Source organism: Bombina bombina, chromosome 8 (assembly GCF_027579735.1).
Source record: "Bombina bombina isolate aBomBom1 chromosome 8, aBomBom1.pri, whole genome shotgun sequence".
NCBI lineage: Eukaryota > Metazoa > Chordata > Amphibia > Anura > Bombinatoridae > Bombina > Bombina bombina.
The window spans coordinates 239509511-239581599 of NC_069506.1; the positions used below are offsets into that span (position 1 = coordinate 239509511).

Below are 72089 nucleotides of genomic sequence, written 5' to 3' on the forward strand. Positions count from 1 at the left end.
GGTTGATACTAATATTAGCTTAAGTGTATATTGTAGAGGACCTATTTTAACTACCCAATTAGGTGAATGTCATTTGTACATTAGAGCGGTTAGGAGGGTATACAAATGTAAAAGTTTGAACGCCTGGGTAGTAGTAGACATCTATAGTAAAACTCTATGAATTACTCCAGAGCATCAAGAATGGTTTACTAAGGTCTTATTATAGGACAGGTCTGCATAAGAACCCAGATTCAAAACTGGCCACAGGGTGAGTTATTTATTAGTGTCCGTCTATTCTCATAAACTACTTTCTATTCAAACTCTTTGTTTAAGCGGGAAAGAAATATGAAAAGTCATATATGACAGTATGATTCTAAACATTAAGATGAATCACTGATTGAAGCGTTCATATATATATATATCAACCTGCTTGAAAGTAAATACATTCAATGAGATTATTCAATTATATAAGACCCATAGGTCATGTGGAATACAACCCTATATGGAAGGAACAACATTAGTGAGAAACCTTATACCCAGATTAGATGAAGTAATTACATAACCTAGTGTTTTGCAGTCAATCTTTTATTATTATAGTATATAATGTATAGTGTCTATGTAGACATAAGGTTAGCCCTGTGAGGAAAGAATAACATGTTGTGAGGGTTGTCCTCTGTTATTGTAGTATATGATTTTGATAATATATACTCAATACACTCAAAACATAATTTTTAACTCTGCATAGTGTGGGCCGTTCAGCAATAACATTCATGAGTCTTGTTGGGTAGTATTCCGCCTCTTAGAAGCGGGTGAGGATCTTCTTGGTTTGGGGCTCCATTCTGATGCATCTATCCGTAAGGGGGTGGGTTCCAAATTTGTGGAGCTAGTAGTAGAGGAGTCTTTTCGGGTGGAATTTGGCTCTGAGCTTGTAGGAGGTGCAGCTTGGGAGTTCTGTAAAATGTTTAGTTTGTTAAGAATCTCCATTCCTTGTTTTAGGCTAGAAACAGTATAAGAGAGTCCATCAAGTTGAAAAAATTGTCGTACTGGGAATCCCCATCTATATTTAATAGAATGTTTGCGATGGCAATAGGTGATTGGCTGGAATGATCTCCTCTTTGACAACGTGTGAGATGATAAGTCGTGGAAGAACTGTAATTCTTTATAGGGGTCCGGTAAGTCCTTCTTCATAAAGGTTGCCTTAAGGATTTTTTCTTTGAAAGTGTAATGGTGTAATTTCACAATAACATCCCTGGGCTGCGCCTGATTTTAATTTCTTGGTCTGATGGCTCTATGAGCTCTATCAATTTTTGCTTCTTGATCCTGTGGGGAGTCAACTAATACTTCAAACAACTCTTTCAGATATTTAAGAAGATCGGTATTTGCAACACTTTCAGGAATGCCTTTAAGACGCACATTGTTGCGCCTGGACCTATCTTCCAAGTCCGCTAGTTTTACTTCAAGATCTGAAATCATTTCTGCCAATGACTGGGAATATGCGGGGAGATTGGAATGATCTGTTGCCAGGTCCTCATCTTTATGTTCTAGAGTGTCAGTTCTATCCCCTAGCGAAGATATTTCCCTTTTGAGGTCAGCTACTGAGGTTCTGATTTCCTGCTTTAATGAAGTGTGATGGGAGTCCATCTTGGCTGATAGCGAGTTTATAAGTTCTTTGAGAGAGGAGGTCTCTGTATTAAAATTAGAGTTTTTTTCAGAGGGGTGTAGCTCTTCTTCTCCTTGGCCAGACGGGGAGTCTCTGGAGTCCTCATCTGATAAATCCCTCTCCACTAGAAATTTGCTGTGGAAGTGATCCGCCACAGTTCTTTTTGGGCCTTCATTATGCTTGTTGATGGTTTTTTTCCTGTTAGAATGAGACATGTTCTTTGCTTTAGTGTCTTAATGTTGACAAAGAGTTATTACAACAGTTCCTCAGGGGCTAGAGAGACTGAGAGATATCTTTTGTACGCTTCTCCTCAGGGAAATTGCCCTCACAGAGCGATCACGGAAAAAGGAGGTTGGGTTATGACCTACTGCCACAACAGACAGTAGGAAAGGGAGGAGGAGAGCGTACTTCTGATATATATAAAAAAGAAAAGTCGTGAGGAAGTCTCTTTACTGGTCCAATATTAAAATTGTCACTTTGCTGTTTCTTGGGATTTGTAGCAGAGGGGATACAAAAGGGGAAAGTACCTTCACCTGGTATTATATATCCTCAAGCAGAAGAAATATCCTATTACCTCAGGGAACAGCAGGGAGAGGAGGAGATGAGCTTACTGTGCCAATAAATTTTATCTGAAGGCAAAGATAGATTTGACCCAGTTGGTGTGTTGTCTCAGGGAGTAGCAATGTTCAGAAAAATTGTTATTGCCTCTGGGGGTTCTACTCTGCAGACTCCTGAACCTTCTATCTTTGTTTGAAAGTGCTTTAGATGTGAGCTGCAGCAATGACTCCGTGAGAGAGTTTTAAACTGTAACAGATTCCTTTATGCAAAGCAAAAATAGCTAAATGTCCACCCTTATTATGCTGGTATGTGCAGCTGTAAATTAGGAGATCTACCAGGGGTAAACCTGCACCTGTATTTCTGTCAGCTTCAGAGTTCAGCACATTTACATAGTGAAGGAGCGCTGTGGCTGGCGCAACATATAATTACTTTTCTGGATATGTGTGTATTTAAGGACACAGGTTTGTGAAGAATAAGGGTGTTATGCAACCCAACTCTGCTATAGTTGTGATAATAGGGAAGATTTAATCTTGAAAGCTATCAACAGCAGTGTTCATCATAGTCTATTAACATATTGCTGTAAGTGGGGCAGAGGTTTTGAAGTAATTTCTCACTTACACAGCCAAGTTCATATCGTTTGTATAAAAGTATACCTATTGGATAGGATTACTATGTACTTCCTTACCTCTCCTCTGTTTTCCCCTTCTTCACAATGCTGGGTATATGCTGAAGCAGGTTCGTGTAGCTGAGGAGCTGTACTCTATGTAGCGGTGATGCGGTTTCCCAGGCCGCAAGATGGCGAGAATTCGCACCAAGTTTCTTTTCTTTCCCCTCAGAGCGACCTAGCTCCCAGGGGACCCCCACGCCAGCTACACACCCCAGGCAGGCCACAGCCACAACCGGAACCTCCACAGATGCCGCCCGCAGCCAAGGTAGGAACACCGGGTCTCCTCAGAGTGTACCAAATATGCCTACAGCGCTATACTGCCTCCCGGGACACGCAGATGTTGCAGAGCTGCTGCACCGGAGCGGGGCCCGACCCTCTGGGCAGCAGAATTACGGGACCGGGAGAGCAGCTAAGGACTAGCACAGGCTGAATCAGCAGGCGGAGGTGTAGCCATTTTTTATTAATTGTTAATTATTTATTATTATTGCTGTTTTATTCTGTTTCATATCTAAATGTGTTGTTTTTTGGATATGTTCCTTAAGACCATATCTGTTTTCTCACATGTAGCTGTTTAGCGCTTTACCCTTTATCTGATTTGGAGATAAAAACATCACTTTTGCTAACAAAATGACAGTTTTTCATGTAAATCTTTTGCTATACAGTGATTAATTGCTGATGCTTATATAAAAATAGCTTTAATATATCATCGTTAAATGTTTGACATTCAGCTGAGGATTTTTTTTCTCCTCAGGTCTTATAATGCAGATTATCAGAGTTGTTATTTTTTTTCTCTAAACTATCTACCATTTCTGTCCTGTTTGCTAGAAATGCTTATTTAAAAAGGGAATTTGTTAATCTGTCCAGAAAATAAGTGGGTTGCATAGACTTGCAATTACATGACAGAAGTGGGTATCAGAATTGCATAATTATCAATTTGCATTCTTTCTACTTCTTCCCACACACAATGATTAAATGATGTGCACAAATTAGCTCATTTGTGTTCACGTTTTAGCAAAAAGTGTAAACAAAATTGCCACAATGGGCACACAATTTGTTCACTCATGTGCACTCCTTGGTAAATCGTACTCCTGATTTGTTAAAATGTGGGCATGCTTTACTAAATTGTGTTGACAATTTCTTTAGTTTTGGGCATGATTTACTCTATTTAAAGGGACACTAAAGTAAAAATGGAACTTTCATATTCAGATAGAGCTTGCAGTTTTAAGTTCCAATTTACTTCTATTTTCAATGTTTGCACATTCTTTTTATATACACAATTTCTGAGGCACCAGCTCATACTGAGCATGTGCACAAGTTCACAGGGTATACATATACTAGTCTGTAATTGGCTGATTGCTGTCACATGATACAGGGGGCTGGCAAATGGGGGAAAACAAAAAAATCTACTGCTTATTTGAAATTCAGAGTAAGTGCTAGTGCATTGTCTTTTTATTATGCATTTGAAAATTATGCGATTCTAGTGTATTTAGTTGTCCTTTAAGATTTTTTTGAAAGAAATAAACAACAATATTTAGTGTAACAAAATTAGAATAATATTTTACACAAAAATACAGCCCCAGCATTTCACAATAGTCTGAAACTTTATCAATTTTCAGTTGATTATATTTTTTAGTTAACAGAACATTTCATTCTTGATTACTATCTATGGTCCAGAGATACATTTATTTTGTAATATCCGTATGGCCATGTTTGGTAAAAGCAGTTAATTTTATCTCTAAAGTGAATCACTGATTTTTATGTGTATCTGTAACAGTGAAATAATGTGATATTTAAAAAACGTATTCAATCATTCCATCTCTGTGAATGAGCACTGAAAGATCTTCAAATTCCATAAAAGTAATCTGGTAAGTAGAGGCTTTAAATATATTATACTCTTTGTTTAAAAAAAAATAAAAAAAAATAAGATTGACTGCATTAATGTGCTGTTAATTAATACAAAGGTTTTGATTCTGCAATTATTAATGTAAACAATAATGACTTTTCTCTTTGTCATATGTAATATTTGATCATCAAATGTGAGTTCTGAATATTGACTTAGGTATACGTCTATGGGAATCAGTTTTGAAATGTTTTGTTCAAATGGTACATTTTTTGCTTAAAGGGAAATTCCAGCCAAAATTGGAATCCATATGGAAGCATTAAAGTTTTGAATAGAAGTGTTTTTGTAATATACAGTAAATGTAATAGCAAAAATGCTTCTAATAAAAGTGACAGCTTTATCAAAAGTGTATTTGAGTTTGCACCGTGCACCAGCATTTTAAACACAGCACTTTCTCAGAGAGTCTAAGGTGCTTAAATCATCTGGTAATGACTCAATTTCTTCCTTTCTGACATGATACAAGCCCACTGGTGCTCTGAGCAGCTGCCATATTTAAAATGCTGGTGCACTGAGAATATCTAAATATGTTTTACCTTCATGTGCAAAGAAAAAAGTTAACACTAAGACAGTGATAACTTTTAACAGAAGCATTTTTGCCAATACATGTATATTGCAACTATGTTTTTATTAGAAGATGTAATTAATCTATGTGCATTTACATTTTGACCGGAATGTCCCTTTAAAAGATAGTATACTATTCAATATACAAATTCCAGTATTCTCTTATCCATTTTAAAGGGACAGTAAAGTCATAATTAGACATTCATGATTCAGACAGAGCATACAATTTTAAACCCACTTTCCACTTTACTTAATTATTTAATTTTCTTCCTTCTCTTGTTATCCTTTGCTGAAAGGTTTATTTAGGAAAGCTAAGAAGCAGCAAAGACCCTAGGTTCTAGCTGCTGATTGGAGGCTGCATATTTATACTGATTGTCATTGCCTCACCCATGTTTTCAGTTAGAAACCAGTAGAGCATTGCTGCTCCTTCAACAAATGATACCAAGAGAATGAAGCAAATTAGATAATAGAAGTAAAATGGAAAATGCCGACATGCAGAGAAAAATATTATTGGGCTATAAGAATATCTTTTAATGTTGGATAATTAATATAAAGAAATAAAGTAACTACCATAAATGCATTACAAAATACTACTAAAAATATATCTCACATGAGGAAGGGGCATGGCTCTCATAACTACTGGAAGACATCATCATTATGCTTTATAATGCAAGTACAACTTTCTATTGTATTCAGATGCTGTTTCTTATCCATTCATGCTGTCTCTAATTCATAACCTGGTGTTTAATTTACATGTAATTATTTTTGTTTGTTTTTTTATAATTACCTTCCCTCTTTATACCTATAATATTTATTATTTTGTGATTTGATTTATGATGCCATCAGAAATTTGTAATAACATTATAAGACCAGTGTTCTCCATAGGAAATTTTGCCAGCCAGGTGGGGGCAGTGTAATATTTTCTAATATTGTATATTTTGTTATCCAAAGCCGAAAAATTGCATAATTTTACATAAATGTATTTAATGATAATTTGTCCCATAACAATTAAAAAAATGTTTATATTAGCTAATTTTAGCTTAATATTGGAAAGGTGATCAGTAAAATTAGCCGTGTGGTACAACCGCTAAAAAGATTGTGGGAAGAATACTGTAAGACTATATTACCTTGTTACTTATTTTACCGGCACTTACTCTAAACTGATAAGCAAACAACTTATTTTAAACATACAATAAAAATAATCATTGGATTTTTATTTAAATAGCAGGAGCTGAACTGCTGTAATGGATACTGATCTCCTTCTTCAATTCATCTACAACATGACAAATATGTCCATGTACGAGGAGGATTGGTCCTATGTCGACATTGATCATAATGACTATTTTGATTTTTGGGAAAAAGTAATATCTATAATTTGCTACAGTATCACCTTCATCTTTGGAATTCTGGGAAATGGATTGGTTATTTGGATTGCTGGGTTCAAGATTAAAAAGAATGTAAATACAATATGGTTTCTCAGTCTTGGTGTTGCAGACTTTACACTTAATGCATGCCTACCACTCCTAATAACAGAACTGGCTATGAACTATCACTGGCCTTTTGGCCGTATAATGTGTAAGACTGTGTTCACTGCTATTTTCTTAAACATGTCAGTTAGCACTTCCTTCTTAATGATCATCAGTGTTGACCGTTGTTCTTCTGTAATATGTCCTGTATGGTCAAAAAATCATAGAACTTGCAAGTTAGCTTATATTATTTCTGTAGTTATTTGGCTGTTTTGCCTTATTGTCAGCTCTCCGTATGTTTCTTTTTATGATATTTACAATGGTCATGATGATATCTCTTACTGCCATCCAGCATATGTATCATGGCAAAACATTAGTGCTTTAGATTATGACACAATGACACACAGGAACAATGCTATGGTCATAACTAGATTTGTCTTCATGTTTCTGGTTCCATTCGCAAGCATCTTGCTTTGTTATGGACTGATTATTTTAAAGGTAAGAAAAAGGAAGAGTCTTTCTGCTTCTGGACGAACGTTTAAGGTTATCATTGCAATCGTATTTGCTTTTTTTATCTGCTGGTTCCCTTTCCAGTTTTTGCCTCTGTTGGATACTATGAACTTTAACATTGATTCTCATGTCAATAAGTTTGTTCTTCAACTTTTTAGTTGCCTGGCATTTTTCAACAGTTGCCTCAATCCAATGCTATATGTATTTATTGGCCGTGACTTCAAGAGAAGCTTGTTTAAGTCTATTCCATTCCTAATAGAAAGCACCTTTAAGGAGAAATGTGACATTGATTCTGAAAGTCAATCTAATCAGACCAGGGTGGAAACTGAACTAGAGACTTTACATACAAATAAAGGTGACTAATTTATTTTGAACAAATTGACTATAGACTTGGCTTTGTACATAACCTATTAACTTTCAGAAACATAAAAGGAAAAAACATCTAGAATTATAAAAAGGTGAAAGATAACAGCTTTAGAAATGTATACCCTGTCATAAAAAAAATGTACAATTATTGTACCTTTAGGGTTAAAAAAGTTTGTCACTGGGGCAGTACCCTCAAAGGTACACCCGCTGTACCCTTTTACATGGTAACATATTAGTGGAGTGTACCTTTCAAAGGCAAATATGTACCTCAGTGCTATGGTAACATAATGTATCATTAAAAATGGTGCAAATTTGGCCTTTTAAGGGTACTTCCCCAGTAGCAAGCCCTTTGTATTTCATGATGACAAATTTGTACTCAACACAGCATATTAAAAATGCCTAAATTCTATTCCACCAAATGTATTAAATAACATTCAAATATACATTTACGTACTGTGCTCTTGATCAGAAAGATAAGTATATAAATATTTTTCTAGCTTTAAATGACAGTAATTAAAAATACAGTTGCCATGCTGAATTTGATGATTTTGCAAAGTGCAGACAAATAGCAAGACCTAAGACTCTGCCACTGGAATTCCTGAAAGAACCAACTGCTCCCAAACAAACTACTTATAATACTTTATTTCACTCGGGACTAGACTCTAACAACACCATTTAACTTATGGTAACACACGCCACATAAAACAAATATAGAAAAAACCTATAGACAACAACAAAATAAAATATCTCTAACAAAAGGAAGGGGGATTCAGGGGAGGCATAAACAATAAAACTCACAATCATACATTTAAATTGTCACAATATGCAAAATATATGCAAATTAGTCTTTTTGCCCAGTTCACATTTTGGTCATGAACCTTCTACCAGTAGATGGCAGTGTGTTATACAATGTCTAGGAACTTTCAACCAATAGATGGTGCTGTGCTATACAATGTCCAGGAACTGTCTACCAACAGATGGATTGTTACACAATGTCCATGTATGTGATTGGGGAATAGTCACAATTTTATTTTATTTTTTAAAACTGGTTCTTAAATAGTTATTGTTTATTTTATAGAGTTTTAAATTATGTTTTTTCTTTGTAATTGAATTTAATATATTTGCTTTATGTGTAAAAGTTATCATCTTGATGCTCTTAAAAATAAACATTAAAATGTTTGGTGACTGTGTGCTGTTTAGATCTAACAACACAGTGTCAGTGAAGATATGGGTTGTTAAGTATTTTTTGTTTTGTCTATCTCTTGCATATAACATTTTCTGGCCTCCTGTATCATGTGACAGACATCAGCCAATCACAGAATTATATAAGTATAACATATGAGCTTGTGCACATGCTCGGTAGGATCTTGTTTCCCAGAAAGTGTGACTATAAAAAATATTTAAATTTAATTCAAGTAAATTGGAAAGTCTTAAAACTGCTGCTCTATCTGAATCATAAAAGTTTATTTTGACGTGAGTGTCCCTTTAAATATCTGATATTGGGAACTGTAATTGGTGACAAACTGAGCATTAAACCATTTAACAATTTTAATAGCACTATTAATTAGGTTTGACACAGGTGTCACATTTTGTGTATTTGATTCTTTTATTAATTTTTAATTATTTATTATTATTGCTGTTTTTTTCTGTTCCATTTCTAAATGTTTTGGATATGTCCCTTTAAGACCATATCTGTTTTCTCACATGTAGCTGTTTAGCGCTTTACCCTTTATCTGATTTGGAGATAAAACATCACTTTTGCTAACAAAATGACAGTGTTTCATGTAAATCTTTTGCTATACAATGATTAATTGCTGATGCTTATATAAAATAGCTTTAATATATCATTATTAAATGTTTGACATTCAGCTGAGGATTTTTTTTCTCCTCCGGTCTTATAATGCAGATTATCAGAGTTGTCATTTTTCTCTCTAAACTATCTACCATTTCTGTCCTGTTTGCTAGAAATGCTTATTTAAAAAGGGAATTTGTTAATCTGTCCAGAAAATAAGTGGGTTGCATAGACTTGCAATTACATGACAGAAGTGGGTATCAGAATTGCATAATTATCATTTTGCATTCTTTCTACTTCTTCCCACACACAATGATTAAATTATGTGCACAAAATAGCTCATTTGTGTTCACGTTTTAGCAAAAAGTGTGCGCAAAATTGCCAAAATGGGCACACAATTTGTTCACTCATGTGCATTCCTTGGTAAATCGTACTCCTGATTTGATAAAATGTGGGCATGCTTTACTAAATTGTGTTGACAATTTTTTTAGTTTTGGGCATGATTTACTCTATTTAAAGGGACACTAAAGTAAAAATGGAACTTTCATATTCAGGTAGAGCTTGCTGTTTTAAGTTCCAATTTACTTCTATTTTCAATTTTTGCACATTCTTTTTATATACACAATTTCTGAGGAACCAGCTCATACTGAGCATGTGCACAAGTTCACAGGGTATACATATACTAGTCTGTGATTGGCTGATTGCTGTCACATGATACAGGGGGCCGGCAAATGGGGAAAAACAAAAAAATCTACTGCTTATTTGAAATTCAGAGTAAGTGCTATTGCATTGTCTTTTTATTATGCATTTGAAAATTATGCAATTCAGTGTATTTAGTGGTCATTTTAAGATTTTTTTTAAAGAAATAAACAACAATATTTAGTGTAACAAAATTAGAATAATATTTTACACAAAAATACAGCCCCAGCATTTCACAATAGTCTGAAACTTTATCAATTTTCAGTTGATTATATTTTTTAGTTAACAGAACATTGCATTCTTGATTACTATCTATGGTCCAGAGATACATTTATTTTGTAATATCCGCATGGCCATGTTTGGTAAAAGCAGTTAATTTTATCTGTAAAGTGAATCACTGATTTTTATGTGTATCTGTAACAGTGAAATAATATGAAATTTAAAAGACGTATTCAATCATTCCATCTCTGCGAATGAGCACTGAAAGATCTTCAAATTCCATAAAAGTAATCTGGTAAGTAGAGGCTTTAAATATATTATACTCTTTGTTTTAAAAAAAAAACAAAAAAAATAAAATTGACTGCATTAATGTGTTGTAAATTAATACAAAGGTTTTGATTCTGCAATTATTAATTTAAACAATAATGACTTTTCTCTTTGTCATATGTAATATTCGATCATCAAATGTGAGTTCTGAATATTTACTCTCACAGACTTAGTTATACGTCTATGGGAATCAGTTTTGAAATGTTTTGTTCAAATGGTACGTTTTTTGCTTAAAGGGAAATTCCAGCCAAAATTGGAATCCATATGGAAGCATTAAAGTTTTGAATAGAAGTGTTTTTGTAATATACAGTACATGTAATAGCAAAAATGCTTCTAATAAAAGCGACAGCTTTATCAAAAGTGTATTTGAGTTTGCACCGTGCACCAGCATTTTAAACACAGCACTTTCTCAGAGAGTCTAAGGTGCTTAAATCATCTGGTAATGACTCAATTTCTTCCTTTCTGACATGATACAAGCCCACTGGTGCTCTTAAAATGCTGGTGCACTGAGAATATCTAAATATGTTTTACCTTCATGTGCAAAGAAAAAAATTAACACTAAGGGCTCCATGTACTAAGCAGTCAGCGAGCTACCCGCAACAAATCTCGCGTCCAAACTCGCAAACTGATATGTACAAAGCCGTCAATTATGTAAAAACTCGCATCTTTAAAATTGCGAGCGTACTTATCCGCCATACCTCGCTACCTCTCCATTTTTTACTGTAATTAGACACATTTGACCACCAACTCGCCAAAAACGAATGTACTAAAAAATCTATTTGTCCGCTCGCGTCAATTTCCGCTCCCACCTCGTTATTTTTGCCTCGCCACCTTTTAGGTGGCGGGCAAGGTACAAAACAATAGGAAAGTCACACTAGACGCCAGTCTATACATATATAAAAGGCAGTAATATCAGCATTGTACTTACATTGTTCATTTCAGCAGCTATGGAGAGAATTCTGTTTTTGTTTATTCTCCGTTTGATGCAAATCCGGGCTAGAAGACAGAATACTGGAAATGGAGCTAATCGATTGGTTAGAAGAAGGAGAGTTCGAGTCCCCTGTGTATTCCTTCCACGGGTTGGTTTGCACGGCCTTTCTGACCGAGAGATCATACAAAGATTCCGGCTTGATCGTGAATCGATCTTACACCTGTATCGAGAGATTGAAGATCATTTGGAGCCGATGACTGCTCGTTCACAAGCTATTCCGGGACTTCTCAAACTATTAGCGGCATTGCATTTTTTTGCAACAGGCTCCTTTCAGGCAGTTTCTAGCGTCATTATTGGAATGAGTCAATCTGCTTTTTCACGCCACTTATCCAAAGTAATAGGGGCTATGATGGTTATTTTTCATCGATATGTTTGTTTGCCATCTACCCCTGAAGAATGGCAATCTATCAAGTCAAATTTCTATAGGATGGCTGGGATGCCCAATGTCCTAGGTGCCATAGACTGTACCCATGTTGCTGTAAGACCACTTCAAGCTCGTGAGGAGATCTATAGGAATAGAAAGCATTTCCATTCCTTGAATGTCCAGATGGTCTGTGACCCCCACATGAGGATAATCAGTGTCCGTTCTAACTTTCCTGGCTCCTGTCATGATTCTTACATCTTAAGGCAGACTGGGTTATACAGGAAGTTCGAGGACGGAAATATGCCTGACGGATGGCTTCTAGGTAAGCATAACTGGCGTCTAATATGTCTCTCATTTCAATGTACCTAAATTGCGCCCAATTTGTCGACTGTAATCTGTATAGTTTAATTGTATAGTTCTGAATCTTTATAATTATTCTTATATTAATATTTATATTTATTATATCTTCTATTAGGAGATGGAGGGTACTCATGTACAGAATGGCTGTTGACTCCCTATAACAACCCACAGACCAGAAGTCAAGTACGTTTCAATGAAGCTCACCGATCTACCAGGGGGATTATTGAGAGGACTTTCGGTCTTTTGAAAATGCGGTTTCGATGTCTTGATCGTTCTGGTGGTGCTATGCAGTATGCACCAGAGAAAGTTGCCAAAATTATATTGGTTTGCTGCATACTGCACAATATTGCAATTAAAAGAGGCTGTCCATTAGAAGATGAAGATCCAATAGATGCTGATGATTTACCAGAAGAAATATGTGTAGAACAAGCTAATAGGCGTGGAAATGCAACAAGGGACATGGTTTCAGAACAATATTTTGTGTTTGAGGATTAAAGTTTCAGTTGATCAATAAAAAGCTTTCTTTAACGAGCGCTCTGTAATTACTCTCCAAAAATTTTGGAATAATAATACAGTTGTTTAGAAAACTTGTCCATTTATAGGAGCAAAATTCTATTCCCGCGTCTACTATGACGTTCATGACACCTTACATGTCACGTGTTAACAATTGGCCAGACAATTGAACTGAAAGTTAAGTACATCAGCTTATTCGCGGCGAGCGAGGCGTCAAATTTATCAATATTCCGCCACTGCTCGCGGCGGGCTAGAGGTGTCTATTTATTGTGGGATTATTAGTACATAGCTACAGCGGACACCATTTCGCCCGCGGCGAGTAACGGCGAGTTTAGCCGCGTCTAAAATGACGGATGAATTGACGGCTTAGTACATGGAGCCCTAAGACAGTGATAACTTTTAACAGAAGCATTTTTGCCAATACATGTATATTGCAACTATGTTTTTATTCAAAGATGTAATTAATCTATGTGCATTTACATTTTGACTGGAATGTCCCTTTAAAAGATAGTATACTATTCAATATACAAATTCCAGTATTCTCTTATCCATTTTAAAGTGACAGTAAAGTCATAATTAGACATTCATGATTCAGACAGAGCGTACAATTTTAAACAATTTTCCACTTTACTTCTATTATTTAATTTGCTTCCTTCTCTTGTTATCCTTTGCTGAAAGGTTTATTTAAGAAGCAGCAAAGACCCTAGGTTCTAGCTGCTGATTGGAGGCTGCATATTTATACCGATTGTCATTGTCCCACCCATGTGTTCAGTTAGAAACCAGTAGTGCATTGCTGCTCCTTCAACAAATGATACCAAGAGAATGAAGCAAATTAGATAATAAAAGTAAAATGAAAAATGCTGCCATGCAGAGAAAAATATTATTGGGCTATAAGAATATCTTTTAATGTTGGATAATTAATATAAAGAAATAAAGTAACTACCATAAATGCATTACAAAGTACTACTGAAAATATATCTCACCTGAGGAAGGGCATGGCTCTGATAATGAGACATCATCATTATGTTTTATAATGCAAGTACAACTTTCTATTGTATTCAGATGCTATTTCTTATCCATTCATGCTGTCTCTAATTCATAACCTGGTGTTTAATTTACATGTAATTATTTTTGTTTGTTTTTTATAATTACCTTCCCTCTTTATACCTATAATATTTATTATTTTGTATTTTGATTTATGATGCCATCAGAAATTTGTAATTACATTATAAGACCAGTGTTCTCCATAGGAAATTTTGCCAGCCAGGTGGGGGCAGTGTAATATTTTCTAATATTGTATATTTTGTTATCCAAAGCCAAAAAATTGCATAATTTTACATAAATGTATTTAATGATAATTTGTCCCATAGCAATTAAAAAAATGTTTATATTAGCTAATTTTAGCTTAATATCGGCCAGGTGATCAGTAAAATTAGCCGTGTGGTACAACTGCTAAATAGATTGTGGGAAGAATACTGTAAGACTATATTACCTTGTTACTTATTTTACCGGCACTTACTCTAAACTGATAAGCAAACAACTTATTTTAAACATACAATAAAAATAATCATTGGATTTTTATTTAAATAGCAGGAGCTGAACTGCTGGAATGGATACTGATTTCTTTCTTCAATTCATCTACAACATGACAAATATGTCCATGTCCGAGGAGGATTGGTTCTATGTTGACATTGATCATTATGACTATTTTGATTTTTGGGAAAAAGTCATATCTATAATTTGCTACAGTATCACCTTCATCTTTGGAATTCTGGAAAATGGATTGGTCATTTGGATTGCTGGGTTCAAAATTAAAAAGAATGTAAATACAATATGGTTTCTCAGTCTTGGTGTTGCAGACTTTACACTTAATGCATGTCTACCACTCCTAATAACACAACTGGCTATGAACTATCACTGGCCTTTTGGCCGTATAATGTGTAAGACTGTGTTCACTGCTATTTTCTTAAACATGTCAGTTAGCACTTCCTTCTTAATGATCATCAGTGTTGACCGTTGTACTTCTGTAATATGTCCTGTATGGTCAAAAAATCATAGAACTTGCAAGTTAGCTTATATTATTCCTGTTGTTATTTGGCTGTTTTGCCTTATTGTCAGCTCTCCGAATGTATCTTTTTATGATATTTACAATGGTCAGGATGATATCTCTTACTGCCATCCAGCATATGTATCATGGCAAAACATTAGTGCTTTAGATTATGACACAATGACACACAGGAACAATGCTATGGTCATAACTAGATTTAGCTTCATGTTTCTGGTTCCATTTGCAAGCATCTTGCTTTGTTATGGACTGATTATTTTAAAGGTAAGAAAAAGGAAGAGTCTTTCTGCTTCTGGTCGAACATTTAAGGTTATCATTGCAATCGTATTTGCTTTTTTTATCTGCTGGTTCCCTTTCCAGTTTTTGCCTCTCTTGGATACTATGGACTTTAACATTGATTCTCATGTCAATAACTTTGTTCTTCAACTTTTTAGTTGTCTGGCATTTTTCAACAGTTGCCTCAATCCAATGCTATATGTATTTATTGACCGTGACTTCAAGAGAAGCTTGTTTAAGTCTATTCCATTCCTAATAGAAAGCACCTTTAAGGAGAAATGTGACATTGATTCTGAAAGTCAATCTAATCAGACCAGGGCGGAAACTGAACTAGAGACTTTACATACAAATAAAGGTGACTAATTTATTTTGAACAAATTGACTATAGACTTGGCTTTGTACATAACCTACTAACTTTCAGAAACATAAAAGGAAAAAAAACATCTAGAATTATAAAAAAAAGTTAAAGATAACAGCTATAGAAATGTATACACTGTCATAAAAAATGTACAATTATTGTACCCTTACGGTTAGAAAAGTTTGTCACTGTGGCAGTACCCTCAAAGGTACACCCGCTGTACCCTTTTACATGGTAACATATTAGTAGAGTGTACCTTTCAAAGGCAACTATGTACCTCAGTGCTATGGTAACATAATGTACCATTAAAAATGTTGCAAATTTGGCCTTTTAAGGGTACTGCCCCAGTAGCAAGCCCTTTGTATTTCATGATGACAAATTTGTACTCAACACAGCATATTAAAATGCCTAAATTCTATTCCACCAAATTTATTAAATAGCATTCAAATATACATTTACGTACTGTGCTCTTGATCAGAAAGATAAGTATATAAATATTTTTCTAGCTTTAAATGACAGTAATTAAAAATACAGTTGCCATGCTGAATTTGATGATTTTGCAAAGTGCAGACAAATAGCAAGACCCAAGACTCTGCCACTGGAATTCCTGAAAGAACCAACTGCTCCCAAACAAACTACTTATAATACTTTATTTCACTCGGGACTAGACTCTAACAACACCATTTAACTTATGGGTAACACACGCCACATAAAACAAATATAGATAAAACCTATAGACAACAACAAAATAAAATATCTCTAACAAAAGGCATGAACAATAAAACTAACAATCATACATTTTAAAGGGACAATCAATCAAAATTAAACTGTCATGATTCAGATAGAACATGACATTTTAAACAACTTTCCAATTTACTTCCATTAACTAAATGTGCACAGTCTTTTTATATTTAAACTTTTTGAGTCACCAGCTCCTACTGAGCATGTGCAGCAATAAGTGTGTATGCATTTGTGAATGGCTGATGGCTGTCACATGGTACGTGTATGCATTTGTGAGTGGCTGATGGCTGTCACATGGTACAGGGGGAATGGAAAAAGACTTCACTTTTAAAGTTGTCAGAAAAAAAAAATCTACTACTCTTGTGAATTTCAGACTAAGTGCTATTGCATTGTATTGTTATCTTGCATTTGTTTATTATGCAAATCTACTGTGTTGACTGGTCCTTTAATTGTCAGCATATGCAAAATATATGCAAATTAGTCTTTTTCCCCAGTTTACATTTTGGTCATGAACCTTCTACCAGTAGATGGCACTGTGTTACACAATGTCCAGGAACTTTCAAACAATAGATCATGGCACTGTGTTATACAATGTCTAGGAACTTTCAACCAATAGATGGTGCTGTGCTATACAATGTCCAGGAACTGTCTACCAACAGATGGATTGTTACACAATGTCCATGTATGTGATTGGGGAATAGTCACAATTTTATTTTATTTTTTAAAACTGGTTCTTAAATAGTTCTTGTTTATTTTATAGAGTTTTAAATTATGTTTTTTCTTTGTAATTGAATTTAATATATTTGCTTTATGTGTAAAAGTTATCATCTTGATGCTCTTAAAAATAAACATTAAAATGTTTAGTGATTGTGTGCTGTTTAGATCCAACAACACAGTGTCAGTGAAGATATGGGTTGTTAAGTATTTTTTGTTGTTTTGTCTACCTCTTGCATATAACAAACAATCACTGAACATTAACATATATGTTGAATTAGTTTTGGGTGATTGCAAAATATGTGTTCAATGGATAATTGAGATCACCATCGAAATCTCTGTAGCCTAAGTATAATATAACTGTTTACCATCTTGGTAAATAATAACGCTCGGTGCACTAATTACATGGACTTGTAGGGTTTGGCAGACTTGAGCCACCCATACTCCTCAAACATTTGGTCACACATGTGATTTTACATTTTTTGGGGGGTAAAATGGTACAGACATGGACCATTTCATAGTTGGAAACATAGTTGTACCTTATTTACCCCTAAATGGCACATTTTAGTTCTTTAAGGTGTAATTTTCCATTGAGGGTACAACCATAGCAGTTGTACCCTAAGTGTTCACAAACAGACCTTAACTGTAAAACCTTTTTTTCTGACAGTGTACTGTACATGTTATATTTTTACAACTAAAGAGACAAAACTAAACATAGAGCATGTATAGTATCTCACAAAAGTGAGTACACCCCTCACATTTTTGTAAATATTTTATTATATATTTTCATGTAACAACACTGAAGAAATGACACTTTGCTACAATGTAAAGTAGTGAGTGTACAGACTGTATAACAGTGTAAATTTGCTGTCCCCTCTAAATCACTCAACACACAGCCATTAATGTCTAAACTGTTGGCAACAAAAGTGAGTACACCCCAAGTGGAAATGTCCAAATTGGGCCCAAAGTGTCAATATTTTGTGTGGCCACCATTATTTTCAAGCACTGTCTTAACCCTCTTGGGCATGGAGTTTACCAGAGCTTCACAGGTTGGCACTGGAGTCCTCTTCCACTCCTCCATGATGACATCACGGGTTTAGGTCTGGAGACAGGCTTGGCCAATCCATCACCTTCAGGCCCGGTGCTTGCATAAGGCAGGTTATGCAGCCACCTTAGGTCACCTCAGCAGGGGGGCGCAAAGTTAGAGAGCGGCAATGATATTTAAAAAAAATAAAAAAAACTGTGCACATAATGAGTGAGTCAGTCTGTGTCATGTGGCTCGCTTCAGACACAAGTATTATGTGCTGCACTTGTGAAGTAGTGGGAGTTTGGTCTCTAGCCCTGGGTGTGTGTGTCACTGTCAGTGCGGCTCTGATTAACTCCGCCCTTCTCAGTAAGGATTCATTGCAAGTCACTGTCAGTCAGTGTCTGACAGAGTGTGAGTGAGGACGTGGGAGGAAATGGAATCCTTGCGGTAGGAAATGGAATGATCCTTGCTTCATCTCTCATTAGAGTCTGAGAGTAAGTCAGTAAGTGACTATGTCTGTGATCTGAAGCTGATGTAGTGTATTGGGGGGTGGCAGCCGCCAGCAGCAGCCATCCATGAAAAAGGCTGCAACAGTGATGTCTTGTTTATGTTGGGAAAGCAGCAAGCAGGGAGGGACTCAGAGGGAGGAAGCTCAGGCAGTGCCGGTCACTGTGCTCTGGCCGGCAGTTCACAAATAACACTGGTGGTCATAAACTGTTCTGTTTATCATTGGGTCTGGAGGCAGCAGGCACTTCTGGCAATCAGGAAGTGTTTGAGTGTCAGTACTGACTCTGAGTAAGTTGAACTTGCGGTGCACTAAGGGTGACCGGGTGGGAGAAGGTGCTGCTTTGACTGAGGCTGCGGTGCATGAGAGTGGGCTTCACTTGCGGTAATTAACTAGTTCATGATGTTCCAGTGTTGCTTAGGCTGAGCTAGCTACAGCTCAGCAGAGGTGTCCTTGACTCACTGACAATTCAGTGTGCATAGTACACATAGGGTAGAGCTGCATATGTGATTACAATACAGTGGCATGTGAAACAATAACTTATAGAAATATAGAGTATATTTGTGCTGAGCATCACTTCAGTGTTTTTATCTTCTAACTAAAATAAAGGGTTAACATTGTGTAATTTAATATGAAGGAGTCTCACTTAAGAGTCATATAGCTTCAAGGAGATTTATAATGACATGTTGGTAAAATGTAGCCTAAAGAAAAGCTGCTAATCATATTGTAGAACATTTGTTTATGTAACTTACACAAAGGGGCTAAACCTATATATATATATATATATATATATATATATATATATATATATATATATATATATATATATATATATATATATATATATATAGTGTGTATGTATGTATATTTATGTATATACAGTATATATATATATATATATATATATATATATATATATAGATATATTGTATATACATAAATATACATACATACACACTACATATATATATATATATATATATATATATATATATATATAAATACACACACTATATATAACTTAAAATTGCATGCTCTGTCAGGGGTAGCTCTCATGGAATTCTATTAAAAAGAGGGCTGTCCCTGAGAATGGCGAGCTGTCTCCCATAGAAATAATGAGAGCTCTCTGCTATGTAAAATATTGCAATAAGGAACAAAGTACACAGGAAGAATCCGGTGTATGTTTCAACTTTAATATTACACCTAATATAAAACATAATACACTGGTTTTAGCGCACTGTACCTTAAAATCGCTGTAATTTTTCATGCATGCATTTTTCTTTCAGAGTATTTAGTGTTTTGAGTATTTTGATTAAAAGTAAGATCTGTAGAGGGAAAATGTTTACAGAATTAGGCTGGTATTTGAGAGACAAATTTTATATAAGCCCATAGAACGCCCACGATCAAACCATTTTACGAAAAATAATTATGCTTTATATTTTATACTTTTAAGTACAAATGTGCATGTTTTTTTTTTGCACATCCAGTATTCTTCAATTGAAAATTAAACTGTGCATATTTAATACAATTTATACCTTTGGAATTTAAATACAACTTTTACATTTTTGATAAAATTCCATTTTTGGTTGAACAATTTTGTTATGTTTCTGCTGCACCTTAACAAAATAATTTTAGGTGGGAATTTTAATTTAACCTTAAATTTAATTTTAGATAGAATGAAGGGAATGTGGAAACAGGTTCCAACTAATAAAAAAACATAGGTTAAAAAGGAAAAGAGAAAGCACAATACTTAAAAATTTGAAAAAAAGACATAAAATTACAAGATATATGAAGAATTATGAACCCGGATGTCAAAGAATACTCATGTTTATCTAAATATAAGCATTCATTTTCTAGAATTGATCTCTTTTTGGTTTCAGTGTATAGGATTAACCAAATTCAGGAAGCCAAAATTGATCAAATTACAATATCAGACCATGCCCCTATTATTATTGCATTAAATATATCCTCTCTTAAGCAGCCGGGTTTTGTCTTCTTCCCCAAATATATTTTAAATAACTCCAAATTTGTAACTTTTTTGAAAAATAAAATAAATGGACAGAATGTTATTATTATCATTTATTTGTATAGCGCCGCCAAATTCCGTAGATATATTTTTATATAATTTAGTGGCATAAGGAAAAATTGAATATGATAGTGCTAACAATTATCGGAATAAAACTAATATTTACTGGGACACAGCCAAAGCAGTACTCAGGGGAGAGATTACAGCTTTCGTAATCAGGATGAGGAAAATAAAGAATCAAATGAAACAGCAGGTAACCAGTTCATTAATTAATGCATATTCGAGATTCCTAGAGTATAAAACCAAACCCAATTGGAAAAAATATACTTTTGCGAAACAGAATAGGGATAATTTTTTCATACAGAATGAAATCAGAGACAATATGAAAGCATGTTCAAAATTTTTTAGATTTGGTAATAAATCTGGGCGGTATATGGCTCAACTAGTTAACAATCAAAAAAAGACTACACTAATATCTAAATTAAAAGTTAGAGATAAAATGATAACTAACCGTGGAGATATACAGAAAATATTTTATGAATATTTTGAAAACCTTTACTCACCGTATCCCCTAGATGAGGAAAAAAAATATAAATTTTGGAAAAAAAGAAATGTTCCAAAAATAGACATAACCCAGTTAAACTCAATGAGCCCCTATTAGAAACAAAAATAATACAAACAATTAAAAACCTGTCTAATAATAAGGCAGCTGGTCCCGATGGAATACCCTCAGAATTCTAAGAAATCTTGGTTAATGAAATCTCTCCCACACTTAAACTTCTCCTGAATAAATTTTGGAAGGGACAACTTACTCCCTCAATGGATTTTAACAAATCTATAATAACTATTTTTTCCAAAACTAGGGAAGGATCCACAATTATTAGAATCATATAGACCAATATCACTATTAAATATTGACTATAAAATAGCCACAAGCATTATAGCAAAAAGACTACAGTTAATTCTGGGGGGATTGGTCCATTGGGATCAGACAGGCTTTATGAAAGGCCGTTCATCCAAAATTAACCTAAGAAAACTATACTTAATAATTTCAGATACTTGGTACAACAAGAAATATAATAATAAAATATATAAAGAAGACTCATCGGTAATAACTTTAGATGCTCATAAAGCTTTCGATTCAATCCTTTGGGATCATATATTCACAACTCAACTAAATTTGGTTTCTCAGGAAATTGTTATAAAATGATTGAATTACTATATAGGAAATCCCAAGCAGCATTAATTATAAATAAATAGAAAACAACATGTTTTCCATTACTGAGGGGGACGCGACAAGGATGTCCTCTCTCCCCCTTAATTTTTAATCTGGCTTTAGAACCATTGTTAATAGCACTGAGGGGAAATATCCCAGGAATAACAATCCAGGGCAAGGAGATTAAAATGGCAGTATATGCTGACGATCTATTTATTTTTTACCAGACGATCAAAGGCAAATTTTGAATTAATCTGTCAAACTGTGGAAATGTTTGGGTCTTTCTCAGGCTACAAAATCAATACAAAGAAGTCAGAAGTTTTATGGATTGACAAAAGGCCAGATTCAGATACTCAAACTTTTAAGGAAATAAAGCATTCATTAGTTTATTTAGGGCTTAAGTTCTCTACAGACCCAGCTGAAATATATTCTTTAAATATACGGGATGCAATTAGGATATTTTCAGAAGTGCTCAAACACTGGGAAACCCTACCGCTCTCTCTTTATGGCAAAATAAATGTATTTAAAATGATAGCGCTACCACGACTACTATATGTTTTTCAAAATATACCACTATTAATAAAAATATGATATGAAAGCAATAAATTAATGTATTAAAACTATTTGTGGGGGAAAATAAAGTAAAATTAAGCTATAAAAATTAACGCTTTAAAAAAAATATATAGGAATGGCTCTACCAGATATATCGTTATATAATTTAGGGGCAGTAGGAAAAATTGTAATTGACTGGTTACTGGAAATAGGCCATTTTACTATGCTAGATGTCGAATCCTATTTAGTTGCACCCCTTTATCTTAAAAACAAAGTCCACCTGGAGATTAAAAATCTTCCAATATACATTAAGAGAAAAAAATTATTGAAAGATCCAATAATAGCATGGTATAGAATTTAAAATTTAAAATTTGCAGTATCACATTCCTTTCAATTAAAGGATATCAGGATTTTCAACTGGGGTTCCTTTCCAATGTAGGCTCAATATGAAAATAATATAATTAATATGACACAGTTAGTAAATAGGGACCAGGAAAAACCCAAAGTTTTAGATTTTGCATCTACCCAAAAACAATTTCATCTTAAGAAGGAACATTACTTTGCATATTTACAAGTGAGAGATTATTGCTTGAGACTCATAAGATTAATGGCATTGGCACCCGTGATTAATGCCTATAAAAATAAACTATTTTCTATCTCCTTGTTTTACAGAATTATGAACAACATAGATTATGATAAACACTTAGAAAAGATTATAGTAAAATGGAGAGAAATGAATTTCCCTGCTTTGACAATACAGATAATTCTCAAAAGTATAGAAAAGGTTGAAGAAGCTTCTCTTGCAATGTCGATGCGTGAACAACATGTTAAAATAACATGGATGACATATATTACGCCAGAAATGATATCTAATTGGGGCAATAACCAAAGGGGACATAATTGTGAGAAATGTAGATTGAACAAAACAAATGTAATACACTGTTTATGGATATGCCCAAAACTACAAAATTTTGGAGAATGGTGTTTCATTGGGCCAATAAATTATGTAATATGCAGTTGACTCTACAAGCAGAACACATACGGCTAGATTACGAGTTGTGCGTTAGGGTAAAAAAGCAGCGTTAAGAGGTCCTAATGCTGCTTTTTTACGCCCGCTGGTATTACGAGTCTTGAAGGTTTAGGGACACCGCAAACTTCTTTGGCCTTACCGCAAAATGACTTACGTAAACTTCGTAAAGTCTTTTTCTATGGGACTTCCATAGCGCTGATATTATGAGTCTGTCCTGGGAGGCCAAAAAGTGAGCAAGATCCCTAACGCATTTAACAGTCAATAGTAATGAGTTTTATGGTACAACGCTGTAACATAAAACTCATAACTAAAGTGCTAAAAAGTACACTAACACCCATAAACTACCTATTAACCCCTAAACCGAGGCCCTCCCGCATCGCAAACACTATAATAAAAATTGTAACCCCTAATCTGCCGCTCCGGACACCGCCGCCACCTACATTATATTTATGAACCCCTAATCTGCTGCCCCCAACATCGCTGACACCTACATTATATTTATTAACCCCTAATCTGCCACCCCTGACATCGCCGACACCTACATTATAATTATTAACCCTTAATCTGCCGATCCGGACACCGCTGCCACCTACATTTTATGTATTAACCCGTAATCTGCTGCCCCAACGTTGCTGCCACTATATTAAAATTATTAACCCCTAAACCTAAGTCTAACCCTAAACTAAATACTTACCTGTAAAATAAACCCTACGATAGCTACAATATAACTAATAGTTACATTGTAGCTATCTAAGGGTTTATTTTTATTTTACAGGCAAGTTTGTATTTATTTTAACTAGGTAGAATAGTTATTAAATAGTTATTAAAGTGAAGGTAAAGTTTTGTTAACCAGCAATCGTATGTATGATCCTTTTTACTAACGCAACACCAGTCGCTAGGTTTGTTTTTAATTTTTTTTTATGTATTTAGTTATTTTTCTAACTATAGTTTTCTTACCATTCCCTGCAGATTCTCCTCCCATCCTCCATCTCCGGGTTTCTGATACTGTGATGTATAGAGCGGTCCCACCCACTCTATACATGTCTACTCAGCTTGTGCACATCGAGCATGGAATAACCGCGCATGCGCATTATTTTTTGACATTGATCTTTGCACATGCGTTAATCGCGGTTGTTGCTCTCTACTACTGTTTTAGACGTACCAATATAACAGAAAGAGATGCTTGCGGTAATAGAAGCGCTACTATAGTTTAAAATTTGTTGCAGTCTGAGTTCCTATGCTGTCCAAACTATGCCCACAAAGTCAAGTTCATACTGTGCATGCGCAAAACGTGGACACGCGCGCTTGGCAAATGCGAAGTAGAAGATGTCACGCATGCGCATCTAGACCCATCTGAAGATGATGTAAATTGACGGCCGCCTTACGGCCAAAGAATCAATTGGATGGCTGAACAACGTGATCGTTGTTTATATAAAAAAAAAAATGTACGGGTTGATTTTCTGATAGCCGAATACATAGCAATAATATACGAAATCTCAGGTAATATAAAGATTTGTAAAAATTGATGAATGAAAGTTATATTTATTTGACTTGATATCAGTAATTATTTATAATAGAGCGTTTCACTTTACCTTCACTTTAACTATTTAATAACTACCTAGCTAAAATAAATACAAAAGTACCTGTAAAATAAAACCTAACCTAAGTTAAACTAACACCTAACACTACACTATAATTAAATAAATGAACTAAATTAAATACAATTACCTAAATTAAATTAGCTAAAGTACAAACCCCCCCCCACTAAATTACAGAAAATAGTAAACAAATTACAGATATTTAAACTAATTACACCTAATCTAATAGCCCTATTAAAATATAAAAACAAAATAAAAAACCTCCCTAGCCTAAACTAAGCTACCAATAGCCCTTAAAAGGGGCCTTTGGTGGGACATTGCCCCAAAGTTATCAGCTCTTTTACCTGTAAAAAAAATACAAACAACCCCCCCAACAGTAAAACACACACAACCAACCCCCCAAATAAAATACTATCTAAAAAAAACTAAGCTCCCCATTGCCCTGAAAAGGGCATTTTGATGGGCAGTTAGCTCTATTGCAGCACAAAGTCCCTAACCTAAAAATAAAACCCACCCAATACATCCTTAAAAAACCTAACACTAACCCCCTGAAGATCAACTTACCATGTGAAGTCTTCATCCAAACCGGGCCGAAGTCCTCAACGAAGCTGGGAGAAGTATTCATCCAAGCCCGGGCGAAGTGGTCCTCCAGATGGGCAGAAGTCTTCATTCAGACGTCATCTTCTATCTTCAACCATCTGGCGTGGAGCGGGTCCATCTTCAAGATATCCGACGCGGAGCATCCTCTTCTTCAGACGGATAAAAACAGAATGACGTCGTCCAAGATGGCTTCCCTTCAATTCCGATTGGCTGATAGAATTCAGCCTATCGGAATTAAGGTAGAAAAAATCCTATTGGCTGATGCAATCAGCCAATAAGATTGAAGTTCAATCCTATTGACTGATCCAATCAGCCAATAGGATTGAGCTGGCATTCTATTGGCTGTTCCAATCAGCCAATAGAATGCCAGCTCAATCCTATTGGCTGATCCAATCAGCCAATAGGATTTTTTGTACCTTAATTCCGATTGGCTGATAGAATTCTATCAGCCAATCGGAATTCAAGGGACGCCATCTTGGGTGACGTCATTTAAAGGAACCTTCATTCAGTTGTAGCGGTCGGAAGAAGAGGATGCTCCACGTCGGATGTCTTGAAGATGGACCCACTCAGCGCCGGATGGATGAAGATAGAAGATGCTGTCTGGATGAAGACTTCTGCCCATCTGGAGGACCACTTCTGCCCGGTTGGATGAAGACTTCTGTTTTTTTTAAGGGGGGATTGGGTGGATTTTAGAGTAGGTTTGGTTGTGTGGGTGGTGGGTTTTAATGTTGGGGGGGATTTGTAATTTTTTTTACGGGTGAAAGAGCTGATTACTTTGGGGCAATGCCCCGCAAAAGGCCCTTTTAAGGGCTATTTGTAATTTAGTGTATGGTAGGGCTTTTTTATTTTGGGGGGGCTTTTTTATTTTGTTAGGGGGATAAGATTAGGTGTAATTAGCTGCTAGTCAGGCCAACATTTTACTCGGAGCTTCTGATCCTACCCACTACCTGCCCACACCGCATCCACTACTCCATCCCCTCTTTGCATATGTTCAGGCATTGTGAAAACATTTTTAATATTTTTTATTTTATCCTTTAAATTAAATAATGCTACGTACAGTAATAGATTAACAAAAATAAGTGCATAGCAGTTAGCAACAGCAGTTTGGGGGTTCAGGGTGAGACAACAGCTGCATAGAAATAGGAAGTTTTTAAAGTGAGGGAGTGGAGCAATAGAGTGCTGACAGTCATGGAAGATCATAGCAGACCTGGAGACATTCTTTTAATAATCATCTCCTCTCTCTTCTCATAAATGAAATATCTTTCTCCCCTCCCTTCTCTTTTCATTCTCTCTTTTTACCCTTTTCCTTATCTTCTCTTTCCACTCTCTTTCCCTTCTCTCATATCTTTTTACTCTTTTTTTCCCACTCTCTCTTAAAGTTATCTTCCTCTACACTTTTACTTTTCGTCTCCCATCTCTCCCCAGAAGTAACAGTTTAAGCACTAATGATGTTCCAGCAGCCCTAGAGTAATAATATATCCTTGCCCTTTCTAGGATATATAATATCCCTTCAGATAATATTTTTAGCACATAGCCCATTGTGTTTGTCAATGCTGCAATAGGAGAGCACATTTTTTCACTCACTTACTTTTTACTTCACCATTAAATTTCCACTCGCCAATGGCTAGTAAAGAGTGGAAATGTTGAGCCTGTGGGGCCTATCTATCAAGCTCCGAACAGAGCTTGATGGCCCGTGTTTCTGGCAAGTCTTCAGACTCACCAGAAACACAAGTTATGGAGCAGCGGTCACAAAGACCGCTGCTCCATAATCCTGTCCACCTGCTCTGAGCAGGCGGACAGCAATCGCCAGAATTCAACCCGATCGAGTACGATCGGGTTGATTGACACCCCCTGCTGGCTGGTATATATAGACACATTCAAACACATACAAATTGCACACATACACATTTACACACTCATATACATATACACACATTAAACATGCACACACATACACATAGGAGTTAATGAACAGCTTTGCAAACACCCCTAACAAACACTACAGCACTAATACAAATACCCCTGCAAACTGCTTACCTTCTGTTTAAAACTTTTGTACCCTGTTGTTTTTCAGTCACAATGGGCAAGATTACATATAAGGCACAAGCTTCAGCGCAACTGCTGAAACCCGTAGTTTCACCTCGCACATCGGGACATCACATAAACCCCGCCAGCAGTTCATAAAGTACCATAAGTCGGTTAAACTAGCGATATCCAGAAATGAGAGTAAATACAAATTTCTGGAGTCACCAGTGACTTACGGCACTTTAGAAACTGCTGGCGCCTAAGAAAAAAAAAAAAATATATAAATCTCCCGTAAAAGTATAACCTTCCTCCCAAAAATAAACCCGACACGTAAAACCCCTATATTCACCATCAAACCCACATCGGAACTAATAACAAAAGTATTAACCCCTAAACCGAAAAGCCCCCACAATGCAATATGCCTAATTAAACTATTAACCCCTAATCCGCCATGCACACATTGCAATCTAACTAAGAAAAAACATTAACCCCTAAATCTGCCATTCACCCACATCGCAAAGTCCCTATTAAAAGTATTAACCCCTAATCTGACATTAACCCACATCGCAAAGTACCTATTAAAACTCTTAGCCCCTAATCTGCCATTAACCCACATCGCAACAAACCTTATAAAACTATTAACCCCTAAACTGCAAAACCCACACAAAACAATAATCCTAATAAATCTATTAACCCTTATTCTGCCAAACCCCTACAACGCAATAACCCAAATTAACAAACCCCCACATCGCAAATAACTAATGAAATTATTAAGCCCCCTAACCTAACAGCCACTAAATTAACTCCAAATTACATAAAATAATAAAATACTAAATTATAATTAAAATAAAAAATACTAACAGTACTTAAAAAATAAACCTAAGATTAAAGTAAAATAAATTAATCTAAAATTACCAAAAATAAAACAGTCTAACATAAATAATAAACAAATGTATCCAAAATAAAAAAAGTAAACCTAATTCCTATCAGATAGATTACGAGTTTTGCGTTATGAGTGAAAAAAATCATCATTATTTCATAACGCTGCTTTTCCCCTAACGCCGCTATTACAAGTCTTGTAGGTATAGGTTAACCGCACACCTTTTTGGCCGTCACGCAACGTCAGTACCGCACTTTTTAAAAAGTCCTTTATCAATGGGACTTCCATAGCGCCGGTATTAAGAGTTTGCCTGGGAGGCCAAAAAGTGAGCGGTACACTCTATAACCACAAGATCCGTACCGCCATCTACAGTCAGTAGTTATGAGTTTAACGTTACAAAGCTGTAGCATAAAACTCATAACTAAAGTGTTACAAAGTACACTAACACCCATAAACTACCTATTAACCCCTAAACCGAGGCCCTCTCACATCGCAAACACTAAATAAAATGATTAACCCCTAATCTGCTGCTCCGGACATCGCCGCCACTTAAAAAATGTATTAACCCCTATTCGTCGCCACTATAATAAACCTATTAACCCCTAAACCGCCACCCTCCCGCATCACTACATAAATATATTAACCCATAAGCCTAACCCTAACGTAACCCTAAGCCTAAAACTAACCCTAACGTAACCCTAACCCTAACATCCCCTAACTTAAATATAATTAAAATAAATCTAAATAAAACTTAAAATTATTACTTAAATAACCTATTTAAAACTAAATACAAACTTACCTGTAAAATAAAACCTAAGCTAGCTACAAAATAACTAATAGTTATATTGTAGCTAGCTTAGGTTTTATTTTTATTTCACAGGTAAGTTTGTATTTATTTTAACTAGGTAGACTAGTTAGTAAATAGTTATTAACTATTTACTAGCTACCTAGTTAAAATAATTACAGAGTTACCTGTAAAATAAAACCTTAACTGCCTTATACTAAAAACTAACATTACAAAAAAATAAAAAAAATAAATTAATCAAATACAATTATCTGAATTACAAAAAAAAAATAAACACTAAATTACACAAAATAAAAAACGAAATTACCCAAAATAAAAACGAATTACTTCTAATGGTTTTCAGATGGTTAAGCAGCGGTGAAGGTGGAGACGAATTACAAAAAGTTAACATCTCACTTCCACAGTGAACAAGGGGATTAATTCAAAAGCCGTTAACTGTAAGGAGGTGTGAAAGGACTATTGTATTTTTCAGTTTCATGTGACTTTGTAGTTTCTATCTCGAAAACGTACTTAACGCACAAAAAAGTATTTTCGGGAGCTTTTCTGTTGAAAGGGCATTCGGGGCTGCAGGCATTTAATGCATTAATTCATTTTGCATTGTGATCACTTGATAAAACTAGATGACAAATTCAGGCAGAAAGCAAAAATCGATATTGGGAGCAAATTGTATATAGATTGTAATCAACCCTCAAATTTGTATAATATCAAAATATTGCACATTGTAATACTAGAATAATATAACAAACAGAAATAATGTAATTAAAAAATTATGTAACAAAAACTTAAAGGGATAGTAAACCCCAAAAAATGATTTTATGATTTGGATAGAACATATAATTTTAAACAACTTTCCAATTTACTTATCAAATGTGCTTCATTCTCTTGTTATCCATTGCTGAAGGAACAGCATTGCACTACTGGCAGGAAGCTGAACACATCTAGTTAGCCAATCACAAGAGACAAATGTGTGCAGGCACCAATTAGAGCAGCTCACACTAGTTTATATGTGTGTATTCTTTTTCAACAAGGGATACTAAGAAAATGAAGCACATTTGAAAATAGAAGTGAATTTAAAAGTGTCTTAAAATGACATGTTCTATCTGAATCATGCAAGTTTAATTTTGACTTTCCTATCCCTTTAACTCAGTTTTAAAAAGCATTAACTTAAATTATCAAATTTGCTTCATTCTCTTGGTATCATTTGTTTAAAAGCATATATAGATAGATGGGAACTAGCTGTTTATTTGGTAGTTGCATATATGTCTATTGTCATTGGCTCACCGCTGTCTTCAGCTAGCTCCCAGTGATGCGTTGCTACTCCTTCAAAAAAAGATAAAAAGACAATGAAGCAAATGGGAATATAGAAGTAAACTGAAAGCTGTTTAAAATGGTATGTTCTATTTCAATAACAAAAGAAAGGTTTTAGGTGTAATGTCCCTTTAAGATAAGAAAAGCAAATGTGATGCTTTAAGAAACATGGTAGACAGAAGTGAACAAATAATCTTGTACAGATCTGTATTACATGGAAATAAACTTTCTTAAAACAACTGATAAGAGTTCATTGTTTTCAAATAGGCTGTCAGAAAACCATTTGAAAAAAGTCTGGGTATGTCGATATTGCGGCTTCCGTTAAATACCACCGCAATAAAGCATAAATAAAATAGATATCTATACATATATATCTATAGGAATATATCTATTACTAAAGATATAAATGTATAGATATCTATTTTATATTAACATTATCTCACACAGACACACCCACATACATATGCTTAGTACCAAGGGAGTTCACACTAAATACTGAAGAAGCCATTTTTTTCTGAAAAATGTTTGTTTGTTTATTTTTTATATTTTGTGTACATATTACCTGTATTTTCTGTTTGTATCTTAATAAGGAGACCGAAAAATAAATATGGCTGGTCATTAAAACTTTGCTAAAACACCACATCTAATGGTGGCTTAAGACTTTTTGCACATGATATATATATATATATATATATACACACACTAGTCCTAAAGCCCATTCACACGGGCCATTTTTTGCAGTACAGCGGTCCCACCCCTTGTGCTCTCTCCCTCCCCCTCTCTTTTGCTCTATCTCTCTCCCCTCTCTTTTGCTCTCTCTCTCCCCCTCTCTTTTGAGCTTTCTCTCTCCCCCCTCTCTTTTGAGCTCTCTCTCTCCCCCCTGTCTATTGAGCTCTCTCTCTCCCCCTCTCTTTTGTGCTCTCTCTCCCCCCCCTCTCTTTTGCTCTCTCCCCCTCTCTTTTGCACTCTCTCTCCCACTCTCTTTTGAGCTCTCTCTCTCTCCCCCCCCCTCTTTTACGCTCTCTCGTTCCCCCTCTCTTTTGCGCTCTCTCTCCCCTCTCTCTTTTGTGCTCTCTCTCTCTCGACACCCTCTCTTTTGTGCTCTCTCTCCCCCTCTCTTTTGCGCTCTCTCTCCCCCTCTCTTTTGCTCTCTCTCTCTCCCCCATCTCTTTTGCGCTCTCTCCCCCCTTCTCTCTCTCCCCTCTCTTTTGCGCTCTCTCTCCCCCCTCTCTTTTGCGCTCTGTCTCCCCCCTCTCTTTTGCGCTCTCTCTCTCCCCCCTCTCTTTTGCCCTCTCTCTCTCCCCCCTCTCTTTTGCCCTCTCTCTCCCCCCCTCTCTTTTGCACTCTCTCTCTCCCCCCCTCTCTTTTGCCCTCTCTCTCCCCCCCTCTCATTTGCGCTCTATCTCCACCCCTCTCATTTGCGCTCTCTCCCCCCTCTCTTTTGCGCTCTCCCCCCCCTTTCTTTTGCGCTCTCTCTCCCCCTCCCTCTCTCCCCCTCTCTCTCTCTCCCCCCTCTCTCTTGCCCTCTCTCCCCCCCCCTTTTGCACTCTCTCCCCCCCCCTCTTTTACGCTCTTCCCCCCCTTTCTTTTGCACTCTCCCCCTCCCTCTCTCTCCCCTCTCTCTCCCCCTCTCTTTCTCCCCCTCTCTTTCTCCCCCTCTCTATCTCTCTCCCCTCTCTATCTCTCTCCCCTCTCTATCTCGTGACCGCGGCAGGCCACCCCTATTCACGCCCCCGGCCATGCCCCTTCACAGATCAGCTAGGGACTAAAAGCCAGGTGTGTTTGTCCTCGTGCTGCCTCTACTGCGCATGACAGCTTCGGACAAACCCACTTGGCCTTTTATTATATAGGATATATATATATATATATATACATACATACACACACACAAGCATATTTAGTCATGTGTATATACATATCTCTCTCTAGGTTAAAGCCTTTTGCAGTCCTTTTTTTCTAACATATCTAAGAGCCCTTATAGTTATAACTTTTTATTGCAATTTATTTCTTTTTAATTATTAGATAGTGTTATTATGAGCGTAACTGTACTTTTAAATATATTTTGTGATGCGTTACATTTAAATCAGAGCTCTGAAGTCAGGCTATTCCAAAGTGCATTAAATTCAATTGCGCTGGAGCAAACACATTTACTTTCAACCTATAATATGTGCACTATTTCCGATGCACGCAAAGAGCAGCAATAAACTCCTTTTCACTTGTAATCTACTAGTATTCTAGCCCTTAAGTCTAACAATAGGAATTCACTCATTTCTGGGAATAACTCATGTATCACTCAGCAATAAAAATTCAAGATAGTCAATACTAATAATCTATTTTTCCATTCAATCCTATAGGCGCAAGGTTTCTAAGTGTATACATCTATGCACTTTACTTCCTAAGTAAGCACCTATCCTGACTACCACCTCTACCACTGATAAAGCTTTTATCAATCCCAACAAAAGGAAGAGATTTCAATAGGGAAAAGATGGAAATGTTTCGAAAAACTGGTGTTAGGTATTTCTGCACCAATATTGCTGTCATTGTATAAATCCCTGGTAAGACCTCACCTTAGGAATAGAGTACAGTTTTGCGGATCAATTTTAAAAAAATATATTGCAGAATAAGAAAAAGATCAGAGAAGGGCAACAAAACTTAGAGGAATTTAGGATTAAACTATGAAGCGAGGTTAGACAATTTGGGTCAGTTTACACTAGAAAAAGGGGTTTGAGATGTAATATGATTACTTTATATAAATATATTCAAGGCCCGCATACAAAGTTGGCAGAAGAGCTGTTTATTTCAAGACAGTTGTTTGTGACACATTGTCACAATTTAAGGCTAGAAGTAAGAAGATTTAATCTCCAGCAACATAAACATTTTTTCACAGTAAGAGTTATCAAATTGTGGAACATTTTGCCTAAGAGGGTAATAAATGCAAATACTTTAGATAAATTTAAAAATGGCTTAGAAATATTTCTTTCTAAAAACAGAATTCAGGGATATAATTGCTTGTGTTCTTATTGTTTAAACTAGGTTCAATAGTCAGCGTTTTTTAGTGTAAATTAGGTAGCCTCTGTATAGGTTGAATTTGATGGACTTCTCTCGTCTTTCAACCTCGTCTACTATGTTATGTTAATGTCATCTCTATGCTCTTTGATACGGTCCTTCAACATTCCTGTTATTTTCCCGACCTATATCATTTGGGCCATGAGAAAGATAGTCAACCCTGCTGTATTACAGTTGAGAAAATGACAAATGTTGTATACTCTACCATCACTGGCTGTAAATTTATTTTAATACATTTATAGCATTTACATTTGCCACACAGGAAATTCCCTTCTATATGGAAGGCTGATATCCAGTTGCTGGTACAAGGTTTCAACTACTACTGAATATGGACCAATTTGTCACATAGGTTTAGTGACCTGCATTCAGTCACTAGAGGGGCAGAAGCTATTACCTTCACTACTTGTTCATCAGCAGTCAAGTTATGCCAATTGTTTTTTTAGGATATTTCTTAGCTTATCTAATTGGTAATAAAATCTTATTATAAATCTATTTTTATCACTTATCCTTTTGTTGAATAAGTAATAGAGCTTAAGTATACCTTAACATTTGTTTGAAATGTTGTCATTTTGTTTTGTTTGTGTGTGTCTAGCCTCAGTTATACAAAAAAAAAAAAATGGACATAAATAGAGCAGAGAAGGATAGTGATGTCCTTATTTTGGACTGTCACACATCTTTCATATTTTATATTATGGTTACAAAATGTTGTTATCATCATTAAAGAGACACTCTTCTAATAACCATATTCTCACAGCTTTGGAAATAGTTGACCTGAACTCACTTCAATAATGATCAGGGACAACTTGTATTTAGTAGCCATAACAAAATCATGGTACAATGATTCTCATGACTAAGACATAGTCATACTTGGGTACAAGTTATTTTAAAATAACAGTGTCAGAAAGAAAACTGGAAGAGCTGCTCTATATGTAAAAAAAAAAATTAAAGGTTACTGAAATTATAGGAACTAATGTTGATGTGGAAAGTGTTTGCATGACAGTGGAAACTGGAGAAAAAGGGGCCTTATATAATCCTTCATTACAGGATGAATTACAGGAAAACCTGTTAATTTTAGTGGGGGACTGTAATTTACCAGGTATAGAGATTGGCATTTCCCTTTGCTAGATAATGTAGATTTTTCATACATGGGAGATTACTTGACCAACTCTTTAATAAAGCAAACTCTTATAAACGGGGTTACAAGAACAGTGGGATTTTTTTTCAAGGGTGCCATTTTAGATGCAACCATACACTGTATTAGGCATGTTGGTAAAAGTAAAAGAAAGAGGAAATCCATATGGTCTTCCAAAAAAGTAGCACATGCTGTAATGATGTAAATAAAAAAAATAAAAAAAATTGCAGACAAACACAGTCAGATGATTATTTGCAAATATGGAGACTCCAACAAAAAAGACTAAGCAGTTAATTAGGAATGCTAAAGCTCATGCAGAAGGGAAAAAAGCACTGTTAGTGAAGCATGGGGACAAAATAGAGAAAAGCTAAGGTTGGAACAGTAAAATTGAAAACAGTTGATGGTAGAATATTTAAAGGAGATAATCAAATTGCAGATTGTCTTAACGATTACTTCTGTTCTGTCTTCACAAAAGATTGTGAAGATACAATAACTACATTAAGGGATGCTACTAAAATGGAAATGGGTAGACATGCGCAGTACTAAATCATTTATTTCAGACCCAATGAACGTAAATGTTGTCTTGCTGCAGGTGGCACACTGTTGCCTTTAGGATACCTGTTCCTATAGAGCACTGGGGAGCATTGCTAATCTGACTCTTCTTCACAAAGTAAAGGGCCTAATTTTCCTAAAAAGAATAATTTTTCTTAGTGAAAAAAATAGGAATTTGAAGTGTTCCTAACGCACTTTTAGCAGTTGATCTAGCACAATTTTGGGTTAGTGCATGAATTATAAATAAAAAAGGCCTTCTTTAGCACACCCCAGGGAAGTCTATGGGGACATAGAGGGCAGTTGTGATATTAGAAATCCTGAAATTAGCGAAACCTGAGTCTTTCACTTATACGCTAACTTTTAAATTTCAACTTGTAATACCAGCGCTAACCCGACAGCTTTAATTTTTTACCTTGAGCTCATAAGCAAAAAAAAATTAACTTGTCCACAGTGAGTTTCTTACGCCACTTTACAGATCACTCAATATGCCTCATCTTGAATATTGTGTGCAGTTCTGGAGGCCATATCTCCAGAAGGATATAAACTAAGTGGAATCTGTTCAAGGGCTTAGAGGAGAAAAGAGAACATGGGGCCGTGATTTCAAGCTGAAGGGTAGTAGGTAATGGAATAATTTTCAGAAGTACTTTTTTTTTTTTTTTTTTTTTTTATAAATTTTATTTTTATTGAGGGAAAAAAAAAAAATTTTGCTCACAGTAAAATTACAAAAGTTCACATATAACAGGTTCAGTAGCTATTACAGATTACGAGGTACTATTCTAGGGGAGCAAACCAAAACTTCCCTCATTTTTATCCCAGTCTTCAAATATAACAGTAGAGGCCACTTTTGGGCCTTAATGGAGTCAAATAGGCTGGGGGTTGTATTGAAGGTAGGTCACTTATGGACCAGAACTACTCGCACATCCTCCTATGCCGCAAGGGCCGCGTGGGTCCAAGAATGTAATAAAGACAAAGAAGGTTGGGGGATGACATAAGGATATACAAAATTACCATAGGTTGTGATGAAGCTCAGAGAGCTATTTAAGGCTCTCCGAGCAGAGCAGAGACTACTTAACTCTGCCAAATAAACAGAGGATAATAAGGGATAAAGGAGCAAAATATACTATATAAAGGGGGTAACTGTGCCTCTATGATCACATGTGAGACAAGCTTGTTGTGGTCGCTCCAGGGCTTTTAATGTAAAAAAATAACAGTGTTATAAGGGCTTACACAGGACATACACCTCTATCTTTAGTAGTTCTAATATAAAGCTGTTTACTACAGTCTTCAAGAAACTCATGCTACTCTCTATTTTACTATGAATGAGTCTCATTCGCACTATAGGGTAATGGTAAGCTCTCTTATCACTATATACAGTTAAATATCCCCAAACATTCAGGCTAGCATGCAGTTATGGGAACTTACTATCTACTAAGATATGCCCTATAAAATACAAGGATAAGTTGTTGTACATGCATCACTTGAATATTCTATGAGTCAACCCCCCCATACAAGGGGTTTTCTTGCATATGATATTTAGGAGACTATAGTAATTAATTAGAGTGTAAGCACTGTAAGTTATAAACCAGTCCCCAGGGCCAGTATACATAAATTACAACATCAGACAGCAAAGTCTTCATTAGCCTGGGGAGAGATAAAGAACCCAATGTTATGCCCAGCTGCACAAAAAAGTAGCTAATAGTATTAAAAAATTAGAGGAAAAAAAAGAGAACACAGATGACAAGGCTGCTGCAAAGAGTCAATTAAATCAAGTCCGCTTTAAAGTTCAATGCATAGGCCCTCACGGAATTCTCAAGGCTAACCCACTCCGGTTTTTATTATGGCAGCAGCACATGAGACATTCGGGCCAACATTTCGGAGTAGGGCCGTTTTACAATTTAGCACTACGGGAGATTCAGTGAGGGTGGACCAGGGCAGCAAAACCAGCTGCCATGCAGACACGTATGTAGGTGCACCCTGGAATCTTTTCATACTTGCAGGTGACTTAGAGGTCCCCTGAACAAGCCTCATCTTGGTCCCATGGTAGTCCGGTTGCTGAGCGGACCTTTTTACAGCTGTGGCGCCAGTTACCTCACTCACGGGAAAGAGCACCTCCGTATGCACCCTCCTACTGCGTGTCCCGGTCGGAACACTCTGCCGCTCCGCTGCAACTGTTGTGACAGACAAATCAATCGCTCTAAGGGGGGAGGCTGGTTGCGCTGCCTCTTGGTACTTGCGGCTCTCCAGGAATGAATCCATGCGCTGCTCTAATCGGCCGTAGTGATCACATAAAAGTTCTACCAGGGTCCCCCACGTCAGCTTCTGGGGCCGGTCCATGGTTGGTAAGCAGAGTGGTATCTAATGGTGCGTTAGAGGGTTCCCTTAAGGCTCTGTATACGGCCCCTTAACCCAGGCGGCCAGGGGGGGGGAGCGCCAGGCTCATGCGGGTAGGCCTCAGCCCTTCAAGTGTAGATAGTGACTGGCGATATAGTTTAGAATAGATTTCTGCAGATCGCCCTAAGCTCATACATTCATCAATAGGAATCCCTGCTGTAAATGTTGTCCATAGATAGCGAAATTCAGCAGGTTAGGTAGATTTTTCTTTGCGAGCTGCAGATAATGCGTCCAGCCATGTTAGCTGCGTGGCCACGCCCCCCAGAAGTACGTTTTTACAGAAAGGGTGACTGATTCATGGAATAAAATTTCACAAGAAGTGGTAATGACAAACATTATGGGTGATGGGGCCATCAAAATCTATTTTCTATTTTTCTATATTAAAAAGTAGCATTATTATGTCTTGATAAAACTACTGTATTTAAATTTGAATTATAAATGAACACACCAGTTTCAGATGTCTATTTCATACTTTTGATTATTGGTTGCTTAATATTTTCTACTAATACTGATTGGCAAATAAGCATAAATGCTCATTGCACATATCACCCACAATAGATGTTGATGCTTACCTCCTCTGTCCCAACATCTTGCAACATCTTGAAACACACTCCTAGGTTCTGAACACAGAGAAATACTCACAAAAAAATGTCCCCTTGAATCAAAACACAGAAAAATATTAATTCAGTATTGCAAATCTAAAAAATAATAATAGATAGCTCCTGAGCATATCTAGGTATACCAAGGCAACTGAGCAAATTTGATAAAATAAGTAAATTGGAAAGTTGTTTAAAATTGTATGTTCTATCTGAATCACAACAGAAAAATGTTGGGTTTTATGTCCCTGAAAGGCAGGTGCAAGGTAAATTGAAAGGCCATTTTTTTAAGATACAAAGTAAAAAGGCAAAACATTAATTTATTTTGCATTTTAATATTGTTTATTTGTAAGCAAGAAAAAAATTATTACTACTTAATCTTGAAATTCTATCCTTATGTCAGCTCATGCAATAGTCATATAAAAGTCACCGTTTACATATGGTCATTTATGAACCCATAAGTTTCTGTAGAGGAGGGAAGATTTATAAATCAAATATTTACACAAAAGGGTTAAATAGCTAATCTGTGTGCACAATTTAGCAAATATTGTGCATTAAATTGCCAAAATTTGCTCACAATTTGTTAATTTGTGCTCACACTTTACTAAATTGTTTGCACAATGTAATAAACTGTAAGCAAAAAAAATTACAGACCGTGCCAACTCCGTGGCCTCTTATTAGAATAAAGGTTTAAACACTAACTATTTATAAACTTTAATACAATTTAAGATTATTTAAAGCAATGAACAACAATATTCGGTGTAACAAAATTTGAATAATGGTTTCGACAACACCATCATTTTGCAATAGACTTTAAAATAGTATCAATTTTCAGTTGATTATTTCTAGCTGGTTTGCTTAAAAAAACATTTTATTTTTGATCACTATCTAGTGTCCAGAGATGCATTAGTTTTGTGATATCTGTATGACCATATTTGCTTAAAGCAGTTATATTTATCTTTTAAGAGATTCACTGATTATAAGGTCTATCATTAACAGTCAAATAATATTATCCTTAAAAAATGTATTTGATCATTCCCTCTCTGGGACTGAGCACTGAAAGATCTGCAACTTCCATCATAGTAATCTGGTATGAAGAATTATAAATATATTATGAAATAGACAGTGAGATGAAGCTTGTATCAAGTAGTAACACCTTTTAGAAATTAATTTTAAAGATAAGCAGGTCTTCTGACTTGTGTATCGTTGTGCTCATAATTTATTGATATATGTTACAGCATAAATAGTCATGCCAATGCCAATTTAATGTCGCTTTCGGGCACATTCCAGAGTGCACTATTCTGGGGCTCTGTAGTTTGTAAAGCAAGTTTGAATCATACTATTTGTTAAAAAAAGGCTTCTTAGCTATTTGTCTTACTCCAATATCACACCTGATTCACAGAAAAGCAAGAGGCATTGTTCCTAATCATCAGTCATAAATTTATGGTGCTCTGAGATTGGTACTAAATGTCTGCTACTGTGGCAATCAAAAGTTAAACAAGGCTTTTTCCTTTTTCATAAGTAATATATGTTTATCAAATGTAAGATCTAAATATTGACTCTCACAGATGTATACGTTTATGGGAATTAGTTTTTAAAATGCTTTATTCAAATGGTGCATTTTATACTTGAATGATAGTATGTTATTCAATATTTTATTTAAGCATTCATTCTATTGAAACATTCAAATGGCAGAAACAATGTCAAGGAGAACATTTGTATTAATATTCAAAGGTAAAATTTCAAGTATTCTACCATCCCTATAAGCTTCATTTTCTAGCAAACAGTATATTGGAAACATGTAGAGAAAATTATTTTTGGGCTATAATAACATCCTTAAATGGATATGAAACCTAAAATTGTCTTTTATCATTCCGATAGAGCGTGTTAATTTAAATACACAACTTCCCTATTTTCTTTTATTATCTCATTTGCTTTATTCTGTTAGTATCCTTTGTTGAAAAGCAAACCTATGTAGGCTCAGGAACTGGGAGCTTGCTTCTGATTGGTGGCTGCACATATATGCCTCCTGTCATTGACTTACCAATGTGTTTAGCTATCTCCCAGTAGTACATTGCTGCACCTTCAATAGAGGATATTATGAGAATGAAGTACAATGGATAACAGAAGTAAAATGGAAAGTTGTCCCTTTAATTTGAGATATGTTAGTATTTATTTATATAAATAAAGAAACTGCCATAAATGCATTACAAAATACTACAGAAAATATATCTCACCTGAGGAAGGGGCATGGCTCTGATAATGAGACATCATCATTATGTTTTATAATGCAAGTATAACTTTTTATTGTATTCAAATGCTATTTCTTATCCATTCATGCACTGTCTCTACCTCATAAACTGGTTGTCTTTTGTGTAAAATAGCTGCATTATTTAATTTTATATGTAATTATTTTACTATTAGTTTGTTTTGTATAATTACCTTCCCTTTTTATGCCTATAATATTTATTATTTGGTGTTTTATTTTATGATGTCATCAGGAATTTGTATAAAATTATAAGACTATATTACCTTGTTACTTTGCCTGCACTCAATCTAAACTGATAAGTCAAAAACTTCTTAGAAATATACAATAAAAATAATAATTGCATTTTGATTTAAATGGCAGGAGCCGAATTGCTAGAAAAGGAAACTGATCACCCTCTTCAATTCATCTACAACATGACAAATATGTCCATGTCGGAGGAGGATTGGTTCTATGTCGACATTGATCATTATGACTATTTTGATTTTTGGGAGAAAGTAATATCTATAATTTGCTACAGTATCACCTTCATCTTTGGAATTCTGGGAAATGGATTGGTTATTTGGATTGCTGGGTTGAAGATTAAAAAGAATGTAAATACAATATGGTTTCTCAGTCTTGGTGTTGCAGACTTTACACTTAATGCATGCCTACCACTCCTAATAACAGAACTGGCTATGGACTATCACTGGCCTTTTGGCCGTATAATGTGTGAGGCTGTGTTCACTGGTATTTTCTTAAACATGTCAGTTAGCACTTCCTTCTTGATGATCATTAGTGTTGACTGTTGTACTTCTGTAATATGTCCTGTATGGTCACAAAAACATAGAACTTGCAAGTTAGCTTATATTATTTCTTCAGTCATTTGGCAGTTTTGCCTGATCGTCAGCTCTCTGTATGTTTCTTTTTATGATATTTACAATGGTCATGATGATACCTTTTATTGCCATCCAGCATATGTATCATGGCAAAACATTAGTGCTTTAGATTATGACTCATTGAGACACATGAACAATGCTATGGTCAAAATCAAAATCATGTTTCTTGTTCCATTCGCAAGCATCTTGCTTTGTTATGGACTGATTATGTTAAAGGTGAGAAAAAGGAAGAGTCTTTCTGCTTCAGATCGAACATTTAAGGTTATCATTGCAATCGTATTTGCTTTTTTCATCTGCTTGTTCCCTTTGCAGTTTTGGCCTCTGATGGATTCTATGGGCTTTAACATTGATTCTTATGTGAATAAGTTTGTTCTTCAACTTTTTAGTTGCCTGGCATTTTTCAAAAGTTGCCTTAATCCAATGCTATATGTATTTATTGGCCGTGACTTCAACAGAAGCTTGTTTAAGTCTATTCCATTCCTAATAGAAAGCACCTTTAAGGAGAAATGTGACATTGATTCTGAAAGTCAATCTAATCAGCCCAGGATTGAAACTGAACTAGAGACTTTACATACAAATAAAGGTGACTAATTTGGATTACAGGATATCAATATAGAATTGTCTTTGTTCATGACCTATTCATTTTCAATAAAGTGAGTTAGCTTCCGTAATAAAATCAGAACAGTCAGATTTTTGGTAATTTTGTTTTTTACACAGTCATAATTCATAATAAATATAAAAAATATTTCAAGGATAATATAGAGCAATGTATCCACTACAAAAATATAATTATATGCACTAAAATGAAAATGAATAATGTGGCTTGTCAAAAATATGATATAACTGATCTGTGAAAGTGCACTGCTTTTGTCACAGGGTAATTAAACCAGTGTGAAGATGTGGAGCTTCCCTAACCAGCACTTACCGAGAGTTAAAATAAAATAAGGGTTAAAATAAGAGAGAGGCTTTGAAGAGAGTAGCAGGTACAGGAGGCAAAATAATAGCATGGTGGGTAAATGTATCCACCATTTAGAAAACGCTACCCAGGTGCTCAACCAAAAATGGGCTCAGCACCTGGGTAGCACTTGCTGATTGGTGGTTACATTTAGCCACCAACCAGCAAGCACTACCTAGGTGATGAGCAAAAAATGGGCCGGCTCCTATCCTTAAATTTCTGTTTTTCAAATAAAGATAGCAAAAGAACAAAGAACATTTTATATTAGGAGTAAATTAGAAAGTTGCTTAAAATTGCCTGCTCTATCTAAATCACGAAACAAACACTTTGGGTTTTATGTCCCTTTAATTTTGACTTCCATGTCTCTTTAAACAATTTTTTTAAAGGAATTTATCTGCTTGATAATGCCAGTCACCTCTGCCTCTGGACCTTCCCACTCTACTGAATTACTCGTGTATTGGCTCAGGGCTGTCTATATCCAGTCCACATATGATGCAAGAGTAATGTGTATATGAATGTATTTGAATGGAGACAGAATACTGCCACACTTTAACAAAGTACTTTTTATGCTTCTCAGCAACAGTCTTTTTAAGTACTATAGTGAATTCTGTCCATTTAAAATGTATATTAACATGATTACATTATATATGCATAGTATTTAGATAAAAACAGGTACTGAAGTACTGCATTGCAAAATATCTACATAAGTATATGTACTTAAAAGTGTAATTTAGCTAACAAAATGTGCAGGGTTTTGCTATCACAGAAAATGTCATGGGATACACCCATTAAAAACATCTTGATTATGTTTAACTTAATCTAGCTTCTAAACTTTTACAATAACTGTGTAGCATGTAACAGGGTCAAAAAAAGGAACATATGTATGTATGCAGCAACTAGTGGGAAATATATATATATATATATATATATATATATATATATATATATATATATATATATACTCAGTATATATTTTATTTTTTGCTTCATATTAAAAAATACTTTTTTTTTTAAAAAAAATCACTTTTATTTGTTGTTAAGTATTTTTGTGCTTTTTTAATATGGTATTTGTTAACATTTTTTTTAATTATTAGTGTTAATTATGTTTTATTTTTATTAATGTAAATTAGACAAATTGAGCCCCACAAAAGTTTGAGCTTTATAAATAATATATCAGTGCATCGATCACATACTTGGTGATGTGCACAAAAACCAGCGTTACCAAATTTTTCTCTAATCGAGCGATCACAAACCCAGTGCAGCAGACAAGTTACGCACGTAGATTATACTCCCATATGAATTCAGTCATGATTCAGACAGAACCTACAATTTAAACATTTCCAATAAGTTCTATTATCAAATTTGCTCAATTCTCTTGGTGTCTTTTGATAAATGGGCAGCAATGAAGTACTGTGAGCCAGCTGAACACATTGTTTGAGCCAATGACAAGAGACAAATATGTGCAGCCACCAATCAGCAGCTAGCTCCCCGTAGTGGATTACTGCTCCTCAGCCTACATAGGTATTCTTTTCAACAAAGAATACCAAGAGAACAAAGAAAATTAGATTACATGCTATGGAGCTGATTTATCAATGTCTGTCCAACATGATACGCTGTAGCGCATTTAACATTGCACAAGCAGTTCACCAGAACTGCTTGTGCAATGCCGCCCCCTGCAGATTCGCTTCCAATCGGCCGCTAGCAGGGGGTGTCAATCAGTCTGATCATATAGGATCGGGCGGATTTCAGACCGCAGCCTCAGAGGCAGTGGAAACAGGGGCATCAGGTCCTTGATAATTCGGCCCCTATATCTGAACCATAAAAGAGAAATACATTTTCTTTTGAGAATATATTTTTAAATCAATGAATGTGAAGATAACATAATTTTTTATTTATTTTATGTTTTATAATAAATATATTATTTAAAAATAAAAATTTGGTGTCCTATTAATTTCTATTTGTAAAGGAAGACAAGCTTATCAGTCTAAAGCTAACAATAAATTATATGAAGTAGATATGTGATACATGCCCATAGTTTTTGAATATCTATAGGAGTCATAAGTACTGCAGGGGGTGCGGAAGATGATAAAAGTGTTATTGTTTAAAACATCAGTTTTATTATTATTTTTGTAGCATGAGTAAAAAAATATAAAGCTTTCTTACACAAGACTAAAACCAAAAAATGCATTTATTGATCAAATTACATGTATTCAGTTACATGTTTTGTCATAATTTTAAAAGAAAATAATGATATATTTTATTACATTAAAAATAAATTAGTTTTGTATTTAAATAATGAAATACACAGTTAAGGGTGGTTTAAACAAGTTAGATTTAAATAATAATAATAAAAAGTTAGACCGTTTCTATACAAAAATCAAGTCTATTTGGGAGTATTTCTAATGATAAATAAGGCAAATATATAATACTAATGGAGAGATTTATCATTAATCCGCCGCATCTCGCCTTTGGAAATTGGTGTTAAAATACTACTGTTTTTATGATAAATATGAGCGCACATGTGCGCCTCTACAAAGCAGAGTTGCGGAGAACTGATAGGAGAACTGAAAGTCATATTTCAAGAATGAATGATAAATGGAGCCCTTTATGTGGGAACTGTCCTTTAACCCCTTAATGACCGAGGACGTGCAGGGTACGTCCTCAAAAAAAAGGCAGTTAACGCCTGAGGACGTACCCTGCACGTCCTCGGTGTGGAAAGCAGCTTCCAGCTGCTTTCCGGTTATTGCAGTGATGCCTCGATATCGAGGCATCCTGCAATAACCATTTTTAGCCATCCGGTGCAGATGGCTAAAAATGGCCCTCTCTGCACCGGACATTAACGGCTACGTTCGTTGGTGGGTGGGAGCCGGTGTGGGAGGTGGGTGGCGGCCATCGATGGCCTTTGTGATGCGGCCCCAATAAGGCAGAGGGGGAGGGGGAGGGTTAGGGAGCTATTTTGGGGGGATCAGGGAGGTTGGGGGCTAAGGGGGGGACCCTACATAGCAGCATATGTAAATATGCTAAAAAAAATTATTATTTTTTTTTAATACCTTTTATTTTAGTACTGGCAGACTTTCTGCCAGTACTTAAGATGGCGGGGGCAATTGTGGGGTGGGGGAGGGAAGAGTGCTGTTTGGGAGTGATCAGGGGGTGGGATGTGTCAGGTGGGAGTCTGATCTCTACATTAAAGCTAAAATTAACCCTGCAAGCTCCCTACAAACTACCTAATTAACCCCTTCACTGCTGGCCATAATACACATGTGATGCGCAGCAGCATTTAGCGGCCTTATAATTACCAAAAAGCAACGCCAAAGCCATATATGTCTGCTATTTCTGAACAAAGGGGATCCCAGAGAAGCATTTAAAACCATTTGTGCCATAATTGCACAAGCTGTTTGTAAATAATTTTAGTGAAAAACCTAAAGTTTGAAAAAGTTAACAATTTTTTTTTATTTGATTGCTTTTGGCGGTGAAATGGTGGCATGAAATATACCAAAATGGGCCTAGATCAATACTTGGGGTTGTCTACTACACTATACTAGAGCTAAAATTAACCCTAGAAGCTCCCTACATGCTCCCTAATTAACCCATTCACTGCTGGGCATAATACACGTGTGGTGCGCAGTGGCATTTAGCAGCCTTCTAATTACCAAAAAGCAAAGCCAAAGCCATATATGTCTGCTATTTATGAACAAAGGGGATCCGAGAGAAGCATTTACAACCATTTATTCCATAATTTCATGAGTTGTTTGTAAATAATTTCAGTAAGAAACCTAAAGTTTGTGAAAAAATTTGTGAAAAAGTAAAAAAAAAATTTTATTTGATCGCATTCGGCGGTGAAATGGTGGCATGAAATATACCAAAATGGGCCTAGATCAATACTTTGGGATGTCTTCTAAAAAAAAATATATACATGTCAATGGATATTCAGAGATTCCTGAAAGATATTAGTGTCCCAATGTAACTAGTGCTAATTTTGAAAAAAAGTGGTTTGGAAATGGCAAAGTGCTACTTGTATTTATGGCCCTATAACTTGCAAAAAAAGCAAAGAACATGTAAACATTGGGTATTTCTAAACTCAGGACAAAATTTAGAAACTATTTAGCATGGGTGTTTTTTGGTGGTTGTAGATGTGTAACAGATTTTGGGGGTCAAAGTTAGAAAAAGTGTGTTTTTTTCAATTTTTTCCTCATATTTTATAATATTTTTTATAGTAAATTATAAGATATGATGAAAATAATGGTATATTTTGAAAGTCCATTTAATGGCGAGAAAAACGGTATATAATATGTGTGGGTACAGTAAATGAGTAAGAGGAAAATTACAGCTAAACACAAACACCGCAAAAATGTAAAAATAGCCTTGGTCCCAAACGGACAGAAAATGGAAAAGTGCTGTGGTCATTAAGGGGTTAAATGGACAATAAATCCAGGACCCAGATGCACTGTCAGACACTTGTTAGATTCAACTTAAATTTAAAACAGCTTTTACATAACTTTTTGAACAGATTCTCTTTTATATGCATTAGTTTTTAACTAAGAATACCAAGAGAACAAAGCAAATTTGATGATAAATGTGAATTGGAAAGTTGTTTAAAATTGCATGCCCTATCAGAATCATGAACATTTCATTTTGACTAGACTGTTCCTTTAATTATATTTTTCATTCAATAAGATATCATAACTAAAGGGTTAAGTAAAAGTTGTTTGAATTTAAAAGGACACTGTAAACATAAAAATGTAAGTTTTTTTTTTTAATTACTTTTCTTTCTGCAGGGATACCCCCTTACCCTCCAACCTCCCTGATCCCGCCCAAACAGCTCTCTAACCCTCCCCCTCTAACTAGTGCCACAATCTTAGGTACTGGCAGCTCTCTGTCAGTACCTATAATACCCCTTTCTTTATGTTTTTTTTCTGTAGTTTAGTGGTCCCACCACCTCCCCCCTCCTGTGATGGCAATTTAAGGCCCCCACACCACTTTTTCTGTAGTGTAGATGCCCCATCCCTCCATGTCCCTTTATCTTTATTTTTTGTAGCTTAGGGCCCTCCCAATCCCTCCCCCTCTGCTGCTGGGCCACTCACATGCCTTCCGCCCACACCACCCGCCGGCACCAGCAACGATTGTTACAGATGGTGACACACACAGTGTCACCATCTGTAACAATCAGGCATTTGCCCTCATATGGAACCGGAACACCGATCACAAAGACCCACAAGACATATATATATATATATACGTCTTTTTGGGTGCAGGCGTTAAAGGGACGTGAAACCCACATTTTTTCTTTTGTGATTTAGAAAGAGCATGTCATTTTAAACACTTTTCCAACTTACTTCTATTCTCAAATGTGTTTTTTTTCTCTTGATATCTTTTATTGAAAGGCAAATCTAGACAGGCACAGTAGCTGCTGATTGGTGGCTGCACATAGATGCCTCATGTGATTGGCTCACCCATGTGCTTTGCTATCTGAATCATGAATCAAATGTGGGTTTCATGTCCCTTTAAATTTGTGGCTGCAAGCTCCCTCTTTCAAGCCTGAACTGCAAGTTCTGAGAAGCTGTGAATTCATCTTGATAAATGTCCCCATGAGTATAAAATGGTCAAGCCCTAAAATAGATCACATTAACTTGCAGTAGAATACTTGCAAGTTTTGGCCAGCGGACCAGCAGAACCCAAACGTATTTTGGACAATTGTCACTATATAGTTATGGAAACAAACATTTACACACAATACTCTGCACTATATGATAAAATAATAAATGAATACATAAATAATACACTAATAAACATGCTGCACATGATGCAGAGATAACAAATGCAGCACTGTATAATGACGTTGAGGGTTTATACCTTAAAAAACAAAACAAAAGACTGCCCTGTATAATGAAGATGGATGCCTATACACTAACGATGAAAATGAAGACACCATACTATCACCTAGATTACGAGTTGTGCGTTAGGGTTAAAAAGCAGCGTTAAGAGGTCCTAACACTGCTTTTTAACGCCCGCTGCTATCACGAGTCTTGCAGGTACAGGTGTACCGCTCACTTTTTCGGCCAGACTTGGAAATACAGCAAATCCACTTACGTAAATTGTGTATCCTATTTTTTCAATGGGACTTGCATAGCACCGGTATTACGAGTCTGACAAAAAGTGAGCGGTAGACCCTCTCCTGTCAAGACTGGTACTGCATTTTAAAGACAGTAGTTAAGAGTTTTACACTACAACGCCGTAGCATAAAACTCTTAACTAAAGTGCTAAAAAGTACACTAACACCCATAAACTACCTATTAACCCCTAAACCGAGGCCCTCCCACATAGCAAACACTATAATAAAAATTTTAACCCCTAATCTGCCGAACCGGACATTGCCACCACTATAATATATATATTAACCCCTAAACCGCCGCACTCCCGCCTCGCAAACATTAGTTAAATATTATTAACCCCTAATCTGTCGTCCCTAACATCGCCGCCACCTACATTATATTTATTAACCCCTAATCTGCCTCCCCCAACGTCGCCACCACTATTCTAAATGTATTACCCGCTAAACCTAAGTCTAACCCTAACCCCCCTAACTTAAATATAATTAAAAGTAAACTAAATAACATTACTATCATTAACTAAATTATTCCTATTTAAAACTAAATACTTACCTGTAAAATAAACCCTAATCTAGCTACAATATAACTAATAGTTACATTGTAGCTATCTCAGGGTTTATTATTATTTTACAGGTAAGTTTGTATTTATTTTAACTAGGTAGTTACTAATTAGTTATTAACTATTTAATAAACTACCTAGTTCAAAGAAATACAAAAGTACCTGTAAAATAAAACCAAACCTAAGTTACAATAATACCTAACACTACACTATAATTAAATAAATTAAATACAATTAAATACAATTAAATTAAATTAGCTAAAGTACAAAAAAGCAAAACACTAAATTACAGAAAATAAACAAATTACAAGATTTTTAAACTAATTACACCTAATCTAATCCCCCTAACAAAATAAAAAAGCCCCCCACAAACTCAAGTAGATATCTGTTTAGTATTTTACAAAGGGGAAGGGGCATTTTAATAGCCCCCACCATAAAACACAGAGATACACTAGACTGGTTTTTAAAGAAGGGATCCACTCTTTCCAATGTATGATCTCATAATTCTTTTATAGTAGGTGACTTCAAAAAAAATGGTAATCACCTAATTAATGTATTTAATTTATGGGGCAGTGGCTCCATATGAGCCCCTGTTCCTTAAAGACAGCATACAATTTACAAACATTAAACCCCTCAGATGAAAGAGGAGATTATTTATTCTCTGATTAGTACAATAAGCATCTGTACCAATTATCCAGTGGTCAACAGAAATACCTCTGCCATTTGGCATTACCAGTCCCTGTTTATTTAGGCCATGATCTTGTTATAATTTAGATTGGAACTTTAGGAAATTTGAACTAACACTAAACAGATAAGAAATTACAACAAACCAGTAAGACATGAGTTTTTACCCCAATTTTAAATACATAGGGAAATGGATTAGGTTAAATGTTAAAAAAAACAATAACTAGTCAGTTACTAGTGACATTTTTAAAAGTTCATATCATATGTGCAGCATATAAATTACAAGATTTTAGTAGCTGGCATTAATTAAATAAAAGCCTCTCCAGTTTTAATGTGTTTTTATGAAATTTTTATTTATTATTTTATCTTCCAAGGTTTGTTTGTTTTTTTCAATGTCAACTTTATTGAAATCTTCAATTGACAACATATTTTACAAACTAAGTCTTCAGAGGCAAAACAGAAATGTATAAAAGAAGCATGTTATAAATAATATATGGTGATCAAAATGCAGAACAGAAAAAGCAGACCAGACAAATGTTCTTATAACTGATGATAGAAAACTCAGTTAGTAGTCACCAGTAACCCAATAAGTAATTGTGTGTCTCGAGTTTATGGGTTACCAAATATTCCCTCAGTATAAATGTCCCTAATCAGTTTTCCATTTTTAATGTACTTTGTTGAAAACTGTAATGTGATGCAGTTACCTTTGTTTGATAAATCCCAATGTGCTGGAAGCAATGTCCCCTTTAAGGAATAAAACAGTAGAGAAGTTAGGAGGAAAGCCAGAATCAAGCCAGATCTGACAGACAGGAAAGGGTTAAGCTGAAAGGCTAAATCCAGTAGAACAGCCTGAAGTCAGTATTGAGAAGGCAGTCCAATCCAGGCAGCAAACAAGGGGTTAAGCAAATACAGATTCAGTATAACTGGCCGAGGTGAGGAGCAGCAAGGAAAATGATAACACCAATTCAAGTAAATTGAGAGCTAGAATACAGGTGCAAAACACAAGAATACCAAAGCAAAGACTGAAAAGCAAAGCTGAACTTTATTGGTATAAACCACTCCTTGGGGAGTGTCTCTCAATGCTCGCTGAGTCTCTGTGATAAGCAGTGCACCTGTGTGCTGCATGTATCTTATACTGTACTGTGGTGCTGCTCATTTTCAGCATCTCTTTTCAAGTCCATTTTCTCATGCACATCCGACGCATAGAAAACTTATTTAAACATTGTGTAGGGGGTGCGGCTGGTTCAACCAATCCCTGCACAGCACAGGGAGCCGGGGAAGCAGGTATAATGAGTCAATGTCTGCGGGGACCAGGTGAGTATCCATGATGATGACAAAGATACTAGTCAAAACATAAACGTGTAAACTTTAAAGGGACAGTAAAGTAAAAATTAAACTTTCATGATTCGGATAGAGCATGCAATTTTAAACAACTTTCCAATTTTCTTCTGTTATCAAATTTGTTTCATTCTTTGGTATCTTTTATTGAAGAGTAAAACTAGGAGCTCAGGCGTTTGCACGTGTCTTTAGTACTCTATGGTAGCAGTGTTTTGCTACATTGTATAACAAAGCTACACATAATGTTGCAAAACTCTGTTGCCACGTGCACACTCCTGAGCTCTTATGAGCCTGCCTAGTTTTATTCTTCAATAGAAGATACCAAGGGAACAAAGCAAATTTGGTAACAGAAGTGAATTGGAAAGTTGTTTAAAATTGCATGCTCTATCTGAATCATACAAGTTTTAACTTGACTTTACTGTCCCTTTAAAGACTCAGGTTTCCTTATATGCAAATATACCAGATTTTACTACAATAAAACAAAACATTAATTAAGGGAACAGTAAAGCCACAATAAAACTTTAAAGATTCAGCTAATGCGTGCAATTTTAAAAATATTTCCAATTTACTTTTATCACTTTGTGAACTTCTTTTTATGTGCACACATTTTGCGGCATCAGCTCCTACTGAGCATGTGCAAGGGACTGTACTGTATTTAATTATCCTATGCGCTGTTAATCACAATTATTATAAATATCATTCTTGTATTTATGGTAATAACTGAGTTAATTGACTATAAGCATACTTGTCTATATACTGTACATAAATGAAGTGATATGAAATTTGTATCTGTTATCCCAAAGTTCCCTACACGGTATATAGTTGTATAAAAAAAATCTACGTTTCTGATGAAAATTTGTATTTATTTTTGTACTGGATATCTTTTCCTTCAAATAAGTAATTTGCCCCTTTCAGTCTTAACGTTTTAATTAACAGCTGGGGAAAACTGCTGATTTCAAATGGTTATTATTTGTTAATTTGCAACCAAAATTAAGTTAAGCATCTACCTAATCTAGCCTGTCCTGTTTTTTGTGTTTGTTGATACAAATCAGTAAAATCAGTGAATTTATCTTTGACATTGAGATTGATTCAATGAAAAGCCTCCTTTGCCTGTCCAGTTTTTGTTTGGTGTTATGCAATCTTTCATTAAAAGGACATAAAACTCAAGACTTTTCTTTCATGATTCAGATAGAGCATTCAGTTTTAAACAATTTTCCACTTCACTTCTATTATCAGATATGTCATGTTCTCCTGGTATCCTTTGTTGAAGGTGCAGCAATGTACTACTGGGAGCTAGCTGAGCGCATCTGGTAAACAAGGTATATCTGTGAAGTCACCAATCAGCAGCTAGCTCCCAGTAGTTAATTGCTGCTTAATTGCCTACCTAGGTATGCTTTACAACAAAGGATAGCAAGAGCACACAGCAAATTAGATTGTGGTAGTAAACTGGAAAGTTGCTTAAAATTGCATACTCTGTGTCATAAAAAAAAAATGGTTATAGTTGCCTTTAAAATTCCCCTTTTTTACTGCACATGCGTTTATCTATTTTTATTGCATATGCTTTGTTATGAAGGAACTAAGCACAGCATAATCCAAAATATTAAACATATACATTTTATTTGAATCATTATTATTATTATTATTATTATCAGGTATTTGTAGAGCGCCAACAGATTCCGCAGCGCTGAATCATCATGTTTCTTGTATGGGAATTTAGGAAGTTCCACCTGAAAATAAAACTTACATATATTACATGATTCTTTTTTTTTAAAGTAATTATTAAAAAATAATGTTCTACTATGCGGGTTGATGGTAATAATTAAATTAAAGGGTCAGTCTACACCTTTATCATCTTAAAGTCTTACCTTAGATTAAGCCTTGTGCACCCTTTCTATATCATACAGCAGGAACAGTAAAAAAGGTCCCTTTACTTGTTATGGGACTCCATATAAATGTCTATAGTCATGTAATCATATGTTAAAGGGACAGTAAACACTAGAATTTTTGTTTATAAAGGTAGATAACCCCTCTCTTACCCATTCCCCAATTTTGCATAACCAACACAGTTATTATAATAATATACTTTTTACCTTTGTGATTATCTTGTATCTATGCCTCTGCAAACTGCCCATTTATTTCAGTTCTTTTGACAGACTTGCAGTTTAGCCAATCAGTGCTTGCTCTTAGGAGCTTCACGTGCCAGAGCTCAATGTTATCTATATGAAACACATGAACTAACACCCTCTAGTGGTGAAAAACTGTCAAAATGCTTTCCGATTAGAGGCTGTCTTCAAGGTCTAAGAAATTAGCACATGAATCTCCTAGATTTAGCTTTCAACTAAGAATACCAAGAGAACAAAGCAAAATTGGTAATAAAAGTAAATTGGAAAGTTGTTTAAAATGACATGCCCTATTTCAAACATGAAAGATTTTTTTTTTACTTTACTGTCCCTTTAAATTGTATCTGTATTTCCAAAGATTCCTGCCTAGTATTAAATAGTTTTGGCAAAAAAACAAAAACAAATCACAATTTGTATATATTCTTGTACTGGATATCTGATTCTTTAAGTAAGTTACTTCTTTTGCCAGACACATTTTGTTTTGTGAAACAGTATTATATAGAAACTGTTGTGTTTAAATTATTAATAATTTGTTTATTTAAATTTGTTCAGTTGCCACCAATATTAAAGGGACATAAAACCAAATTTTTTTTCTTTCATGATTTTGATAGAACATCAAATTTTTAACAATTTTCTAATTTACTTCTATTATCATATTTTCTTTGTTTTCTTGTTATCCTTATTTGAAAAGCAGGAATGTAAGCTCAAGAGTGTGCACGTGTCTGCAGCACTATATGGCAGCAGTTTTGCAACAATGTTACACATTAACAGCAGCACTAGATGGCAGCACTATTTCCTGTCATGTAGGGCTTCAGGCATGTGCACCCGACCTAACTAGGTATCTCTTCAACAAAGAATAACATGAGAATGAAATACATTTGATAATAGAAGTGAATTGGAAACTTTTTAAAAATTGTATTCTCTATCTGAATCATGAAATAATTGTTTGAGGTTTAATGTCCCTTTAAGTCAATTTTTTTTTTTTTTTTTTTAAACTAGCCTCTCATCAAAGAACAGCATTGCAGGGGATTATTTGAAGAGGGTCTTTTAATGCTCATTGGAAGAAGTCTTCTAATGGTAAGTATAGATTTTTTTTTGGTTGTCAATATGGTGGCATTTTTAAGGACCATTGTAGTAAAAAAATAAAATAAACAAATTGGCAAGTTTTAAAACAAAATATGACATTGAAACACACTAAAATATCCATTATAGTGAAACAATTACACGTTCTAGTTTATTTTTTTTAACTTAAAGGGACACTGAACCCAAATGTTTTCTTTTGTGATTCAGATAGAGCATGCAATTTTAAGCAACTTTCTAATTTATTCCTATTATCAATTTTTCTCTGTTCTCTAGCTATCTTTATTTGAAAAACAAGGCATCTAAGCTTTTTTTTTTTTGTTCAGGACAATGGACAGCACTTTTTTATTGTTAGATGAATTTATCCACCAATCAGCAAGAACAACCCAAGTTGTTCACCAAAAATGGGCCGGCATCTAAACTTGCATTCTTGCATTTCAAATAAACATACCAAGAGAATGAAGAAAATTTGATAATAGGAGTAAATTAGAAAGTTGTTTAACATTTCATGCTCTATCTGAATCAAGAAAGAAAAAAAAATGGGTTCAGTGTCCCTTTAATTACAGCATTTAAGGGGCTTAAAAGGAAGTGGATAACTGAGATGGTTAATTGTAGATGGTAGTTGTGAAGAGTTAGTAGTTAGGATTTGTTAAAGGGAACACTGAACCCAAATTTTTTCTTTTGTGATTCAGATAGAGCATGAAATTTTAAGCAACTTTCTAATTTACTCCTATTATCAAATTTCATTAATTCTCTTGGTATCTTTATTTGAAATGCAAGAATGTAAGTTTAGATGCCGGCCCATTTGTGGTGAACAACCTGGGTTGTCCTTGCTGATTGGTGGATATATTCATCCACCAATAAAAAAGTGCTGTCCAGAGTTCTGAATCCAAAAAAAAGCTTAGATGCCTTCTTTTTCAAATAAAGATAGCAAGAGAACGAAGAAAAATTGATAATAGGTGTAAATTAGAAAGTTGCTTAAAATTGCCTGCTCTATCTGAATCACAAAAGAAAAAAATTTGGGTTCAGTGTCCCTTTTATCAGCTTAGTATTGATGTTATTGCCTGCCCCCCTCTAGTTATTGGTGCCACCATGTTCAATTCTGACTACTGCATTCCAGTGCTGATGTGTTTGCACAGGTGAAGCAACTCTCCTTCAGATACCTGTAGTTAAACCTAGGTTCCAAATTGGCAGCTAATTAGAGGGAGGTGCATAACATGTATTAAGTGTTTGTGGTTTAATTAGAGAGGTATGAGACATCTCACGTTAAAGAGGAAATTCCATTAACTTCGTTAAGGGGTCACACCCTCCACATTTTCTGGAAATCACAATGGTAGTGTTGATTGTCGGCCCCAATTAAGCACACATAATTAGGTAGAGGGGACACTTTTGGAGCTTCCCCCACCCCTGTGAAACAAACTGGTTGATTCCAATCCATTAGAAAAAAAATAGACAATTACCATAGACTTTAAAGGTGGTTTTCTGTAGAAAATCGGTTAAAATGTTTGTTTTTTTCCTGAAGAATTGGAATCAACCTCAAATGTATGTAAAACCCCTGATTGGAGAAAGGGAAGCGCCTATTAATTGTTTTTGAACAACACCAACATGCAGTCATGAATTCTGATGGTTTTGGAAGGTGAAATCCTGCTAAATGTGGGACCTTAAAATATGTGCTTAAAATAGTTAAAAAAAATGAGGTATGATTTGTATGGGTTCCTCTTATAAAAAGCTGACATATGTGTGTAAATGCAATGTGTACCAAACTAAAAACTGCTGTAGCTCAGGTATGCAAAAAGGATCACAACTGAATGGGCTAAGGGGATATTAAACTCTAAAATGTATTTCATAAAAAGATTTAATTAAGCAGAGTAAAAAAAAAATATACAGAGTATATTTTGCTAAAAATATACATTTTTAAGTTAACATAAAGGGGTCAACTTATGAAATGTCGGTCAGACATGATTCTCTGTAGTGAATCATGTCCGCCTGACATTGCTAAATGCTTACAGCATACGCTGTTGGCATTTAACATTGCACAAGCATTTATTGTTAAATGCTTGTGCAATGCCGCCACCCTGCACATTCACCGCCAATCAGCCGCTAGCAGGGGTGTCAATCATCCCGATCGTATCTGATCGGGATGATTACAGTCCGCCACCTAAAATGTGGCAGATGAGTTAAGGACCAGCGGTTTTATGACCATTGCTTCTTAACTTATGTTTCTGGCAAGCCAGAAACATAGGGCATAGAAGACAGCTTCGACTGCTTATTAAATCTCCCTCATAGAATTACATTTTGTTTTGCAAATTGTTTTTACATTGGTTCAATGTCTAATGCATATATAAAAATGACACACTCTTAATTATAATGTTAAATATTTGAATTATAAAGACTGACAAGAAACAGGGATCATTTTATTTTAATTGTGATTTAAAGGGACAGTCTAGTCAAAAAAACTTTCATGATTCAGATAGGGCACACAATCTTTAACAACTTTCCAATTTACTTTTATCATCAAATATGCTTTGTTGAGAGTTAAACCTAGGAAGGCTCATATGCTAATTTCTAAACCCTTGAAGGCCACCTCTTATCTCATTTTGGTAGTTGTTTTTAACAGTCAAACAGTACTAGTTCATGTATGTAATTTAGATAACATTGTGTTCTCTCCCATTGAGTCACTTATGAGTCAGCACGGATTGGCTAAAATACAAGTCTGCCAAAAGAAATGAAAAAAGGGAGCAATCTGCAGAGTCTTAGATACAAGGTAATCACAAAGGTAAAAAGTATATTAATACAGTATAACCGTGTTGGTTATACAAAACTGGGGGATGGGTAATAAATGGATTATCTATCTTTTCAAACAATACATTTATGGAGTAGACTGTCCCTTTAATACCAACTAACATCCCTACTTTATTTCAGAAATAAACACCTTTTTGGTGTAAAAAAAAATAGAGAATTTTACTTTGCAAAACAAAATAAATAAATAATAATAATAATAGCACCAGATAGTCTTTAAAAGCAATATAATATTTTTGCTGTTTTAGTTAACAGAATGTTTATTTCTTGATCACAATCTAGGGCTCAGAGATGCGTTCATTTTATGATATCCGTATGGCCATGTTTGGTTACTGCAGTTATTTTTTTATCTCTGTAGATGAATCACTGACTTTTAGGTCTATCAGTAACAGTCAAATAATATGATCCTTAAAGTACGTATTCAATCATTCCATCTCTTGGACTGAGCACTGACAGATCTGCAACTTCCATAAAAGTAATCTGGTAAGTAGAGCTTTAAATATATTATGTAATAGACACAGTTCATGAGAATAGTCTCTATATTAAAGGGTCAGTAAACATCTTGTATTTACAAGACATACTGTATCTTTTTTCTCACTATAGAATAATATATAAATCAAATTGAAACATTTTTAAAATAAGTTAACACTGCGTTTGTTGCAATTACTTTTATGTAGCCAGACTCCAACCACCACTTATCTTGGGTGAGCCAATCTGGACTTGAGTCTGCAGCATACAAGGTTAGCAATTGTTTTGCATTTCTTCCCTGGTAAAGCCAGTTAGGGAAAGATATGTATCAGGGTTAGCCTTGAAAATAATGCAATATGCTTTTTCAGTTCTGAGAATTAGAAAAGCTATACAATTTTCAGAGTTAAATTAAACGAATGAGGGGCAAAATAAATAATGAAAATATGTTGCAAAGGGATTTTCTTTACTGTCTCTTTAAATGGATATGAAACTCAGTTTTGATTTTCATGATTCAGATACAGCATGCAACTTTCTAATTTACTCCTATTATCAATTTTTCTTTGTTCTCTTGGTATCTTTATTTGAAAAGGCCCATTTTTAGTCCAGCACCTGGGAAGCGCTTGCTGATTGAAGGCTACATTTACTTACAAATCAGCAAGCACTACCCAGGTTCTGAACCGAAAAGGGACAAGCTCCTAAACTTTACATTCCTGCTTTTAAAAATAAAGCTACCAAGAGAATGAAGAAAAATTGATAATAGGAGTAAATTTTAAAGTTGCTTAAAATTGCATGCTCTATCTGAATCATGAAAGAAAAAAAAATTGGGTTTCATATTTCTTTAAGTAATAACAGCTTTTGAAATTCAGTTGTTAAAGATAAGCAGGTCATGAGTATATGATCAGTTGTGTTTTATCATTTATTCATGAGTGTATTTCAGTTGTGTCTTATTATTTATTTATTTGTGTATGTTCAGTTATGTTTTATTATTTATTCATGAGGGTATGTTTAGATGTTGTTTAATTTATTCATATATGTTACGGAATAAATAGTGTTGTACAAGTGGCAGTTTAATAACATTATATGAGGAACTCCAGTGCACGCTATTAAGATTAAAACATACTGTCTGTTTCTTACTCCTAGACGAGCACTGTTTGTATTGACCATGGTATGTATATGACAGCTATATGGCAGCAAACATAACCTCTGATTGTGTATATGTTCTGTACATCTACTTGATTTACAGACAATAAATAGGCATGGGTCATATGCAACAATCAGAAACTTGCAGTGCTCTGAGATTGAAACCAAGGGGCCGATTTATGAAAGTGCGAGCGGACATGATATGATGTAGCGTATCATGTCTGTCGCACATTGATAAATGCTGACAGCATATGCTGCCTGCATTTATCATTGCACCAGCAGTTCTTGTGAAATGCTTGTGCAATGTCGCCCCCTTGTGATTCGTGGCAAATCGGCCACTAGCAGGGGGTGTCAATCAGCCTGATCGTATAGGATCGGGCGGATTGATGTCCACAGCCTCAGAGCAGACAGACAAGTTATGGAGCAGCGGTCTTTAGACTGCTGCATCATAACTGCTGTTTCCGGAGAGCCTGAAGGTTCGCACAGAAACAGGGACATCAAGCTCCATTTAGAGCCCCAAATGTCTTCTACTGTGGCAACCAAAGAGTTAAAGATGGCTAAGTTGTTGAGACTGGTAAATTTGTTTTGTTAAAAATAACAAAGATTAGCTGAATTCATTTGCAAAAAAATTGTTCTACATTTATTCATGCAAACAGTCACCTAGATTACGAGTTATGCACGCTATAGGGAAATTAACAAATGCAACAAAAGTTGTGTTATTTAACCCTCTATAGTGCAGTCATTACAAGTTTTGAAACAGCTGGCTTGTGCGTGCAATATGTCTGCATTGAGCTCCATACTGCACACAATCCAAGCGCTGTTTTGACGTGCTCGTGCACGCTTCCCCCATAGACATTAACACCTGCGATCGCGGAAAGAAAAGCTCCGTAATGCAGCTCCATTGATGTCTATGGGGAAAAAAATAATAATGTTTAAACCTAACATAAACACCCCTAATCTGCTGCCCCCAACATCGCCCACACGTACAGTACATAATGTTATTAACCCCTAATCTGCCGCTCCTGATATTGCTGCCACCTAAATAAAGCTATTAACACCTAAACTTCCGCTCCCGATATCGCTGTCACTATACTAAAGTTCTTAACCCCTATTCCCCTGCACCCCAACATTGCCCACACTATAATAAATCTATTAACCCCTATTCTGCTGCTCCCTGACATCGCCGCCACTAAATAAAGTTATTAACCCCTAAACCTCTAGCCTCCAACATCACTACCACTAAATAAACCTATTAACCCCTAAACCGCCAGCCCTCCACAGTGCAACAACATAAATTAAACTATATTAACCCCTAAACCTAACCCTAACATCACCCTAACCCTAACACCCCCTAACTTTAATTTAGCTCTATTTTAATTATGTTAAAAAGTTACAATTATTAACTGAATAATACCTATTTAAAACTAAATACATACTTACCTGTGAAATAAAACCTAAGCTAGCTGCAATATAACTAATAGTTATATTGTAGTTAGCTTAGGTTTTACTTTTATTTCACACGTAAGTTTGTTTTTATTTTAACTAGGTAGACTAGTAGTTAAAAAGCCTAATCTATAATAATCTACCAAGAGCCCTTAAAAGGGCCTTTTGTAGGGCATTGCCCTAAAGTTAACAGATCTTTTGCTACAAAACAAAACCAGCACCCCCAACAGTATCAAAATAAAAATAAAGTAAAACCGAATCTACCCATTGCCCTGAAAAGGGCATTTGTATGGGCATTGCCCTTAAAAGGGCATTTAGCTATTTTTCCTGCCCTTAAAAGGGCGATCAGCTCTTTTATGAAATGCCCAACCCCTAATCTAAAAGTAAAAACCCACCCAAAACTAAATAAAACATTACATAAAATAAAAAACGAATTATCAAAAATAATAAAAATTATTCCTATTCTAATACCCATTTAAAAAAAAAAACACCCCAAAATAAAAAACCTAATCTAGAATAAACTACCAATAGCCCTTAAAAAGGCCTTTTGTAGGGCATTGCCCTAAGTTAAACAGCTTTTTTAGCTGTAAAAAAATACAAAGACCCCCTAACAGAAAAAACCCACCACCCAACCGACCCCCCAAAATAAAAAAAAAACTAACTCTAACAAAAACCTAAGCTACCCATTGCCCTGAAAATGGCATTTGTATGGGAATTTAGCTCTTTTGAGTTGCCCTTAAAAGGGCATTTAGCTTTTTTACGAAAAGCCCAAACCCTAAACTAAATGAAAACCACCCAAAAAAGTTTAAAAAATGATCCACTTACAGTTGCTGAAGTCCCGCTTGAAGGATCTTCATCCCGGCGGCATCTTCTATCTTCATCCCGGTGGCACGGAGCCGGTCCATCCTAAAGACATCCGGCGTGGAGCATCCTCTTCATACGGTCACCGCCGTATACTGAATCTTCAATGCAAGGGACGCAATTCAAAATGGCATCCCTTGCATTCCTATTGGCTGATTTGATTTTGCAAATTCAAATCAGCGAATAGGATGAGAGCTTCTGAAATTCCATTGGCAGTCCAAATCAGCCAATAGAATTTCAGTAGCTCTCATCCTATTGGCTGATTTGAATTTCCAAAATCAAATCAGCCAATAGGAATGCAAGGGATGCCATTTTGAATCACGTCCCTTGCATTGAAGATTCAGTATACGGCGGCGACCGTATGAAGAGGATGCTTTGCGCTTGATGTCTTCAGGATAGACTCGCTTCGCCCCGCCGGGAAGAAGATAGAAGATGCCGCTGGGATGAAGACAGAAGATGCCATCTGGATGAAGATGGAGCCGCCTGCTGCCTGGATGAAGATGGAGCCGCCGGGATGAAGATCCTTCAAGCGGGACTTCTTAAACTGTAAGTGGATCTTCGGGGGTAAGTGTTAGGATTTTTTAAACTTTTTTGGGTGTTTTTTTTAGGGTTTGGGCTTTTCGTAAAAGATCTAAATGCCCTTTTAAGGGCAATGCAAAAGAGCTAAATGCCCTTTTAAGGGAAATGCCCATACAAATGCCCTTTTCAGGGCAATGGGTAACTTAGGTTTTTGTTAGAGTTAGGTTTTTTATTTGGGGGTTGGTTGGGTGGTGGGTTTTACTGTTGGGGGGGTCTTTGTATTTTTTTTAAAGGTAAAAGAGATGTTTAACTTAGGGCAATGCCCTACAAAAGGCCCTTTTAAGGGCTATTGGTAGTTTATTGTAGGCTAGGGGTTTCATTTTTTTGGGGGGGGCTTTTTATTTTTATAGGGCTATTAGATTAGGTGTAATTCTTTTTTATTTTTGATAATTTCGTTGTTATTTTCTATAATTTAGTCTTTTTTATTTTTGTAATTAGATAGTTTGGTATTAGTGTTATGGTTTTTTTAATGTGTATTTTAGTTTTATTTAATTAGTAGTTAGTTTAATTTTAGTTTAATAGTTATATTAGTATAAGTGTTAGTTTAAACGTTGTTTTTTTAATTTGACAGATAAGTTTTAATTTAAGTTAGGGAAATTGTTATTTTAATCTAAAGTTAGGGGGGGGCGTCAGGTTTAGAGGTTACTAGTTTAAATTAGTTTATTGCGATGTGGGGGCTTTCGGTTTAGGGGTTAATAGGTTCATTATAGTGGCAGCGATCTAGGGCTTAATAACTTTAGTATAGTGGGGGCAATGTGGGCAGAGGGCAGATTAGGGGTTAATAATATTTAAATAGTGTTTGCGATGTCGGAGGGCGGCATTTTAGGGGTTAATAACTTTTGTATAGTAGTGACGATGTCAGGGTGCAGCAGAATAGGGGTTAATACATTTTATTAGTGGCGGCATTGTCGGGTGCAGCAGATTAGGGGTTAATAAATTCAATATAGTATTTGTGATGCGGGAGGGCCTCGGTTTAGGGGTTAATAGGAAGTTTATGTTAGTGTACTTTGTAATAGTTTAGTTATGAGTTTTATGTAACAGTTTTGTTGCGTAAAACTCATAACTACTGCTCTCAGATTGCGAAACGGATCTTGTGATTATAGGGTGTAACGCAAGCTTTTTAGCCTCACTGCAAAACTCGTAATGGCTGCGCTATGGAAGTCCCATGAAAAAACGTAATTTTTACATGTGCGGGACTAACGTTGCATTAAAACACGAACGCACAAATTGTAATCTAGGTGAGTGCTAGTGGAAGTGTTGGAATCAATTTTCAAAGCTTTTATTCAAATGGTTCATTTCATATATTTAGTAGATGTAATGTTATTTGGATGTTAGTATTCGATACTGTAATGTTAACATTCAATCAACAATGGCAAGGTGAACATTTTGTACTAAAATCCAAATATTAGAATTCCAATATGTTCCCATCCCTGCCAAGCATCTTTTTTATCAGTAACGCCTAGATTTAGAGTTCTGCGTTAGCCGTCAAAACCAGCGTTAGGGGCTCCTAACGCTGGTTTTGGCTGCCCGCTGGTATTTAGAGTCAGTCAGGAAAGGGTCTAATGCTCACTTTCCAGCCGCGACTTTTCCATACCGCAGATCCCCCTACGCCATTTGCGTATCCTATCTTTTCAATGGGATCTTTCTAACGCTGGTATTTAGAGTCTTGGCTGAAGTGAGCGTTAGAAATCTAACGACAAGACTCCAGCCGCAGAGAAAAGCCAGGAGTTAAGAGCTTTCTGGGCTAACGCCGGTTCATAAAGCTCTTAACTACTGTTCTCTAAAGTACACTAACACCCATAAACTACCTACGTACCCATAAACCGAGGCCCCCCCACATCGCCGCCACTCTAATAAATTTTTTAACCCCTAATCTGCCGACCGCACACCGCCGCAAACTACGTTATCCCTATGTACCCCTAATCTGCTGCCCCTAACACCGCCGACCCCTATATTATATTTATTAACCCCTAATCTGCCGCCCCCAACGTCGCTGCCACCTACCTACAATTATTAACCCCTAATCTGCTGACCAGACCTCACCGCTACTATAATAAAGTTATTAACCCCTAATCCGCCTCACTCCCGCCTCAATAACCCTATAATAAATAGTATTAACCCCTAATCTGCCCTCCCTAACATAACCGACACCTAACTTCAAGTATTAACCCCTAATCTGCCGACCGGACCTCACCGCTACTCTATTAAATGTATTAACCCCTAAAGCTAAGTCTAACCCTAACACTAACACCCCCCTAAATTAAATATAATTTTTATCTAACGAAATAAAATTTTTCTTATTAAATAAATTATTCCTATTTAAAACTAAATACTTACCTGTAAAATAAACCCTAATATAGCTACAATATAAATAATAATTATATTGTAGCTATTTTAGGATTTATATTTATTTTATAGGCAAATTTGTATTTATTTTAACCAGGTACAATAGCTATTAAATAGTTAATAACTATTTAATAGCTACCTAGTTAAAATAATTACAAAATTACCTGTAAAATAAATCCTAACCTAAGTTACAATTAAACCTAACACTACACTATCAATAAATTAATTAAATAAAATACCTACAATTATCTACAATTAAACCTAACACTACACTATCAATAAATTAATTACATAAAATACCTACAAATAAATACAATTAAATAAACTAACTAAAGTACAAAAAATAAAAAAAGAACTAAGTTACAAAAAATAAAAAAATAATTTACAAACATTAGAAAAATATTACAACAATTTTAAGCTAATTACACCTACTCTAAGCCTCCTAATAAAATAACAAAGTCCCCCAAAAAAGCTCTTTTACCTTACCAGCCCTTAAAAGGGCCTTTTGCGGGGCATGCCCCAAAGAATTCTGCTCTTTTGCCTGTAAAAAAAAACATACAATACCCCCCCCAACATTACAACCCACCACCCACATACCCCTAATCTAACCCAAACCCCCCTTAAATAAACCTAACACTAAGCTTAAAATTGTTGTTATTAACTATTTAATAGCTATTGTACCTGGTTAAAATAAATAAAAAGTTGCCTGTAAAATAAATATAAATCCTAAAATAGCTACAATATAATTATTACTTATATTGTAGCTATATTAGGGTTTATTTTACAGGTAAGAAAGAACAACACGGAAGGGGCGCCAATGGTGCAGATCAATGAGGGTTTCTGAAATGTACCAATGTACAGTGATAACAGGGTACTCACAATAGATGAGGGCATTCAATCATGCCAGTAGAGACGGGCTGGATTTTGGCAGCAATCCAGCTGGCTGAACAAGTAGGCAGCTCTCTATCAGTATCCAAACGGAGACAGGCTAAAGAAGTGAAACAAAGTACAGAGGCGCCAATGGTGCAGATCAATGGTGGTATAAGGCACAATCACACCCCAATATGCACAGGATACTCACATGTAGTGGAGGCAATCAATCTTGCCCATAGAGACAGGCTGGAATTCACAGCAGTCCAGCTAGCTGTTCCAAAGTGTGGTAGTAGGTGGGTGGGTTATAGAGTGTTGGTACTCTATAGTAGCATAGCAGCAAGAAGTGGTAGTTAAAACACTTAGAGTGGATATGGTAAAAAGTAAATTTATTTAAAAAATATAAAAAATATATATATATATAAAACAATACCACTCAGCTCAGTGTTAAAACATATATATCTTAAACATAATGATTACATGCGACGCGTTTCTCAGATATACTGTTTCCTCAGGCATGTTATTACACAATTCTTAACCTCCTTATATAGGGCTATGCTACTATGAATACACCCACATCCCACCCCCACCAATCATTCAAATTATAACCAATCAGGAGCCATCATTTCACAATGTCGCCGCCCTAATTACAATATACTGCATAAATTCTATATGTATATTCAAATAGTCTTTCAAACAAGTGAATAAGCTGGATGTTTCTAAATTTGTATTTTTATATACATTTGTATTGTCCAAATGCCTAACATTTTGTGATCGAAAATTTACAATCTATGCTATTCGTAATTTCTAAAATATCATAGGATGACTTGGTTGTCAATCACTCTATGGTCAGATGACTTACAAGATGGACCCGTTCATTTGTCTATATAGCTGTCACTCATATCGAAAATTTGCGCTTAGATTCCTATTTTTGTTCCTACCCATTTCCACACTGTCACTCTGGGTGCGCATGTCCAATCAGGGCACTGACTGGAGACGCGCCTCCACCACCAATGCGTGACGTAATGTACCGTGATTGGCGTGCACTGAAGTGTATCATGCCAATTCACGGGCGAAGGTAAAGAAAGTCTCCCATTGGTCTAACCTGCAATCACATGGTAGAGATATTCGTATCTTCACAAATAGTATTGCAGGCTGTCAATATGACTTAGGGAAGTGTAATGGTTGGCGGCGGCCAACCATAAAGGCAAAACTCCCATTGGTCCTGCCTGTGTTCTTATCGAATGGACTGTGACTATTGGTCCGTGGGGGGAAAGATAATCAAAACCAAGATATGTACTACAATTAGAGCCGATTGTTCTCTAGACTATTGTTCTACTATATTGCGTAATTCTGTTTATGAAACCAGCCACAAAGTGAGGCACCCACTTGAGGGGAGTACCAATTCCCATGCCAACAGATAGGTTATATTGACTTATTAACGTGTGTCAAATGTGCATGTCAGGAGTAATTCAGATATAACAAGTAATGTTTATATATATCTCCCTTTCTCTCATTGCCTATATGTGTTCTTAAGTCCCCGCAAAGACAAATGTATTAAATTCAAATACCATGCATAATAATATAAATGTGTCTATATAATGTTAAAGTGCAATTCTAAATAATTGGCTCAAATTATTACAAAAAGTGCTAGATGATAATTAGTATTCTCTAGTGACTGTAAGTTCAATCGTGTATATTATGTTCTCTCTATATAAAGTAATGTGCCTAAATTACCTAACAATGCTGTACAATAACTCCCTTGTGCAGAAAGTGAGATTATGTAAATAAATTATTGTAATGACCCCCTTATCGGGAGTGTCAGTGTAAATAATAACTAATTAGAAAGACATATAAATTACAAGTGATATGTATCTGGGTGTATAGTGTTATAATATTAACTTTATAGATTTACTCCCTATGAAGGGATGTGGACGTGAGCCTAGAAGAAAATTATAATTAAAATTTGACATATCAATATAATGACAGGATACCAATGATCCCTAGTCTAAGGTGTTGATGTGAATGATAACTAATAGTGATACCTAAAATAAGGGGTGTGAATACTAGTGGCAGGGTTAAATTTAAATATATTGGTGAGTATATTACATAGGAGGTGAGCTATGTTCATCTAGGGACAGTGGCATATGAAGTACAACCTAATATACAGATTCCATATACAGATATATAGTGACCAAATACTAAGATCCTTACTAATGAGAAGCAATGATCGATTGTGCAGAAATGCAACTAAGCAAATACTATGGAGTCAATGACTTCATTAAGCCCCGTGGGAAACAATGTTTGGAATTTAAATATCCAATATGTTTCCCTTTGTCTCAAACGGGTGAATCTATTATAGTGATGGCTGATTGGGATACTTTCTAGTGGCGTAATGCTGAATGAGCATCCACCTTGTATGGTTTTGGTGCACTTGTGCCTAGAGACACTATGTTTGATCGAATTTTTAATTATATTTCTTTTATGCTCTCCCCATCTCAGTCTCACCTTCCTAGAGGTACGTCCAATATACTGTACCCCACACGCACATGTAAGTGCATATACAACATAACTAAGATTGCATGTAAGGTGTTCAATAATTTGGTATTCTTCTCCTGTCGTGTGAGCTATTATTGATTTCTTTCCGTGTGTAATAAATTTACACATGTGGCATCTTCTATGTCCACATCTGTATGTCCCAATGTTGTTATCAGTCCTGCCCATCCTATACTCAGGGTTCCTAGACCCATTCTTGTTATATTTAGTATGTTTTTTAGTCATAACCACCTTACTTGGTGCCAACTTTTGTTTCAAAGTTGGTGCCCTCCTGTACACTATCTTGGGACGGGGGGCCAAAACCTTCTTTAAGATGGGATCCCTAAGCAAGATGGACCAGTGTTTTTTTATTATTCTATTCACTGCCCTAAAGTTGGAATTATATTGGGTGACAAATAGGGGTTGACTCTGGAGGACAGAGTTTTCTGTCTCTCTTATGGATTTTTCCCCACCAGATAACAAATGGTTTCTGTCTACTGATCTTGCTCGATTATAGCCATGTTCTATAATACTTATGGGGTAACCTTTTTCTCTAAACCTATCCTTTAATATGAGGGATTGTTCGTCATATTTGTTAATGGAACTACAGTTTCGCCTAATCCGGCAAAATTGGCTGTATGGGATATTGATTTTCCAGTTATTATAATGATTACTAGAGTAATCTAGAAAATTATTACAGTCTACTGACTTGAAATACATGGAGGTACAGATGTTTCCACTCTCCCCCCATGTCAACAATAAATCTAAAAATTCAATTGAGTGTGTCTGAATGTTAGATGTAAATTCTATACCCATATTGTTATTATTGAGGGAATCTACAAAGATCTGTGCCTCCTCACAGGATCCCTCAAACACAAATAGTAAATCATCTATATAACGGCCATAGAACACCAGATTGCCCCTCCACTTTGTGTTGTAGATATAAGTTTCTTCAAAGAACCCCATAAAGAGGTTAGCAAACCTGGGGGCAAATCTGGTGCCCATGGCCGTTCCTTTGATCTGTAGATAAAACTGATCTAAAAATTGGAAATAATTGTGTTTGAGGATAAATTCTATGAGAATGATCAAATATTCTTTTTGTTTTTCAGGCATATATATGTCCCTATCCAAAAAGATTGAAGTGGTTCTGAGTCCCCACTCGTGTGAGATGTTTGAGTATAATGCTCCCACATCACATGATAGCAATAAATAGTTGTTTTTATACTGTATCTGTGTTAGTTTTTTTAGCAGATCTGTGCTATCTTTAATATAAGAGGGAAGATGTTGTACGTATCTTTGTAAAAAGATGTCTACATATTCACTTAGTCTATCCGTTATACTGTTGATCCCTGCTATAATCGGACGCCCTGGTGGCTTGAGAGCATTTTTATGTAGTTTTGGAAGGTGGTAGTAATAGGGCACCCCAGGATGGTCAGGAAGCAAGTATCTCTTTTCTTTCTTGCTTAGGATACCTATATCACTACCATCCTCCAAAATTTTTACCAGTTTTTCAGAAAAAATTCGGGTGGGGTTATGATTTAATTTCCTATAATAATTTGTATCATGTATGATGCGTTCCGCTTCTTCAATATAATCGGAATAATTTTGAATGACTATCGCCCCACCTTTATCGGCCTGGCGGATGACGATGGTTTTGTCACCCGTCAGGCGTCTCTGAGCTCTCTCTTCGTTGGGCCACATTTTTTTATTGCCAACAATATGGTTGGGAATTTTCTCCCAATCCTCTAATACTAGCTGCTGGAAAAGGTCTATGTATGAGACATCCTCTTTAGGTGGGTGGAATGTCGATGCTGGTGTGAGTGAGGTATGAATGGTGGAGTCAAAAAGTTCCTCTACGAGCAACTCTGGTTCACAGTATACAATGGGAGATGTATTTCTATTGGGTAGACTGTCGAGGAGTATAGGTATACCCTCAATGTTATTTTTCTTCAATGACTTAAGAGCAAAATATCTCTGAAGTGATAATTTCCTAGTGTATTTGTTGAGGTCTACAAAAAGGTGAAACAAATTGTGTGTATTGGGGGGGCAGTAGGACAAGCCCCTACCAAGGATCCTTATCTCGTCATTGGTTAGAACGTGTGTGGACAAATTATAAATCCCTTTTTTAAATGTTTCTAATTTCTTTTTTTGTTTGGTTTTGCCTCTGCCTCTCCGTCCCCGTTTGGAAAAGGTCTTTTTTTCCCATTTTGGGGCTGTTGGGAGGGCGGCTGCTGGTTCCTCCTCCATAGTGGAGAAAGGTTGGGTGTCCCTAAAAAAACCTCATTAGAGGTGGTGGCCTGATTCTCAAAGTGTGGAATAGAATTATTATTATTAGCATATTGTCCCGTATTATTCTCAGAATTAAAGACTGAGAACCTATTATGTACAGGGATCATGTTGGGGTTATCATAATTATGATGTATATGAGGTTGTTGAGGAGAATTATAATTATCTTGGTGGTGCATTGTCATGTTGTTACCACGTTCAGATGGCTGTCTATTTTGATAACCCCTGGTCTGATAGTTCTCATTGCTTTGTCGTTTCTCAAACTGCATATTTGGATGATTCCTATTATGGCCGTAATTTTGGTGATTATTGGTATTGATATTATGGGAGCGATTGTTATTATAGGAGCGATTATTATTGCCCTGGTTCACAAACTGACTAGTGGATTTTTTATTATTATTGTTGTTCCTTCCATATGATACTGTGGTCCAATGATCATTTTTCTTATTACGAGTGTAATTGTGTACCTCTCCCTTATTGTAATCCTCCTCATCCCTCTTTAATTTTTTATTTTTATTAGCAATGATTTGTATTTGGTATTCATCCACTGCTTTTATGGTTTTGGTATTTAGCTTAGAATATTCAGAGTGCTCTTTCAAGGGCTCTAAATCCTTCTGTACAGTGTCTATCTGAAGAGATACCTCTGCTATTAATTTTTCCCTATGACTGATTAGGAGGTCAATAAGGTGGAAGGAACATTCATCCAGGGCCTCATACCAGTTAGCTAAGCTATATTAGGTTGTACTTCATATGCCACTGTCCCTAGATGAACATAGCTCACCTCCTATGTAATATACTCACCAATATATTTAAATTTAACCCTGCCACTAGTATTCACACCCCTTATTTTAGGTATCACTATTAGTTATCATTCACATCAACACCTTAGACTAGGGATCATTGGTATCCTGTCATTATATTGATATGTCAAATTTTAATTATAATTTTCTTCTAGGCTCACGTCCACATCCCTTCATAGGGAGTAAATCTATAAAGTTAATATTATAACACTATACACCCAGATACATATCACTTGTAATTTATATGTCTTTCTAATTAGTTATTATTTACACTGACACTCCCGATAAGGGGGTCATTACAATAATTTATTTACATAATCTCACTTTCTGCACAAGGGAGTTATTGTACAGCATTGTTAGGTAATTTAGGCACATTACTTTATATAGAGAGAACATAATATACACGATTGAACTTACAGTCACTAGAGAATACTAATTATCATCTAGCACTTTTTGTAATAATTTGAGCCAATTATTTAGAATTGCACTTTAACATTATATAGACACATTTATATTATTATGCATGGTATTTGAATTTAATACATTTGTCTTTGCGGGGACTTAAGAACACATATAGGCAATGAGAGAAAGGGAGATATATATAAACATTACTTGTTATATCTGAATTACTCCTGACATGCACATTTGACACACGTTAATAAGTCAATATAACCTATCTGTTGGCATGGGAATTGGTACTCCCCTCAAGTGGGTGCCTCACTTTGTGGCTGGTTTCATAAACAGAATTACGCAATATAGTAGAACAATAGTCTAGAGAACAATCGGCTCTAATTGTAGTACATATCTTGGTTTTGATTATCTTTCCCCCCACGGACCAATAGTCACAGTCCATTCGATAAGAACACAGGCAGGACCAATGGGAGTTTTGCCTTTATGGTTGGCCGCCGCCAACCATTACACTTCCCTAAGTCATATTGACAGCCTGCAATACTATTTGTGAAGATACGAATATCTCTACCATGTGATTGCAGGTTAGACCAATGGGAGACTTTGTTTACCTTCGCCCGTGAATTGGCATGATACACTTCAGTGCACGCCAATCACGGTACATTACGTCACGCATTGGTGGTGGAGGCGCGTCTCCAGTCAGTGCCCTGATTGGACATGCGCACCCAGAGTGACAGTGTGGAAATGGGTAGGAACAAAAATAGGAATCTAAGCGCAAATTTTCGATATGAGTGACAGCTATATAGACAAATGAACGGGTCCATCTTGTAAGTCATCTGACCATAGAGTGATTGACAACCAAGTCATCCTATGATATTTTAGAAATTACGAATAGCATAGATTGTAAATTTTCGATCACAAAATGTTAGGCATTTGGACAATACAAATGTATATAAAAATACAAATTTAGAAACATCCAGCTTATTCACTTGTTTGAAAGACTATTTGAATATACATATAGAATTTATGCAGTATATTGTAATTAGGGCGGCGACATTGTGAAATGATGGCTCCTGATTGGTTATAATTTGAATGATTGGTGGGGGTGGGATGTGGGTGTATTCATAGTAGCATAGCCCTATATAAGGAGGTTAAGAATTGTGTAATAACAT

General features: G+C 35.6%; 4 protein-coding genes across 4 annotated transcripts in view; all 4 read left to right on the top strand.

Annotated features, from left to right (window-relative positions):
- Positions 1-4704: 4704 nt before the first annotated feature.
- Positions 4705-7679, top strand: LOC128638150 (formyl peptide receptor-related sequence 1-like). Its single transcript, XM_053690014.1, has 2 exons — positions 4705-4729; positions 6554-7679. The coding sequence occupies exon 2, from the start codon at positions 6570-6572 to the stop codon at positions 7662-7664; it is 1095 nt and encodes a 364-aa protein (XP_053545989.1). The 5' UTR covers positions 4705-4729; positions 6554-6569; the 3' UTR covers positions 7665-7679.
- A 6898-nt stretch (positions 7680-14577) lies between these two features.
- Positions 14578-15786, top strand: LOC128638965 (formyl peptide receptor 2-like). The gene has a single exon (XM_053691107.1). It carries the CDS (start codon positions 14578-14580, stop codon positions 15634-15636), a length of 1059 nt encoding a protein of 352 aa, XP_053547082.1. The 3' UTR covers positions 15637-15786.
- Positions 15787-41029: 25243 nt separating this feature from the next.
- LOC128638151 (formyl peptide receptor 2-like) lies at positions 41030-42144 on the top strand. Its single transcript, XM_053690015.1, has one exon. It carries the CDS (start codon positions 41078-41080, stop codon positions 42128-42130), a length of 1053 nt encoding a protein of 350 aa, XP_053545990.1. The 5' UTR covers positions 41030-41077; the 3' UTR covers positions 42131-42144.
- A 12052-nt stretch (positions 42145-54196) lies between these two features.
- The window catches only part of LOC128638152 (N-formyl peptide receptor 2-like), a 23909-nt gene continuing 6016 nt past the window's right edge, over positions 54197-72089 (top strand). Inside the window, exons 1-2 of the mRNA XM_053690016.1 lie at positions 54197-54379; positions 57540-57664. The gene's annotated coding sequence lies outside the window, so the exon portion shown is untranslated. The remainder of the gene's footprint in view (positions 54380-57539; positions 57665-72089) is intronic.

Bases quoted from the DNA above. Each gene is read 5' to 3' on its own strand.
- LOC128638150 (XM_053690014.1), top strand. From the start codon at position 6,570: ATGGATACTGATCTCCTTCTTCAATTCATCTACAACATGACAAATATG.
- LOC128638965 (XM_053691107.1), top strand. From the start codon at position 14,578: ATGACAAATATGTCCATGTCCGAGGAGGATTGGTTCTATGTTGACATT.
- LOC128638151 (XM_053690015.1), top strand. From the start codon at position 41,078: ATGACAAATATGTCCATGTCGGAGGAGGATTGGTTCTATGTCGACATT.